The following is a 70,705-nucleotide window of genomic DNA, read 5'->3' as shown; positions in this document are numbered from 1 at the left end:
AGACTCTTATCTCCAATAAACCACCAGAAAACCAGAAGTGGCGCTGTAGCTCAAGTGGTAGAGTGCTCACCTTGAGCTGAAGAGCTGAGGGACAGTGCCCAAGCCCAGAGTTCAAGCCCCACGACTGACAAAAAAAAAAAAAAAAAACTAGTATTGCGGGGCTGGGAAGGTGGCTCAGTGGTAGAGCGCTTGCCTTGCATGCCTGAGGCCCTGGGTTCAATTCCCCAGCACCACATAAGCAAAAAGAAAAAAAAGCCGGAAGTGGCGCTGTGGCTCAAGTGGTAGAGCGCTAGCCTTGAGCTGAAGAGCTGAGGGACAGCGCCCAGGCCCAGAGTTCAGGCCCCACAACCAGACCCAAACAAACAAACAAACAAACAAACAAAAACTAGTATTGCATTTAGAACACATACTATCATGTAAGATATCGCTGCTACATTGAAAAGCCTAACTTGGATAACTACCTTTCCTCAAAATTGCATTTTTTTTCATTTTTCAGTAGCATCAACTAAGTTGTTACAGAGGGTTTCATTTTTTTTTTTGGTTGGTTGTAGGGCTTGAACTCTGGGCCTGGGCGCTGTCCCTCAGCTCTTCAGCTCAAGGCGAGCGCTCTACCACTTAAGCCACAGCGCCACTTCTGGTTTTCTGGTGGTTTACTGGAGATAAGAGTCTCACAGACTTTCCTGCGTGGGTTGGCTTTGAATCGCCATCCTCAGATCTCAGCCTCCTGAGTAGCTAGTGTTATAGGCATGAGTCACCGGTACCCAGCTGAAGGTTTCATTTTAACATGTCCGTTCTATGAAGGAGATGCTGGACACTTTGTTCAAGATGCTGCTTCCGGAACCCCACTTCCAATTGGGGTGGGGGATGTGCCTGCCTCAGTCTATTAAAGCTCCCTGCTTGTGGTTACTCAGAGCCGAGGGTCCAAGGGCTCTGTTCTTCCATGCTGCCTTCAACGCCTCGTGCCCTTTCTCCACCAGAGGAGCAGCCTGTCTGGCCTAGCAGTCTCAGCCAGAGCTCCTGTGACGGAGGTGTTTTCCTGTGGGGCTCTTCCCTTGCTAGCTTCCTGCTGGCTTCCTCTGAGGGCTGGCAGGAAGTCTTCCTTTCTTGCTCTACCACCCACTCACCCACTCGACTGTAAGGACACAAAAAGGCTCATCAGCTGCTATAACAATTCCCCCCACTGCTGGCACCCTTAGCTGGCTGTTTCTTCCCTCTTATAAAATCGATCTGTAATCTCAGTGACCAGTACCCCTTGAGCTGGCAGGCCATGGCTCAGACTCTGGCTTCAGAGTTGGGTTTGAGCTACCATCACCATCATCTCATCATCATCACCATCATCATCATCATCATCATCAGTTGTAGCAGCAGGAGAAGGAGGATTGTTTTTAGCTGCCATTTACTGAATGTCCCCTGTGTGTCAAGCCTCTGCAGCAGCAATGCATTTAATCCTCACAGTGACATTGTGAGCTCAGAACACTGCTCTCAAATCACACCTAGGGAAGAGGCTGCTACAGCCTCTTTTCAGACTAAGAATGCTGGGGTCACACCATCTGGGTTCAAATCCTGACTCTGCTAGATGCTAACTGTGTAAGCAAGTTACTCAATCCGGTCTCAGCCTTCCCATCTACACAATGAAGATAACAGAACTAACCGTGTCTTCCATATATAAATTTGTTTTGGGTCCTCAGAAACAAATCCTGACAAGGCCACTGGTGCAGGCAGCTTGTCTGGGGAAAACTGAGGCAGGGGGGAATGCCATGCAGGGAAGAGAAGAGAATAAGAAAGGGCACTTTGCTAACTAAATCGTCACTACAGGCCCTGGAGACAGAGCCTGCTGGAGTCAGTATAAATGCATGCCACAGCACTGTCCCCTTGGAAGCCAGCAATGGCCACCTCCACTCACTTTCCACCTGGCGCAGCCAGAGAGAGCTGTTCCTCAGAGGGACTGAACCCCCAGCACTCTGTCCTCTTGTACTGGCTCTACAGAGTAACCTCTGATGGCTGAGCAAGCCTTCATCCAGGACATGTCGGGGTGGGTGGTAGGAATCTGGGATCGAGTAGTGTCTCTGACAAAGCTAAGGAACACAGGTCGGCTAAATGAGTAAGGGAAAGAACACTGGCCAGCAAAACACACTCCCCCTCCTCATGTCAACACCGACTCCATGGATGGCACAGGACTCTGCAGGTGGAATTCAATTTACAGACCTGAAGGAGATGCTCAGGGTTATCCTGGCAGGCCCAGTCTAATTATGAGCTGTGAAAGGCAGAGCTTTCTCTGGACAGAGTCAGAAAGGTACAGCAGAAGCAGCTGGAGAGATTTCTCTTCGCTGGCTGGCTGGGGTCATGTGGAAAGCAAAGCCTGGGGCCAGCTGACAATGAGTAGGGCAATGGAAACTCAGCTGACAGCTATTGTATCTGGGTCTGTCCAAGCAGGGTCATTTGGAAGTAGATTCTTCCCACAGGCTGAAGATAAGTGAGTACCCAGGATGCCGGCACCTTCCTTTCAGCCTGGTGGGATGAAGCAGAGAACCCAGATGAGCCCACAAAACTTCTGACTCCAGAATCACAAGCCCTAGCCTCTGGGGAGTCACTATGACAGTCAGAGATGATAGAAAAATGAGATTCTACAATGCCACATCAGCCTGTGACTGAGCCAACTGAGCTCCACCCCAGCCAGAGTGACCTGACTGATGGGGTGGAGACTCAGAAAGGCAACACCATGGATGGAAGGACCCAGTGTTAGGGCCACATCTACTACCAGGGACAAAAACCAATGACTAGCCACAGTGAAGAATACAACCAGAGGCTGGGAAGGGATGTGAAGGGTAAACAAAAGGAGGAGGCTGCAATGCTTGGTAAGAAATGTACGCATTATCCTGCCCATGTAATTGTAACCCCTCTGTACAGTATGTTCACAAATAAAATTAAAAAAAAAAAAGAATACAACCAGACCAATGGGGGACCAAGACAATATGCCAGCGATTTAACTGCTTGTCAGAAAGCAGGTTCAATACTCTGAAAAAGGGAACAAGACTAAAATCCTTACAATATTATCAACAATGTAAGAATATTAAAAAAAACACTGGATACGAAGAATCAGAAAGGCATAAGCCATGATTAAAGGTTGTTAAATGACACAGACATACCAAACATCCCAAAATGATCCTAATGTTGAATTTGCAGGCAAGGACATTCACAGCAAGGTGTAGTAGTGCATACCTGTAATCCTAGCACTTAGGAGGCTAAGGCAGGAGGATCACATCAGCCCAGGAGCCTACGCTGTATCATGCTATGTGCATGAAGTTCAGTACCATCATGGTGATAACCCAGGGGCAGGGGGGTGGGGGGCCTGGTGGGTTGCATGTGCTGATCTGTAATGGGACCGTGTCTGTGAACAGCCACTGTACAGAAACCTGGGAAAGGTCAACCAGAACATCTAGGTATTCAGAGACAAACAGTTTAACCCTCTTATCCTGCAGCTCTGGGGGCCTTGGGTGGTGTTTGAGCAGGATTGGGAATCTGGCTCAGTTTTGTCTCAGTGTTCCTAGGACATCCTGTGGTTGTTTTGTTAGCCAAGGCAACTTAGCCCTCCTTTCACCTGCCATCTCCATTCTGAAACCTCTTGGAAAATCATCCCCCTGGCCACATTTCTGTTCCAGTCCTGGGCACTCCCCCCGCCACCCCCACCCCACCCCGCCCCTGCTATGCTTTCCTGAGTCAAGCACAATGTTTGCCAAGAAATCTCATTCCAAGTATCAGCTGCCCTCCCCCCCCCGCCCCCCGCCCCCCGCCCCGGGATGTGTAAGCTAACAGCAAGAACAGGCGAGGACAATGTCTTACCACGGAGAGAAGGCGATGGGGTAGAGGAAGGGGCTTTTTAAGACTTGACCAGTGGCAAGCCACTAGCAGCCTCAGCTTGGTTGCCTGGTCTCAAGGGGCCACTGGTCACCTGGCTCCTTAGTATTTCTGTTGTGTGTATCTAAGAACCTGAGAACTGAGCACTGGACACCACCCTGCCCTTGGAACCTTAGATGCTGCTCAGAAAGTGAGTTAGAAGTGCACTGGAATGTCATGCCTCCTTCTGAAAGCCCAGATGATGACGTGGAATAACACAGCCCTGGCCTCCACTTCACCTCTGCCGTCTTGCTAGCGGTGTGACCTCACGGCTCTAGATGACATGGTAGCTGCAGTGCCTGCCCCGCATACAGTAAGCATTTGAGAGCCTTCCCCCTCTTCTCTCCTGCGCCCCAGGGCAGCAGCCCACTCAGCTCCCCACTGTGAGCCATGGTCAGGCTTGTCCTGCCTGGGTCCCCAGGGCCATCTTCACTTCTCAGTCCTTCATCCCATTAGCTTCTGTCCCCAGTGCCAACAAGTACACCTCAAAGACTCCAAGCTTCCTCTCTTACATCTGTGTATTCCTTCCATAGGCCACAAGTCTCCTATTTTCTGTGGACAATGCCCTCTGCGCCTCCCCCCCCCCACCCCCTGGGCTGCACTTTTTTCTTGGAAAGCCAGCCTGGCTCTGGAAGAGCCTTTGCCAGTAAGCTCTGTCCTCTGTTCACTAGCCTTACTTGGAATCCAGCATCAGTGATGAGGACTTCAAAGGGGATAGTGGCAGACATAGGGATGGATCTCAGTTAGAGTGATGGGCAGCCAGCCCGCTGAGACTACCATCAGGCACATCAGACACATCCATCTTTTTCCCTTAAGGGCAGGCTTGGTGGCCAGGCTAGGCCACCAAATCTGGCTGATAGCTCTCCCAGCTGGCACTTCCTCTCCACACTGCACTGTGGCGCACTCTGCTAGACCGACTTCCTCTGGCCCTCTTAAGTGAGTCACATGAAGAATGGCGCTTATCAACAGGACAGGACATTTTTCCTCCTTTCAGAGCATGCTCACTCCTGAGGGGTAAACTGGCCCATTGTTTCAATAATGCTTGGCACTGGAGACTTCCTGGTGAGTTGTGTTGTTCACAGTCCTGGAAACAACTCGCACATGCACACACACGTGTATGCACTTTCACACATCAGGAGTCATGTACTTCTGTATTCTTGGTTTTTGAGTTCTAATGAAAATATGATACAATGACCCACCCAAGATATTGGGCTTCAATTTTACATGTTTTTATTGCCACCATCTTCACCCAAATCAAGAAGTCAAACATTTCCACACATTGTCCCAGAGAGTTCCCTGTACAATTTTACAGTGGACAAAGTCATCCCCCAAACAACTACCTCCCATCTTCTATCATCACAGCTGGTTCACATGTTTCCAATGTTGTGCCGTGGGTCATTTCGTCTATAGTCTTTGTGGCTAGTTTCTTTCACTCAACAGCACTTATTCTGAGGATCAGTCACATCATTGCCATTTTTTGTAGCCATTTTTTTTCTCCCTGTTGAACAGTACTCCATGACAGGGCCATACTTGGTTTATGCTGTTTCTAGTGCTTCGACTAGAGTCAATACAGGTCACAGTGACTTTCAGAGATAAATAAAAAGAAACTTAGGAACTGTATCACAACTTCCTTACTTTATACATGTTAGGCCCAGAAAAGCAAAGTGATTACCCAAGGTCACACAGCTTTGTCAGGGCAGACCTAAAGCCAAACTAAATCTTCCTCTACCTCTCTGGGAACTTGGAACTTTTCTTCTTCTTTTTTTGGCACTCTCTGTGTCTATCTTTTAAATAGATGGAAAAATTAGTCCTTTACTAAGATGAAGCTGTCTTGTGAGGACTGCCAAGTTCTCTCTATACATAATCCCCCAGGAACACATAACATGATTTCTTCCTAGGTATCAAAAACCTGTGTGCGATGAAGTGTGATGGCTCTGCCAGTTTCCCTCCAGGGAAGAAAAACAGATTGACAAGAAGCATCTGTCTGCAGCGCTGGCCTCGCACAGACAGAAGTCTAGCCACGCATGGCACCCAGGAATGTTGCTTTGATCTAATTTTCACTAAATGGAAAAATCCCATCTGGGTTTACATCCTGGCCCAAACATTCGCAGCTCTGTGACACTGGATAGGCAGCCACTCCTGCAAGCCTCGGTTTCCCCGGCATAGGCTGGACATGCTAAAATAGCATGTCTGACATAGAGCATGTGCTGGGGTACATGGTAAGACTCAGCATGCCCTCCATGGGTGCGAGTTTGGGTTTAAACAGGACCCCTTGGGAGGACAGGGGCAGTCTGGCAGAGCAGAGGTAGGGAAGGAGGAATCTGGGCTGGAGCACGTACACAACCATTTTCTTCCCAAGAGTTCTGGCATTTTCATTGGCACAGGCTGAATGAATACCTTTCTATCTTTGGTGCCTAGGCTTGTTTATCTGCTCAGTTCTCCCCAAGGTCCCATCTCAGCAGCAGAGGCAGGAAAAGGGCAAGGCCTGTGTGGCTTGGGTCTTGTGTGTGTGACATTGAGCCTGAAGAGGGCCAAGGAGCAAGGAAAAAAGAGGGACCCCAAAGAGGAAGCTGACATGAGGAGATGCTAGAGAACAGGGTCACACGACAGGAGACATGTGTACCAGAGGAAGGAGCAAGCTTTCTGGACAGGCCTGGCCTGTGGGGGTGGGGGAGGGAACTCTTGCTTCCAAAGATTTGCTGTGTGGCCTTGGGTAGTGACTTTGACTTTCTGAACTTGGTTTCCACCTCTGCAGTGAGGTGAGACATTCTTGTAGGGAGCATGGCAGGGATCCCATAAGCCAGCCACCAGAGAATGGTGTAGGCCCTTTTACTCTTGCTTGGCTAATGGCGGAGAACTTTCCAGGTCATATCACTGGTGGACCTGCTAAGTTACTGCAGCCCTCAAGTCCCAGACCCAATGCAAGCTAGTCGCCCCCACAGGGACTCCACAATCCACACACCCCATCCAGATAGGACGGGAGACAGCTTCTGCACAGCAGAAGAACCCACAGCTATTCTTTTCCAGAAACCAGGGCAGTGGCCATGCATCTTGCCCAATAGACAGAGGATGCTGGCAAGCATTCTGGACAATCCTCTCTCCCTCCAAGTTTCTACTGCTTGATGCAGACAACATGACAGATGCACCTGCACTGCAAGGAGACAGTGAGGATTAAATGGTGTCGTGTTTACAAAGCCCTGAGCACAGAGCACAGCTGAGAGCAGTGGCTAAAGAATCGGTTCAGGAATCCATCTGGGCTGGAATCCCATCTCCACCTATTTCCTGGATATGTTAACTTGAGAACTTGTCTGAGCTTTGGACCTCAGTTCCCTTCACAGTAAACCAAGGCTATGACTAGAACCCATAGCACAGAGTGCATGAGAAGCGCAGACAACACACAGGAAAAGCATGACTGCAGGCTGAGCAGAGCTACGTGGTGGACACAGCCAGGACTGGGGAGAGGTTAACCACAACTAAGAGTTCCCTGTATCCTCAATTCCCTCCCAATCACAGCCACAGGAATGGGCTTCAATCAGTTAGAGCAATGCAACCGAGGTCCACTCACACCACAGCAACCTCTCTTTCAACTTGAAAAGCGATTCTCTTTTTGGAAGTGGCAACATGGCACTTTGAAAGAGCATGGATTCAGACCAAAGTGGAATTCTGATTCACTTGAAGAACAGCCATGTAATCACAGGCCAGTCACTTCCTCTCCTTCCTCCTTTGAAGAATGGGGACAAGTATTCTGACATTGCCGGGTCCCCCGAATGTCTGATGGGACTCGGGGGACTTCAGTTCCAGTCCATTCTCTGGCCCAGGATCAGAGCCTGGAGTCTGTGGCTTCCTGGCTTGCCTTTGTGTTGAATGTCACCATGTTGCCATGGGAGCAAACGTTTGGCTCCAGAAGGGAATGCTGGCATCTATAGGTGGTTCAACACAGCTTTCATGCAGCACGCGGACAGCAAGTTCCAGGAAACAATCAGGATTCCCAGCTCCTTTGTCTGGCCCGCTACAGGGAAAGGCAGACATCTGGCCTAGGCTGTGATACAGATCCTGTGCTTGCATCTTAGTTTCGTCAATGTTGAAATGCATGCCCCTGAGCCAGTGACTTCATCCTTGATCCTCACTCTCTCCATCTGTGAAGTGGGATGACAGCTTCCCTTACTGAGACAATGTACACAGTGACTGAGTCTGCAGTTAAAGATGGGCCTGCCCATGGTTTCCCTTATTTGCAATATCTAGTATATGTCTGAGTCAAGCAGAAAAGGTCAGATAAGGTGATATTAGGGAAATGAACCCTAAGAGATGTATTCAAATGTTTTCTTTTCTTTCATGCGATTGTTTCTAATACATTTATAAGATTATTTCTTTGCGGAAGTGGCGCTGTAGCTCAAGTGGTAGAGCGCTCGCCTTGAGCTGAAGAACTGAGGGACAGCACTCAGGCCCACAGTTCAAGCCCCAGGACCGACAAAAAAAAAAAAAAAAAAAAAGAAATGTACTCATTATCTTGCCTATGTAATTGTAACCCCTCTGTACAGTATTTTCACAATAAAAAAAAAAGATGGGCTTGGCATGGGATATCATTTACTCAGTTACCAAGTACTTACTGAACACCTCCTATATGCTTTGAGCACAGGACAGACTCACCTCTGCCTGTGACTACAGTCTAGCTAAAACAAAGGCATAGATACACCAAAAGCTTAATTACAAGTGATAGATTCTGTACCAGTTTTTTAGTTGCCATGACAGAATACCTGAAATTGGCTAACTTACAAAGACAAGATTTCACTTGGTTCAGTTCTGGAGGTTCAAGGCCTGGTACCAGTTTCTGCTTGGCTCTGTGGAAGGCCTTAGGGCAGAAGGCCTCACAATGGTAGGAGCATGTATGAAAGAGTCAGGAAGCTCTTTTACAACAACTTATTCTTGGAGGAAACTAGCCATGCCTCACAAAGAGAATGCTATTAAGCCCTTCTGAGGGCATGCCCCCAGTGATGGCATAACCTTACACTAAGCCCGCCTCTTAAGGTTTCTTCCAATTCTCACACCACCAACTGAGAGCAAACCTCTAACACATCAGCGTTGGGTGGTACACCACCTGAAAACCATAGTAAATGCCATGAAAGCGAAGGGGCAGATTGTAGAACAGGGTAACCAGCTTCCTCTACCACCTGCCTCTCTTACTGGTCTATCTGGGGAGGGGAAAATTCATTTCTTCACCTCCCTTTGGTCTTCCTTTCTCTCAAATGTTCAGAAGTTTTGCCGGATTGGAAATTCCCACTAAAGCTATGGAAAAGAGCGAAGCATCTGCAATTTGGGGCACAGAAGGACAGTTTTCCGTGGTCCCAGAATCCTGAAGAGGACACATTTATGGCCTAACTATCTCCCCTGGAATTCAGGAGAATTCTTCAACCACGCTGTTTGCTAGATTATCTGCTGCCAGCCAGGCACCAGACTGGGGGCCTTTGAAAGGAAGCCGCCTCCAGGAAGGGGCAGCGCTGTTTCTCTCCTGTGCAGCAGAGCAGCCTGAGCTTCAGGAGAGCAGTTCCAGGCTCAAAGACACCTTGGGCCATTACTGGAATGAGACGAAAAGGATGAGATCAGGAAGCGCCAGGCTCATTTTGGTGGCAGCACCGGTGGCCAGCAATTAGGAGTGAGAAAGAAGCTGCTGTTCCCCGTCTTGCTGACAAGCTATTATGAAATCAAGTCATGGATGTAATTCTGCCTCTCTCCACAAAGATACTTATTAAGGAACTATTAAGAGCAAGTAGACCCCTAACAGTTAAATGCAAGGCAGACTGAATGTTCTAGAGCCACTTCTTTGGCTGTTCTAGACAAGAGCCTTATGTGATGGCAGGGCCCAGAATCTGTTAGGGATCCACAAAAGTGTTACCCCTATGTTTTGCTGGATTCTTGTACCTTGTTTGTGCCAGTGAGGCAGGATATATATTCTCAAGTTCACTAATTTCATCAACATGTGCTTTCCTAGCATCCACTGAAGAGCTGGCTAACAAGCTGTCCATTTCCCACATTTATTTTTAACAGTCATTACACTAATTGGCAGAGCCTCTTGAGTTGACCAGCACTGAAGATCAATGAAGCCTTGGCTGGGGGCTGCGGGTGGGGGCTTCCTGGAGAGGATCTACTGAGCACCTCTGGGCCTTAAGCTCTGAACAGGTGCCTGCTCCTGGAGCTGGAGCTGGAGCTGTGATCAATGCCACACGCCATAATGTCTTTCCTGAAATACTCCAAACTCCACTGCGGACATCGCAGTGGCACCTTCTGACAGTCAACAGCACCCCCAAGCCTCAGTAGCTCCATCTCTACTGTCACTGGTACCCTTTACCCTTAGCAGCACCATCTATTTGGGTCAGGACGTGAGGTGAGCCTGTCCTGGGCCTCCTGTGGCCATAGCGCCTGTCAACTGGTATCTGTCCTGTCCTGAGGCCTTGGACCCCATTTCCTGTTGGAAAATGTGCCTATTGTGCTGACAGAGACAGCCCTTATCTTGAAATACTCTTGGTTCAAGTAGTCATCCATTCATCCTTAGCTGTGTGTGTGTGTGTGTGTGTGTGTGGTGTGTGTGTGTGTGTGTGGTGTGTGTGTGTGTGTGTGTGTGTGTGTGTGTGTGTGTGTGTGTGTGTGTGTGTGTGTGTGTGTGTGTGTGTGTGTGTGTGTGTGTGTGTGTGTGTGTGTGTGTGTGTGTGTGTGTGTGTGTGTGTGTGTGTGTGTGTGGTGCCCATATGCCAAATATGTACTAATGTTTATCTTCTGCTCCCTGCTGGCCTATTAGCACAGCCCTGGTATTTAGTAATGCTGCTATTCCTACTCAGTAAATACAGTCCTCTCTGGACTCCTTCTTCTCACAAAAACATCTGTGGATTCTCAGTTCCCCTATATATGATTGAATGTAGCATTTGAATGGAACACATACATCCAGCCCATCATTTTACATCAAATACCTAATACGATGTCAGTGCCTAAATAAAGTCTGTAACCGTTAGAATACATGCAACTTTTTGAGAATAGTTTTGATTGGTCAAATCTGGATACAGAGGGCCAACCGCACTGTGTCCACGTTCATCCAAAGATTCAGATCCTAGTGTGGGAATGCGGTAATGGGGCAGAGGGGCCTTCCAGCGGCAGTCTTGCTATCGTGACAATGAATGAATGCCTCAGTGAGGACGGGAGATGGCACCTCCAGGCTGCTGGCTGCTGGCAGAGATGCCCGCTCCTACACTGCCCAGCTTCTTTGGTCCTCCATCCGACGCCCCTGTCATTCTAGCATCAAGCATTTTGGGAAAGAGGCTGATTTAAATGTGGAGCTCCCTCACCTGCCCAAACACAGTGAGAGCCACACCAATGAGCCACCTGCTAGGGTGCACAGTGCCTTCCCTTTCTGATGAGCTTGTGAGCAAGTGGCAGCATGCTGGAAAGCTATGGCTTTGTGAAGTTTTATGGACAGAGGGGACAAAAGAGATGGTGACATGAGAACTGACATACATAGAGTCCCGGTCCACAGACAGGCTGCCAAGTCCATCTATATCAGGCTTACTGGTAAGTCCTGAAGATCCAGCTCTGCTCTCAAGGAGCTGGAAGTCTAGAACAGGGGAAGGTGGCATACTGTTCTGTGACCAATTCCCACCTGCTGCCAGCTCTTATAAATAAAGTTTGATTGGAACTCCGTCATGCTTGTTCATTTGAGTGTTGTCTGAAGCTGAACCTCAATCTCTAGTTGTTGAGTTGCAATGAGCATTCTCCATGGCTCACCATACTTAAAGCACTTGTAATCTGGCCCGTGCAGAAAATGTTTACTGATCCCTGGCCTAGAGGCCAATCGGATACAATCAGGAGGAGAAGCAGAGGAAGAGTAAGGGATGTAAAACACACAAGGAAGAAAGGCAGGAGACAAGGAACCCCACCTCCAACGAGAAAAAGCTGCTTCGCAGGTGTGTCTGTCCCTATCAGACTCACTCTGAGACCAAATCACCATCATGAGGTCTTCAAGAGAGTGGAAATTGAGACCAATTATGATATTTGGAAGAGGTGGGATAATTAAGGTACAATGAGATCATAAAGACAGGACTGGAATCCATGGACCTACAGCTTCATAAGACGAGAGCGCCCCAGGCCCGATGCTGTGCCATGTGATGCGCACCCCGCCCCTTCTCCAGTCAGAAGGCCCTCACTAGACCCTGCCTGTTGAACCTGGACTTCCCAGCCACCAGGACTGTAAGAAGTAGGTTTCTGTTCTGTACAAATTATTCAGATTTGGTATTCAGGTGGAGTACCAAAAATGCAGTGAGCTGACTGCAGTTCCCACACACACTTGCATTTGTTATCCTTCCCATGACAACATTCCATCATCAACAGCTCATTAGGAAGAAACCTTGCTTTCAGATCTCCCTATGGGAAGGGCTGCTCCTCCTCACATCCCTCCCCAGTGTAGACTAGCTGATTTGTTCTCACAGAGAACAGACAAGGCTGCTGGAGATTTCTAGAAGCCAAGAAGGAAGACAGAGTGGAAAGGCTGGCCGTGATGGGCAGAAAGTGTTTGGAGTCTAGGGTGCAATGGGCAAGCTATTGTAAGCAAAAGCAAAGGTATTGTTTTGTCAAAGTTGAACAGGATTTGGGGTGCTCTCCTGAGACTTGGACCAAAGGAAGCAAACGACTTCAAAGCTGGGCATGGTAGTCTTCCATCTATAACCCTAGCCATAGGGAGACAAGGAAGATCACTTCTGAAGGCCAGCCTGGGCAAAGAATTCACAAGAGACCATTTCAACCAATAAAAAGCTGGGCTTTGTGGTACATGCCTATCAACCCAACTACACAGGAAGCTTAAATAGAAGCACGTATTATGTGTTTGCAGCTAGCTATGTATCAAAGGTGATGTTGCCATATACATCCTTTCCTTGTTTTGTTGTTTGTTTTTTGCCGGTCGTGGGGCCTGAACTCTAGGTCTGGGCGCTGTCCCTCAGCTCTTCAGCTCAAGGCTACCACTTGAGCCACAGCACCACTTCAGGCTTTTTCTGCTTATGTGGTGCTAAGGAATCGAACCCAGGGCCTCATGCATGCAAAGCAAGCACTCTACCACTGAGCCACCTTCCCAGCCCACATCCTTTCCTTGGATGTACATGCAAGTGCTGTGTGTGCATAGCCAAGTTCACCCACACTGTGTATGTGTCAGTGAGGGTGTGAGCTTCCTGGATGGGTGCCAAGCTTTGTGGGCTAATGCCTATGTCCTAAACCAGGAGTCTTCGGTCTCTGTACCTTCATCTGTCACTTCCCAAGACAGACGGCCATTAGAGAGGGCTCTGTCAACTAATCCCAGTTCTGCCACTGACGCTTGGAAGGTGACTCCAGCCCACTCTGATCTGTGAAATAGGGACACCATGTTCTAGTTCTCTCATGAGGTTTTACAGTCACTCCATTCATTCACCAGCTCACACATCCACTCGTCATTCCTCGCTGTGGAGGCTAGCTGGGGCACACTGCATGTGAAGGGCTTGAAACAAGCAATCTGCTATGGCTTTGTGAGCTATGAAAATGTGGGGGATAGTGATTTTTCCCCTTCCCACTCCCTACCTTCAAAGCCTGCCCCCTTTTCAGATGCTGAAACTAAAACCTGACAGTGGCTTTGTAGCTCTTAATGCATCACCATGGAGTGCATTGCCATGGCTACCACCGCCTCCTGCTCTTCTGCTCCCATGCAGGGGTTCCCACCACCCTACCACTGGGGTGTGGAGGGGGCACAGGCTCACAGGAAGTGTCACTCCTTCTGCCCTAGGCCAGGAAGGATGTGGCAGGCTGTTCCCGGTCCTTGCTTTGGCTCCTTGTTCCCCCACCGCCCTCCAGCAGCTGCTCAGGGAGCTCCTGGAGCTGTCTGTTCAGAAGCTTGCACATCCTAGAATCCTCTGGGCAGCTTCAACCAATACAGTCTCCCCTGTCTCATTCAGAAAAGCAAATTCAGACCAATGACTCATGCCTATAATCCCAGCTTGGTAGGAAGAGATCAGGGAAGATCATGGTTTGAAGATAGAGCAGGACAAAAAGTTCGCGAGACTCCATTTCAATCAATAAAAAGCTGGGCACAATGGCATCCTAGCAACATGAGATGCATAAGCAGGTAGATCAAGGTCTAGGCAGACCCAGGTACAAAAGCAAGATCCTATTCAAAACAACAATGGAAGTTAGAAAGGACTAAAGGTGTGACTCAAGTGGAAAGGCACCTTCCCTGGCAAATGTAAACCCCGGTAACACCAAAGAAAAAGGGAAGTCAGAGTCAGCAGATCCAAGGTAGGGCTAGCTAGCACCTGCACTAATGTTCTCCTGGGAGATTCTGATGGAGTGGTCTAGGACCCACCCCTGAAGAAACCCTGCACTGAGGCCAGGGGGCAGGGCAGGAGTGTCCCGCTGACAGATGCCACTGGTCCTCAGCAAGCCAGCGCCCTGTTCATCCACTGACTCACCCACTCACTTACCGTGTGCCCCGTAGCTGCTCAGTCATTCAATTAGCAATTTTCCCACTCACATTTAAGTAGTCATTCCCTCGTTAACTTGCTTCTCTGAGCAAACCTTCATTACTATCTCAAGCTCTGGGAGACAAGGATAATAGGGACACGGTTCCTGCGGCCCTGTGGAAGTTTTCAGAGAAGAGTTTTCTAACTGTAGCAAAATGAAGTGAATGAATGGATGAACACATTTTAAAAAAGGAACTGACTAGATTATAATAGGAAATATTAGTATACATAACTGTCAGACTGCAAAGTAGAGAAAGGGGCCTGAGAGCAGATACTCGTACCCTCCCTCTGTTGTTAAACTGCCTGGCTCCAGAACTCCCACTGATACTCAAACCTGCCAATGCTAGAGTCTCTTACATCGTAGCACAGCATGGAACTTGCATAGAGCCTGTGCATATCCTCTCAAGAGATTTGAATCATCTCTAGATTACTTCCATACCTAATGTGATAGGAAGCAGTTCTGCTGCTGCACTGTTTAGGGAGTAATGACAAGAAAAAGAGATCCGTTCTGTATGTATTCAAGCAAGAAGCTTTTTTTTTTTTTTTTTTTAAATTGGTCATGGGGCTTGAACTCTGGGTCTGGGCACTGTCTCTTAGCTCTTCAGCTCAAGGCAAGCGCTCTACCACTTGAGCCACAGCGCCACTTCTGGTTTTCTGGTGGTTTAGTGGAGATAAGACTCTCATGGACATTTCCTGCCTGGGCTAGCTTTGAACTGTGATCCTCAGATCTCAGCCTCCTGAGTAGCTAGGATGACAGGCGTGAACCACAGGCACTTGGCCCAAGAAGCATTTTTTTTTAACCAAGTATTTTCTGTGAACATGGATCCCACAAAGATTGGGGTTAACTCAATCTTTGAGGGTGCATGTTGAGACCAGCACAGCCCAGTCCCTCTGATGAAAAGGGATTTTTATCTGGAAGACACATTAGAATTGGGTTGTGAATAATGAGCAGATGTTTCCAGAGGGAAGAACATGTATTCATATACATATACATATACATATACATACACTATACTTGTACACGACAGATAGGGAAGAGCATATACAAAAGCTCAGAGGCAGGGAAAAGCTGAGACAAGCCAGGCAGTCATTAGAGCCGAGGAAAAGGGCCTGGAGATGGCAGGAGGCCAAACCCTCATATCAGTTCATTTTCTATGGCCAATATCACAGAATGAGTAAGGTATAAAGAAAAGCAGTGTAACCAGGCAAGGTGCCTCATGCCTACTACCCTCACAGAGAGTTGGCAGGACCTCATCTCAACTAATATCTGGATGAGGTGACGTGCACCTGTCATCCCACTGGATGGGAAGCTGAGATTGAGAGGGTTGTACTCCAAGGCCAGCCTGGCCAAAAAAAAAAAAAATCTCAACAGCAACAAAAAAGCTGGGTGTGGTGGCACACACCTGTCAACCCCAGCTACAGTGAAACTGAGGCTTGCCAAAAGTGACACCACCACTCTGAGTAAAAAAGGGCTAGAGGCATGGCTCAGGTAGTAGAGTACCTGCCTAGCAAGCAGGGAGCTCTTAATTCAAACTGAAGTACTGCAAAAAGAAAAGAAAAAGAAAAAGGTAAAAGGTTTATTTTGTCACAGGAGGGTCCCTAGAAATACTGTCAGGGGAATTAGTGTACCAGTCTATCCCAGCAACACAGCAGCCTCCGAGAAAACAGGTTAGTGGCCCTACCCCAGAAAAGGACGCATGACAGCATTGGCCAGGGGCCACAGCTGGAAGTGACCACCTGAGAAAACATTCTAAAGGAGGGCTTTCTGCTGTCCCCAGCCCAGGTCTTGCCTTGCTTGCCAAGTAGAGATGCAGTGTGTGGGACAGTGGGCAGCAGCGCCACCTGCTGAGCACATGGCTGACTCACATGGAGGGAAACATGCTCTGATAATCCTTAACCCACCCTGTGAGCCTCCAGTGTCTCCATAAAATGGAGGTGGTGACAGTACCTACCTCTCAGGGTTGTCATGGGGACCAAGCAAGTAATTCAGTACCATTTCCTCTGAGAAACCTTCTCAGGCTGCTCCCATCTGAAAGCTCCCCTAAGCCACCTTGTCTTTCCATCTGACATTTCAGCATTTTCTCCACAAATGCGAGCTCTGCACAGAGCAGGCTCAGTAGCCACATATGCGGACTATCATCAAGTGCTATTATCATTATTGTGCATATTCACTTACGCACTCATTTGCTCACTTCTTAATCAATGCTTCCTTTTTATAATGGTAAAATATACATCCTAAAACCTACCGTTCTAACCGATGTTAAGTATGTTCTATGCTGTTAATTTCATCACAATGTTGTGCTGCCATCACCACCACTCATCTGTAGTTGTTTTTCATCTTCCCTCACTAAAACTCTGTTCCACCAAACAGGAACTCCCTCCCACCACCTGGCAACCACATACTATTGGTCTCCATGAACCGGACTGCTCTAGAGACCTCAGTATTTATCGGTGGGCCCTTTTTACACACCCAGGGAGAAACTTGTAGTGGTGAGGGTGGAATGAGCACAGGCCTGGTTACAGACGAGGAACCCAAATGGAATGGGTCTGCACCATCCTTTTTCAGGTGATTGTACAGCCTGCCTCATTTACCTTTGCAGCTGCTGTACTCAGCACAGACACCAGGGGGCAGTTGCAACCGTGGAGAGATGTCCTTGGCTGCTGCCTGCAGAGGAGAGCAGAAAGACAAACGCTAGAGGAAAGGAGGGCCTCTCTGGTAAGTGTAAGGAAGAGACAGCAGGAAAGGGAGAAGAATGATCCTGGAAGCAGGACATAAAAGCCTAAATCCTTCGGAGTTTGAATCATGTGGAGACAAGGTCCAATGAAGAGAGGGAAAAGAAAGGGTGGGATGGTGCAGCACAGAGAGAGGCCATAGACACAAGGTGAGTGCAGCCTAGCTCAGCTGCTTTTCTCTGCATGGAACTAGATGGGTCACGTCACCCTTCTGAACATCTACGCTATCATCTGCACAATGGGTTCTCTGCAGGGTCTTGGGGAGGGAAAGTGACACGTATACTAAAGCTTCCAGCACACAGTGAGCGGTTCATGTTCATGGACACTCAGGGCAGAGGCTTTTTCTGGGCCGCTCCAGAACAAGAAATGAGGGAACTTTTACCTGCCTTGTACCCCTGTTCCGACTTTCTATGGGTCTCACCATGTGTCAGACCCTGAGCCAGAATTTGACCAATACCAGTGCAATTTCTGAGCTTCCTTGTCCTTGTGGTATTTTCCAGAGGTGGTGACTATACAATACTGAATGACTGTGCCAACCTGTTCCACTTTAAAAGTTCTATATTATGTGAATTTCACTTTGATTTTAAAAAAGAAGTCTGTTGTGGCCATTGTGACCATTACAGGTAAGGGATGGGGGTGGGAATGGTAGCCTGCCAAACCTTAAAATCCAAAGACTGAAGCCTTTCTCCCTCTAAAGACGGAGGAAGTACCAGCATCCATCCATCGGCATCTGTCCATCTCTGGGCATCTACCCATTTGTCTATTCATCTACTCATCTTCCTACTGTTCATCCATTTAACATACCTATGCTCCCGTTTCACCTACCCACTGATCATCCCCTCTGTGCTCTCATCCAGTCTGGGTAACCATCCTTCCGGCTATCCATCTACCAATCTACCAATCTCCCCATCCATCCATCCATCCACCCACCCACCCATCCATCAGCTACCCACCCATCCAATGACCCATCCATCCATCCATCCAATCCTTCCATCCATCTACCCACCCATCAAATGACCCATCCATCCATCCATCCATCCACCCACCCATCCACCCACCCACCCATCCATCCATCCACCCACCCATCCAATGACCCATCCATCCATCCATCCATCCATCCATCCATCCATCCATCCATCCATCCAATCCTTCCAATCATTCTCTGCCTGCTTTGCTTAATTACTCTCTCCTACATGTCTACCTATCTGCCTACCCACCCTCCCATCCATCCATCCAGCAGACCCCTTGCCACACTATCCATCTCAGGCCCACCATTGATAAGCAAACCCACACCAGTCCTCATTCCCTGGCAGTCCCCTATGTCCAGAGGCAGAGATGTGCTCTGCAATCATTGTTGTGCATTGTGAGCAGGGCAGAGCATTCAGAAGGTCATGGACTCTCGAATTAAGACTACAGGAAGTCAGAGGTTAGGCAGCTGTGGAGACTCTGCCCAGCAGAGAAGCTCTGGTGGTGGTGGGTGGAGAGAGGCAAGAAGGGTGCCTTGTGCAGAGGACTCCCATGTTCAAATGCCCAGAGGAGAGCACACAGCATGAAAAGCTGTGCAGTGATAAGCTAGGCGTGTGGTCAGGGCAGCCTTGTGGAACATGGCAGTAGTGGCCTCAGTGCAGAGCGTGGGCTTGCTTGGACCACAGGTCAGGTGAGGGAGGGTCAGATCTGCATGTCAGACAGTCTCCAGTACAGAGGCTAGACCAGAAGAGTAGGCAGCAGTGGGAGGGGTTTGTGCAGGGTGAGACTCCCATGAACTGAGATGGCCCAGCAGTGGGTGTTCTCATCCTTCCCTAGCTTCCCTCAGCCAGAAGCCCTGGCCCACCCTGCAGCACAAGCCTGCTGGGCCCCTGCTGGAAGCTGATACCCCAGAGGCCTTGTGCTTCACCGCCTCTCATGAGGTGGCATCCCAGGGCTTTGTGCCTTTGTGTCTAGTAGTCCTGTAGGTTCAGGGCTGCTTTGGGGCAGGAGTAGGGATTAGGGTCCAGGACCCCATGGAAATGCTTTTCCCCTTTCATGTCACCCACAGGCCCTCCCACAGCCTATTCTTACAATTCCTCCAGCCACAAAGGGGCCAGCACCATTAGACTCCATTCATCAATGAAGTAGGACAGAGAGGCAGAGGGGCTTGTCTGAAGATACCAGCCAACAAAGCGGCAGACCTGAGCTTGAACTTGAGGGTCTACCTGACCCCTGAGCCCCCTGCCCTTCCCAGTCAGACGACCATTCCCCTAATCATCACCAGCCACAAACTTCAATACACAGGATGCATTCACACTGGTAAGCACAACGATGCCACCCCGGGCCTGAGGCTGAGTCCTGGTTCCTCTCCTAAGAGAGCTGGGTGAACTTGGGCACATCCTCTCTGCCTCTGTTTTTTACATCTAGCAAAAGGAGTCATTCAAGTGCCTAGCATATGGGATACAGGGAAGAGCTGACAAGTAAACCTGTTTAAGTAGAAGTGTTTTTGTAGGAAGCCTGTATGGACACTATGCACACAAGTTTGCTGCTCAGATCCTCTCAACTGCCCCAGAAAGCAAGCACCTCACTGAGGAGAAATACCTGACCCAGGTTGCTCAGCAAGGCATTCCCTGAAGCAAGCACAGCGATCGTGTGCTTCTTACACATGAGGAGAGGATGCTGCCCTTGGAGATATGGCCAGGAAACACCACAGGCAGGATTCACCCATGACGGCCAGGCTCTGGAGTCCAGACCCTCGCACCTGCCGCCATTTCCAGCCGATGACACCATGTCACAGGACTTCCCTGCTTTGGCAGACACAAAGGCTAATAAGGCTTCCTCTCCCCTCAGAATATTTCTTTCATTTCATTCTACCTGTATAGAAACCCACAAAACCATACTCCTCAACCCCAAGAGTTGAGGCCCAATGCCATGCACAGTCCAGCAGAGAGCCTGGTTCCAACTGTGGTGTGTATACTCATGCGCCCTCCCATGGGCCAGTACTAGCAATAATCCTGTCTCAGGTTCGGCAGCCTTCATGGGGCTCCTGGTCCTGAGTACCAGCTACCCTTGTTCATCAGCAGCAGCTGTAGGCCTGCAGGTGCCTAATGAGAAACCCCGGGGGTGTGGCTCCCCATGCTCTGCACTTTGCCTTGCTCAGGCCTCCCCATCTCAAGGATGCCTCCCTGGCCACCATCCTGTCTCATCAACACAGGGCTTAGAGCTGCCTGGATTCTCACTTTAATTAAAAGAAAATGTCCTCCTGGAGCTATTGGGCTGGGTTTCCGTTCTCTCCTCAGAACATTTGTTCAGCCTCTGAGCTGGAGCCTGGTGCTTGGTTAATTGAAAGTTACAGATGAGCAAGGACATGGCCCTCTTGGGAGAGGACAAGGACAGACACAAGCTGGTGCTGGCTTCAAGCTTTTTGGTAGTGGGGGGGGGTGCCTCAGGCTGGTGGGAAAAGGTGGGGGGCGGTCTCTAGGCACCACCACCGTCCGTGGGACCCACCCAGCGGCAATGGACTGGCACAAAACAAACACCAAAAATCAAAATATCTCATTGCACTTATTTTCTACACACACACACACACACACACACACACACACACATACACACACACACACACACACACACACACACACACACACACACACACACACACACACACACACACACACGACAAAACGTGGCAAATTGAAGAGCCCTAAGTGTGACTGTTCTCTTGCCAGCCAGAACTAATCTTCACTAACACCTGGGGATGTTCAGCTCTCCAGAACTTTCTGGATACTTTGCACAAACCAGTGCTTTTTATTACTGTCTCTTCCTTGATTATAAAAGTGATAGATAGTCATTGGAAAAGAGCTTTCAGAAAGTCTGCAGACAGTCTGAACTATCTACCTGTAATGTACTCAGCAGGCTGTGGGAGAGAGACAGACTCAAGGATGCCTCCCTGGTGCCCAGGAACAGCTGGCAGGTGGGCAGCTGCTGGGATCAGCCTCACACTTACATTTCTTGAGCATCAGCTCTACCCAGGCAGCCCTTGGAGATCCCAGCCTGGTTGCAAGAGGTGTTGGTCAACAGTGAGCGCTAGCAGCCTGATCTTCAGCAAAGGTAGGTACAGAGAGGAAGGGAAGACACTCAGCCTTGGCAGTGCTGTTCTAGGGACAGGATGATGGTGCCAGAGCCCTGTGACCACCCAGCTCTTTGCCAAGCAAGTCTGACTGTGCCTTTCTGTGCCTCAGGTTCCCCTACTCCTGTTCTGTACCAGCGGGATGCCCTAGCCTTCTTGTCTGGCTTGGTCAGGGTGACAGCACCAACTTCACAACAGCAACCTGCAGTCTCACGCAGTGCCATGATGGACAGTATATATCTATTCAGTATACACACACACACACACACACACACACACACACACACACACACACACACACACACATTCAGAACTTATTTGAAGTACAACAGAAATAAAGAAAAGTGCAAAAAATTTTAAAACAACAGTACTGCCCATGTAGTTCTCTGTAGCCAGTGCCAGACTGACAAACCAAACATTACCAACACCCCAGGAGCCCTTGATCACTACTCCAACACGAGCAACCAATGCACGGAGGCCAACGTAGTCTAGCTTGACCCGATTGTGGACTATAGTCATGTAACTGTACACTATGCACTGTTACTGTCTTTTGCCCAACACTGTATTGGTGAGATGTTCTCTTTTACTGTGTATATCTGTAATTTATTAATTCTCATTGTTGTACAGTATAGTCCTTTGTCTATCACTATACATTCATTCTTCTGTTGATGAACATTCAGTTTGGGGCTATTCTAAATAATGCTTCTATGAACAATGGGGGCTACATTCTGGGGTGAACATTAAAGGCACCTCTCTGTTAATATACCTGGTCCTAGAGTATGCGTGTGTTCAGCTCACGCACCTATTACAAGCAGGTTGATAATGTAAGTTTTCACGCATGTAGGAAAGCTCAAACAGCAGTGTAGCAGTCACTGGCACACCCACTGTCAAGACCTCGGCTTTAGCATTTTCCTGCCCTTGCTTATCAGTCTCCATCAAGCCATCTGTGCATCTTTCCAGCCAAGATTCCATCTCTCTTTTTCTTCATTCAACATCTATTTATGAGATCAAAACCCACTGCGCTCCAAGCCTCCATGTCTGTTCTCAGACTTCAGTAATTACAATTACTTCCATGTCCACCTCACCAACAATCACTGCCAGGAAAGCTGGATCACATGACTGGGATAGACCAGTCACCCTTAGGCTGGGGCAGACAGACTGCCTAAAACAGTATCAGGGTTTGGCAGCAAAGAAGGAAGGGGAAGTGGCTGCTGGCTCACCAGCCAACTGACTTTCACATGTCCCTAGATTGAGCTGAAGGCAGAGAAATGGGCTATGGGGCCTGAGCACCCAATAAGGCAAGGCAACATCTCCTGGAGAGATACAGTGGGAGCCAACAGCTGGGCTCCTTCACTTCATTTGCTCTTCATTATGTCCTCAGGCCCAGGAAGTTCAGAGGAGGGTGCAAATATGCTTCTTCCATGGGTGTGGGGGAGCAGGATGCCTGAGTAGCTCCTGTCTTCCTCCACAAACCAAGAAATGGGAGCTAAGCCCCCACAGACTCTCCAATTCCTAAACTTTGATCCAGGGTCCCAGGGATCCACTGGAAAGAGGAGGACTGAGCAAAGGGTCCTGCTCCTGAGCCCATGGTATCTAAGCTACGTGTGTCCTGCATATCATAACCCTCAATAAACAAAACAGCCTGCCAAAGACCGACCCAAGGTTTTAGGCAAATTATATTCCTCCCAGGCCTCAATTACCACACCTAGGACAATAGGAGAAAACCAGTGATAGACAATCCTGCCCCATCCTTAGGGTATCTCCCACCACAGACCAGCAGGCAGCACCCCACCCTCTCTGTAGAGTACCAGAGACAGTGCCAGCCCATGCAAGCAGCAGCACCTGGGGGCTTGCTAGCCAAGCAAATGCGCAGGTCCATCCTGCTGTCCTGCCTTAGTTGCTGTAACACAGCTTGAAAAACATGGATGGCCCAAGGGGAAGCATGCATGCTGGCCTGAGTCCATGCTTTGAGAACACTTAGCCTGACCGGGAGCTTTCAAAAGCTCAAGTCTCAGCTTCATGCGTGAAGACGCTAAGTGACTGTGAGATGGGCACTTCTGAGCTGGGAATCACTGCTTTTAAAGTTTAGGGAAAGGTGGTGAGTTCACCAGGAATTCACTTGTATTCCTATTGGTTGTGTTTGATGATTTCTTTTTTTTTTTTTTCGTCTTTTCTTTTTTGGTACTGGGGATCGAACCCAGGACATTGCACTTGCTAGGCAAGTGCTTTGCCACTGAGCTACATCCCAGCCCATGTTTGCTTATTTCTGTAGAGACGACTGTTTGATCCGCCACAGTATTCTCACCCATCCACCCCTTTCACTCCACACAGTGACAGCAGTCCCCCTTCTCTGTTGGACACATTTCCCAGGACCCCTCAGTAGATGCCCCAAACTTCCATCTGCTATGTTTTTCTCTATACATGCATATCTATGATAGTTTCATTTACACATTAGGCACAGTAAGAGAGGAACAGCAGTAACTAATAACAGAATTGCAGCAGCACACTGGGATAACACTGCTAGGGATGTGGTCTCTTAGAACATCCTGTTACACTGTACTACTCACCCTTCTTCCTGTGGTATGAAATGGTGCTGTGCCTAGCTGATGGGATGGTGTGAGGTGAATGACAAGGCAAGGAGGCTACTGCGCTACGGGAGCTCGAACACTGTGACCGTCCACCTGGTAATGGAGCCGGCCACTCGGTGACTAACAGGTGAGTGGTGTACACAGGGACGAGCCATGTCCTGTGTGGGATGGAGGGGGCGGGCATGAGCTTCCATCACAGTATCTAGAATGTCACACAACTTAAAACCTATGCCATGCTTATTACTGAAATTCTCTATGCAATATTTTTAGGCCACCAATACTTGAAACTGTAAAGAGTGAAACTATAGACGAAGAGAGTACACTTGTTTCTAGTTTTCACATGACCGGCATTGGGGAAACCATGGTGACCCAACGTCCCTCTCCTTACAGGTGGGGAATCAGGTGAGGAACACCGAGACGGCACACAGGACTGTGCCCATCTGCGTAAGTCCAGAGGTTCCCACCACAGAGGGGAGGGGCGCTAGTGCAAGGAAGGGCTCTAGGAGGGACAGGATAGCCTAGAAGGTTCTAGAGGTATGAACAGAAGTTTCCTAAGCAGATGAGCCAGAGATCAATCAGCCCAATGAGAGACACCTAGGGCCAGGTGTATGTGGTTGAATGTAGCAGACCCAATCAGACAGGGCCTTTGGGGGCCTTGCCAGGACTTTGAACTTGATCCTCTGGCAGTAGAGGGAGTTGGAGGGCGGGGTGGTAGTTCTGACTTCTTGACTTAGGCTTTAGAGAACTTGCTGACTGCATGTGCTCTGGAGTAGGAGCTGGAGAGCAATGAGGCCACAGTAGTGGCCAGATAAACTGTGCTGTGGCTCTAGCACCTGGGATGTTGAGCTACACTTTTTGGGGAAAGAAGTCCAGTCAGGGTCCCACACCACAGACCATGGTTCTAGGGTAGGAGCCAGGACCTGGATGAAGCTCAAGGGATGTTATTCGGACTTTCCCGTTGGCCCTTAAGCCTAGCTGAGGGCCAGCTACAGCCTCTTGTGACTATCTAGTCTGAGGGGTCAGACTTTAAATGAAGTCTTTAAATGAAGTCTAGTAAGGTCATTGTTTTATTGGAAAGCTTTGGCTTAAAAGATAGGTGCAAAAGCCAGGTTTTAAAATTACTGTTTTAATTTCAGAATCTGGCAACGTGCCCTCAAGAAAATGTTACTCTTGGGGGATGGGGGTGAGAAAAACAAGCAAAGACTTGTCTTCAGATATCTAGCATCCCAAGTTCTTTTCCCACAGTGGCCTCCCGCCCCCAGGAGGATCAGAACCAGCCCCTTCCTCTCACTCTGCTGCTGCCCACCTCCAGGCAGCTGAACATTTTTGCTATGAGACCATCCCACCCTCAAGGTTGAAATCCCCAGGGTCGCCCTCCTACCCCTGATATGGTTTTGGTCCCCTAGGGCACTAGAACACTCTTGAGGCTTCATTCATTCAATCAGTCACTCATCGAAGATTGCTTTGAAAGAAAGTCATATCACATTGCTTTCCTCATTTACCTGCTTTGTCGTCTTCTCTCACTGCACTTTATATTTTTTTTCTGAGTCACTTGAGATTAAGCCGTAGCCATGTTATCCCCCATTCCTGCATCCTTCAATGTGTCTCTTAAGTGCAAGGAAATTGTTATATAACCACAGTGCACTGATCAAAATCAGGAAATTAACCCTGATTCAAGATTATCTCATCTACATACTTTATTCAGATTTCACCTATTGTTCTACCAAGGTCCTTTACAACAAAAGAAAAAGAAAAACAAAACTGTTTTGCTCAGGATTCAATTCAGGAGTGCACATTGCAGCCACTGGCCCTTGTGTCTTTGTGAACAATACTTCCATCTCTCTCTTCATAACCTTGACACTTTTGCAAGCACAGGTCATTTGTTTTGCAGGCTGTCCTTCAATCTGGGACCCTAGATGATACAGTGTTTCTGGACTGCACAAGTGGCTGACTTTCTCTGACAGAAGAGCTTGTGGGGTTTGTCACAATGCAATTTCTGGATATGAGTCAGATGCATGCAGATTTTCATAGCGTGTGAATGAGGGCCAGGAGTTCAACATTGCCTCCAGGACTCTCTGATCCCTCTGTGCACTGCTGGCTCAAAGCTCCCTTCTGAAGGCTCAGGGACAGTTCTGTGTTCTGCCTGAGGACAGGTGCTGGGTGGCTAGGTCTGAAGTCAGCTGGTACAGCTCTACGGTGGTGCTCCTGAAGGCCTACTAGCTCAGTACAGGCCCCTACCTCCAGAGGGGCTAGCAGAACTGGTGGGGCTGAGGCAGAGGCCCTGAAAAATTGTATCCGTCTCTGAAACCCTACATCTGCCATGCATACTGTGTCCTGTGCTGGTTACCTCATGGAAACCTACTGCAGTGCAGTGGGAAGACTTGGGCTCAATCATCAGTCCCATGACTTGAAGCTGCGTATCCTTAAGGGATGGCTTTCCCTCTCTGAGCCTGAGGATGCTCAATTTACAGAAGAGTAAGCTGCACCTTTTTGCAGGTTTGTGGCAAGGAGTAAACTGTGTTCCATGAGAAAGTGCTGGACACCCAGTGGGCATCCAGAGTGGATGTCCTTTCCTAGACTCAACAGTCCTAGGATCAGAGTTGCTGCCGTGAGGGGGCATGGGCCCTGACTGCCGCACCCTGAGGGACATCAGAGAGTCTGAGTGCAGGCCACTAGCACTCCTAATCAATCACCGCGCAGCTGTGAGGGTCTGGATGCTTCTGTGTTGGAGAAGATGTTCACTGGTACGCCAGGCTGGTCGAGCTGGGACTGCCCCAGCACAGTGCGTGCTCCAAGGGTGATCCTGCCCAAGATCTTGTGCACTGTTCCCTCTGCCTCAAGTCCCCACAGACGCGAAGTGACAGCAACCCCAAGCAGAATATTAAGACACTCTTGACAACACCCAGGTGACAAACATCCAGTGAAAACCTCACTGGAACCCTTGATTTCTCCTGAGATAATGTCAGATATTATTAGAGTTGTCCATCATGATTGGTCTCCGTGCTCATGTCCCATTAGCGTTTTTTAAAGCACAGGAACACTTCTTCAAAAGCAAAATATGCACAGCCCTTAATTGAAATGTATCATGAGACCTGTCACTCAACTGTCCTCCTCCACAGTGACAAGTCCAAGGGACTTGGTGGGACTTGTTTTTTAAAAATATAGCTTATTATGCATTTCTCATAAAAATAAACATCCATGTCTGGGACACAGACAAAGTGCTGGGTAAATGTCAGGCAGACTGCACCGGAAGCTGGTGTATACATAGAAGAGGTCCAGAAGGGGCTTGCGGGGAGGCAGCTGCAGCAACATTGTGAGGGTCATTTGTACCCCATGGAGCTGTCCTGAGGGACCTGAGGAAATGTTTGGAAGGTAGTTGGTGCAGGGCTCAAACTTAGTAGGGCCTCTCTGAGTGGTCATTACCATAAGCATTGTCAATACAATACCACTACCACTGCTCCAGCACCACACCCCTCCAGGCAGTCCTGGCAATGGCTTCTAGAACCTGAAGGTGTCCAGGGAAGCTTTGCTGAGGGTCAGGAGTGAGTGGCTGGTGAGAACAGAGAGGAGTGGAGACCTCATAGGAAGTTGTTGTCAGTATGGCCCAATCTGAGCCCCCCGCAATGTACCACCTCCCACGCTGAATGCTCAGTTCTTGCTAGCCCACCCATCCTCAGCCCTGCTGGGAAGATGCAACTGGAGGTGGGGCTCCCACATTTCCCCACCATTCTGGACACCATGAGGTGAGCAGGCCTCTTCCACCATAAGCTCCTGCCATGATGATACTGTGTTACAAGGGTCAGCCAACCATGGACTGAGCTAAAATAAACATTCTTCCTCAAATCTGATTACCTCTGGGATCTCCCCACTGTAATGGAAAGTGAACACAACCGTTATTTAAAATGTATCCAAAAGCAAGAGGACTGTATATATCACTGAGTAAACACAGAAGGCTAGGAGGCAAAGGAAAACGTCTATCCTCAGTAAAATGCAAACAAACATGGCTCACCTTTCAAGTATTTTTAGCTATTAAACTAAGGTGGGGGGAAAGCCAGGTCTTTTTTTTTTCAAATATTTGTTTAATTGTAAAGATACTGTACAAAGGGGTTACAGACACATGAGTAAGGTAATGGGCTAGTCTTTTATTAAGACTTGGTTTTTAAGACTTCTAGGGAAAGTGAAAATGGACTCAGCTTTCCTGAGATGATGTTCTAGTGAGTAGCTTTAAGGCTACATAGACCTCTGAACTCCGCAACTCTACTGCTGTGAGTTTATCTGAAGAGGATGCAGACAAAATGTATATAAATTTTAAACTTTACCATTGTGAGCCATGACAGTGATCTTTTTCTGTCAGCCATACCAAGGTCCTTCAAAGCAATCTGTATGGCTCTGATTTGAAAGAGGAGAAATTACTATGTCTGCAGTAAGATATTTTGTGGGCTGATGGAGCTATAGGCCCCACCTGAGGCCCTGGGTCTGTGAAGATCCCTGGAGGGATCAGCAGACCCTGTGGAGCCTCTTTTCTACATTAGAGAGCCTGAAGGAAGTCACAGAATTACCCACCATCAGGGGAAGCTGAGGACCCAAAATGCCACATTTCTTTGCTTTAGCCTAGAATAACTTCAGGGTGACATGCTGTGTCACCCTGCTTACCTCATGCTAATCAGGAGCTCTACTTAGCAGCCATATCTGATTAATAAGGGGGGTGGAAACAGATATAGACAAACTCTTTCAAACCATAGGCCTCTGGGTGAAGAATAAACCCTGACTGAAGAGGAAGAATTCTACAACTGTTGCTGCAACAACACCCAGTGCTCAGTTGGAGCCAGGCACGGTGCTGTCCTTATTTTAATTAACTGGCTTTTACAGTAATTTCATGAGGAAACTGGGGCACAAAGAGATTGAAGTAATGTGCTCTGAGTGGCATGGAGTGTGGGCAGCAGAACCGAACTCCCATGGAGGGTTGGCACACACCACAGCTGTCATACTGTCATTTCCTGTCCACCCACCCATGACCCATCTGTCCACCAACACCGTCATTTGTCCATCTACCCACAAAGCCCCATTTACTTATCCCATCCATCCACCCAGCCATTCATCCCCCAATCGATTTATCTGTCCACCTTCATTTGTCCATACACTAACAAATCTCCCATCCATTCATTCTTCCACCCAGCCATCCACCCCCAACCACCTACTCACCCATTAATCTACCTACCTATCGATCCACCGTCATCTTCTTACCCATTCATTCATCTACCTACCATCTACCCACCTATATTGAGCTCCTACTGTGTATCGGGCATTTAAGACCCAGAAGTGAAGTTAAAAAAAGCTCTCATCCTTCTTTACAATGTGTGTGTGGGGGAGACAAATAAGGACATAAATGTTAAGAATGAGAAAAATAAAGAAGGATTAGAGGACAGTTAGCAATGGAGGAGGTGTTCTTGAAGCTAGCATGTTTAGGGAAGGCCTCAGTGCAGAAATTACATTTCAACAGAGACCTCAATAAGGGAAGGAACCAGCCATGAGGACAGAAGAAACAGCAAGTACAAAGTACTGCAGCCCGAATGTGGAAGAGCAGATGTCTTTCCGCCAGCTGTGTTCCAAGCACTTTTACTTTGCTTACTCTACCCCTTCAACCTTACATCCCACTCTTTCCCATCTTTCAGCTTTGAGCTGACTTGGGACTATAGTTTGGCCAAAGTTGGGCAAAGACATCCTTTGGTCCCCTCCTAGGCGGCCCCTTCTCCAGAGTTATTCGGACATTCCTGGCTAAATCAAGGCATCTGTGGTGACCTTACAGCCCCCATGAAGAGGGAGCAGTGAATGCAATGGCCTGTGACAGGAATAAGGTTGGATGGCTCAAAGGACAGTGAGAGGGCTTCTGTGTGAAAGAGCCATGAACAAAGGGGTGAGTGGTGTCCATGAACATGAGAAAGTCAAGAGAGTGGTCATGAGAATCACAGGCCAGAGGAAGGAAATGGAACTGCGTTCTAGATGTGGCATAAAACAACAAGGAGTGAGACTGATATTTGAAGATCTCATTCTGGTGCTGGAGGAGGAGCCATACACGGCTCCTGTCACTGTGGTCCACACAAGGAATGAGGTTAGCTGTGAGACTATGACCTCCGGTGCTATGGAATAAGCCCTGCCCTGTAACATCTCCATACTTCTGACACTCAATTCCTTTCCAGCTGTTCTTGTGCCCTACCACTAGAACAGAGCAAGGGTCACAGCCATGGGGTGATCCATATAAGGAAGGGTTTCAAGGGGCTGGGAAGGTGGCTCAGTGGTAGAGTGCTTGCCTTGCATTCATGAGGCCCTGGGTTCAATTCCTCAGCACCACATAAGCAGAAAAAGCCGGAAGTGGGGCTGACACTCAGGTGGCAGGTGCTAGTCTTCAGCTGAAGAGCTGAGGTACAGCGCCCAGGCCCAGAGTTCAGGCCCCATGACTGACCAAAAAAAAAAAAAAAAAAAAAAAAAGAAGGAAGCGTTTCAAAAGGTTTTAATTTTGGTGAAAGAATGGCTGGTTCAGATGGCCTTTTACTGTGTTTGCTTGCCCAGCATCCATTCCCTTCCTTCTCTAGGACCACATTTCTCTTAGGATTCTCAGTCCATGGGCTTGTATGTAACTGAACCATCCTCTTGCTGAAGAGATGGCCAAACGGCCATGCCTGGCCACTCTGTACTTTGGACTGTCTTGGTCATACTTATCTGTTAGGAGACAGCAGACCACACCTAACTCTCATCATTTAAGAATATGGGCAGTCTGAGAGTAAAACCAGGGCTGAGGAAAACATAACAAGAGCTGAAAGAGGCTGATTCCTAATGACAACCTTTGAGCACCTGGATCCACCTACACCTGAAATCAGGACCTCTGGAAAATTTTGAGTCAACAAACTTCATGTTTTCAAGAGTTTACTGTCTAAATAACGGGTAAGACTTCATGGCTGTTGGGCTTTCCTTTGTATCTATATTTATTAATGCTAAGTGAAAGGAAAGCACCATTAGCAATGCCTGAGCACTCCTTAGAAATGCAGAAAATCAAAGTTCAGCCAGGACCTAGTGAAACACAATCTGCATTTAGACAAACATCCCCAGGGGATACCAGTGCACACCGCAGTGGGCCAAACACCTGACAAAACAACTCATGCTCCTAAAAGAACCAGATGTCTTTTAAGATTCTTCACAATCCTGAATTCTCTAGCTTGCCCGTTAACAACGTTCCTTTGAAAAGCTAGAAAGAAGTTGGAAGTACCATGGCCCAGAACAGGGAGGAAAAGTGTGGAATCTAAAAGAAATTGTCTGGATTCTGTTAAAAGGGGGGAGAAACCCATTCCAGATTTCCTTTTACATTGGCACTGTAAGTGCTCAAGGCTCTGGGAAGAGGGTCTAGGAAAAGCTATGGCCAGCCCGCTACAGAGAATAGAGAGGGAAGAAGTAGCCAACGTAGGAAGTGGCAAAGAACTAGGGCCTCTCATCCAGGTGCCATCTTTCACTCTGTTTGCTCTTCAGAGTCCAGAGTGCTGACCATTACACCATGGGGCCACTGATTCCCAGTTTGCTCTTCAGAGGGAAAAACACATTCCTTCTTCATTAAAAAAAAAATGCTCCTGCGCTGGGAAGTTGGCTCAGTGGTAGAGCGCTTGCCTTGCATGCCTGAGGCCCTGGGTTCGATTCCTCAGCACCACATAAGCAAAAAGAAAAAAGCCGCAAGTGGTGCTGTGGCTCAAGTGGTAGAGCGCTAGCCTTGAGCTGAAGAGCTGAGGGACAGTGCCCAGACCCAGAGTTCAGGCCCCACGACCGGACCCCCCCCCCCAAAAAATGTTCCTAACAACTTTCCTGACAGTTGTTTCTAAAAAGAGCAGAGTGACTGAGGAAGAGGTCTTGCTGCTTTTCACCCACAGAGAGGTACTGGGAACATGTCACACAGTCCTGTGAATTTAGGGGGTCCGCTTATGTCACCTCTACTTGGCACATGACAGATGCTCAAAAATATCTGCAAAGTCACAGGACATCATTCTGCAATATGTGATCCTGGAGTGAATCCTGGATTGGACTAAAATCAGGATAAAAGACACCATTGGGATCACTAGAGACTGAATTTGACAGTTACATTATAATGGTAGGAAATCCTCCGAATTTGGTAAAGCGTAGTATAGTGGTTACTAAAGGAATTCCCTGCTGTTGGACGACTCATGCCTGTTTGAAGAGTAGCAAAGGTCCAAATGTCAACAAGTTCTTCCCTAACGGTTTAAAGAGAGGAGGATGAGGAGGATGACAGCGGTGACCTTACCACAAGTGAGTGGAAGTAGAAGCAAAGTTATGATTGGGATAAAGCTAAATTTCTAGCCCAATGCTGGTGGCTCATGCCTGTAATCCTACTCAGGAGACTGAGATCTGAGGATCCTGGTTTAAAGTCAGCCCAGGCAGGTAAGTCTGTAAGACTCTTACCTCTAATTAACTACCAGAAAACCAGAAATGGAGCTGTTGTACAGCGTGCCAGGAGCTGGTGGCTTATGCCTGTAATCCTAGCTACTCAGGGGGCTAAGATCTGAAGGTCACAGTTCAAAGCCAGCCCGGGGAGGGAAAAGTCCGTGAGACTCTAATCTCCAATAAACCACCAGAAAACCGGAAGTGGTGCTGTGGCTCAAGTGGTAGAGCACTAGCCTTGAGCTGAAGAGCTGAGGGACAGCGCCCAGGCCCTGAGTTTAAACCTTACAAAATGACAAAATCACAAGAAAGCACATTTCCCAGGATTACCTTCTCTGCATGGCCTCTGCTTGAGGGAGATCCGGGGGCCCAGCAGCCACAGGTCCGGCAGCCAGAGTTGGGGAGCAGCCCATCCTCACGCTTGCAAGCCTTCACCCTGCACGCGGCGGTCCAGGCGCGCACGCAGAGGCCTTCGGGAGGGAGGCGCATGCGCGGTGGCCTTCGGGAGGGAGGCGACGCTGGGACGCTGCGTCAGAGGAAAGGGACGTCAGAGGCGCCGCCTCCTTGGTGCCGCTGTTGGGCAGGATGGGCTGGGGCGGGAGGGTTTCTACCCCCCACATATTAGATTTAAAATTAGATTTAAAAAGAAGGAAAGGTCTGTTTGGCTCACGGTTTCACCGCGCTGTGAGGAAGAGCCAGGTGGACACGGCTGCTCGTATCATGGCAGCCAGGAAGTGAAGAGAAAGGAAGGGGCGGAGCCCCGGGCGGGGCCCTCTCCAAGTCCACGCCCCCTAACTTCCTCCCACTAGCCCCACCTTTTACAGGTTCCATCAGAACTCTTTCCACAGGTGAGTAGCCTGTGGAACGCGCAACCTGCAGCTCTTCCCCGAACTCTTACCCAGGGCAGGCAAGATCACTTCAGGACCGAGGGCAAAAGAAAATGTCAGGGGTCTCTGCTCAAAAAAGCAGGAAAAATGCAGCTCCAGGTACTTTCTTCCGATATTCTTTCTCTCACCTGGTAACAATGTTTCTTAATTTACTAATGGTCTAAGCAAAGGAATCTTTAAATCATAGCCTAAGTTTCCTGTTCATCTTTATTTATTTTTATTTCTTGGCCAGTCCTGGGGCTTGAACCCAGGGCCTGGGCTTCTTTTGCTCAAGGCTAGCACTCTATCACTTGAGCCACAGTACCACTTCCAGCATTTTCTGTTTATGTGGTGCTGAGGAATCAAACCCAGGGCTTTATGCATGCTAAGCCATTTTCCCAGCCAAGATAGGTAACTTTTTTTTTTTCCTGGTGGGCTATGGGGCTTGAACTCTGAGCCTGGGCACTGTCCCTCAGCTCTCCAGTGCAAGGCTAGTGCTGTACCACTTGAACCACAGTGCAACTTCTGGTTTTCTGGTGGTTAAATTGGAGAGAAGAGTCTCATGGACTTTCCTGCCTGGGCTGGCTTTGAACCACAATCCTCAGATCTCAGCCTCCTGAGTAGCTAAGATGAATATCACCACACTGATGACCAAGCTTCCATTCCATGATTCTTTAAAAGACACAATGAAACCATATCCAAAGCATAACACTTTGTAAGAAAGGGTATGGTAGGGTTTCTTGGCGGTTGCTGTGTCTTTGTGCACCTTCCTTCAAGGTTCAAAGCTAGTTCGTTTCCTCCAGTGGGAAGTGTGATCTCTGAGGGCTCTCAGAGGCCCTGCTTACTCAGTTGTGAATAAAACACTCTTACCTTGCCCTGGCTTTGAGTCTCACTAACCTCTCATAAATTGTAGGTACATTAGAGCTCTGTGTGCATGGGGCATCTAGGAAAGGAATACGGGGGACATTTGCTCAACCTTCCAAGATTCTTTTCACACCTTTACTTTCTGACCTATCTCATGTTTGTCTAAAGTCTTGTTCCAGTAAGGAACCTCATTCTATCATATTCACAGGGTTTTCTTGTCTGAAACAGAACTTTGATAAGAGTTAAAATAAATGTGGCAACATGTCAACAACTAGTAGACCTGGTGAAGTGTAAAGAGACATCCAATTGACTACTCTTACAAACTCCTCTAGGCAGGTCTTATTTTCTAAAAGAAATTTTTTTGGTCGGTCGTGGGGGTTAAACTCTGGGCCTGGGTGCTGTCCCTGAGCTCTTCAGCTCAAGGTTAGCACTCTACCACTTGAGCCACAGCACCACTTCCAGTTAATTGGTTATTTGGAGATAAGAATCTCACAGACTTTTCTGCCTGGGCTGGCTTTGAACCATGATCCTCATATCTTAGCCTCTTGAATAGCTAGGATTAAAGGCATGAGCCACTAGTGCCCAGCTTCTAAATATTTTTTTAAATAAAAAGATTTTAAGAAACACATCAATAAGTGAAATGAGTGTGAATATTCACCAAGTACGCTTCTATTAACCCCCAGTTTAGACCTTTATTTAGTTGACCACATATGCAAGTGAAAGTATTTTCCTAATGTTACTCATCCTGAAACTTCAGGGAAGTCTATGTTGTTAGATTTTCAGTCCAAATCTGTCTGCTGAGGTAAAATTACTTTGTGTCTGTGTTGCTGTTCTGATGTGAGAGGCTACTGAACCCATTTCATGCATAAGAAGTGAACACTGGGTGCTGGTGGCTCACATCTGTAATCCTAGCTACTCAAGGGGCTGAGATCTGAGGATCCATATTCAAAGAGGGGCAAAGAAAGTCCATGAGACTCTTATCTCTGATTACACACACACACACACACACACACACATGCGTGTGTGCGCGTGCACATACACACACACACACAATCACATCACATGCAAAGGCAGAAGTGAAAGTGTGTCTCAAGGGATAGAGTGCCAACCTGAAGCCAAAAAGCTAAGGGACAGTGCCCAGGCCCTGATTTCAAGCCCCAATACTGGCACAAAGGAGAAAAAAAAAACTCTGAAGGTCTGTTTGCATGTCATAGAACCTTTATTATGTTTCCTCTAAATTCTTAGGAACTTACATAACCCGTGCTCTAGTTATAACACCATTTATAGACATTTAAAATGCATCTTCATTTATAAATATTTTACATTTGGTCCATAGAACAGATAATTTTACTAAATAATATTGTAATTTTTTTAAAACAGGCTCTGTATATAGTTTGAATATGCATATATTACATATACTTTTTATATAGAGATAAATTTACTTGGTGTTCTGAGAATAACTCCTTATTGCAAAAAAAAAAGCATATAATGATAATACAATATTTTTCCCCCCGGGGTAAATACTAAAAAAAAAGTTACACATATTCACAGTTCTTACAGTAATTGTACGACACTTAATATTGTGCTCTAGAAGGTAAGTTTGGGTGGAAATCAATTAGGGGATTTCTTGCCAAACATTTCAGAGTTGCTTACAGACATAAATATGCTGCATTTATGTTAGAAAGACTTGGCTTTGAGACTTGAACACAGTGCAAGTGAGAAATCTCCTTGCCCTTATTCTAAATGATTCACACAGAGGTGGGGAGAGGGTGGGACTGTGAGGTACAGTGTAAGGTCCTGCCACTGTAAACCCTAGAATCTACCAAAACCTATGCACTTGGACCACAGTTTTGCCACCGGGCACTGGGGATACCTTAGCAAGGAGACTATTTTACAGACGGCCACAGGAAAGAGGGTGTGGGTTACCTACACAATACCACATGGGACCCTAGATGCCACACATGAGGATGGAGGTGCCTGTGTGTGCATTTATATGTGTATATGTGTTTTTATTCTCTACAATAATGTGCTTAATATTCTCAGGGTAATACCCTATTGCAAGAACGGCTATGCTGGTCACTTTTCAGATGAGAACGACAAGAGATTAAAAAAACCCACAGTCACAGTTATTCACCATAGTTATTAAGGATTAGTCATAGAACAAGAGTTTGTGAGCTACAGAGCTAAGGAGCTACTGGGCAGGATGCAGGCTTTGCTACAGGAACCCTCCTCCCAGACAATGAGAAAGGCTGAGCTTGGAGCCCAATCCAGAAAGCAACAAGGAATACCACCTGGTGGAGCAGATGAAACCTGGGTAGCACAGCAAGGTGCGGGGTGGAGAGGGGCAGGGGCTGGGTCTCTGGTTGAACACTGGCTCCTCAATGGGGGGTGGATTTGAGTGGCAGCCAGGGGTCCTGGAGACTGGTGGGGAGACAGCAGCAGGAAAGGGTGGCAGTGAGTTAATATTGAAGAGGAAAACCCAGGAGCAGGCGGACTCCTCCTGGCCCTGGACAGACCCTTTAACTGGCTTTCCTGTGGGGGGTCCTGTGCTCTGTAAAACTGGGTAGCTCCAGGAAAGGAGACCTGCTTGGGTCAGGTCCCCGGGAATGGTCACCAAAAGAGTTGTGCTTGTAGCTCTTTCCTAGCCAGCAGAGCCCTTGTAGACCTGAGGCTGGGCCAGGTCCCATGGGAAAGCCAGGGGAGGTGAGCGGCGGGTAGCACTTAGCTACTCCGCCATCTCTGGGGTCCAGAGACAGGAATCTTCTGCCCAGACAACTGAGGTCTCTAGGGTGGTTTCATCAAGCTGCCTTGGGAAGGAGAAAATCAAAAACTGGAGAGGCAGAGCCCCGCTGGCTCCCCACTGCTTCCAGGGGCCCTGGCTGCAGGCTCCGTGTGGGAAATGACTTCGTCCTGCCTCCAGAGCCACCCCACCGGCCTCCTGGCCACCAGCAAAGGCTCAGCTAACAGTCAGATTTGGCAGGAAGAGAACAGTCAGGAAGGAAGAAAAGCCAGGAGTGTGTGACCTGACTGGGCCACCGTCACTGGCAGGATAAAAAGGAACAGCGGTGGCAGTCAGGAACACCCACCGATGGCTCAGGGCCTATGAGAAGGTCACCAGCCCGCTGGAGGCCACTGGGTGTGTGGCCATGGTTGGGCCTACCCAAGGGTCGGGTTGCCCGCCCCCACCTGCCCTCTCTGCCCGGTGATGGGTCCGGGCCCGCCACTCGAGGTAGTGGAGACAGGGCATCTTCAGTGGCCAAGTGGTGGTTGGAGCAGCCAGGCGGGGTGGCAGCGTTGGGTCGGTGGACGGCCCCGCACCCCTAGATATAAGCCTCCTTGCTGGCTGAGCTGCCTGCCTGGGGCTGCTCGGGACCGTTCTCGGGGCGCACAATGTCTTCGCTGGGCTGGATCATGACCTGGAGGCGCTGGGGACAGCGGGAGGGACACGCAAGGTCCTTAGAGAGCCATGCTCTTCAGGCCCACCGTCACACCCATCCCATCATGGTCTTGTCCTGTAGGCCCTCCCCAACCCCTCCCCCCAGGCCCCAGCTCCATCTGCTCTCAGTCAACACCCAGCAGGGAGCCTGATGAGCGCTCTGCAGTCTCCTCCCTCCCTCCCTGCTCCTGAGAACACTCTTTTTGCCTCTACACTACATCTGGTTCACCTTCAGTCCTCTCCTCAGTGACCCCCCTCCTTGGCCTTCCCCGTGGACACCTCTCATACTCGTGGCACTGGCTGTGGCCTTGTCTGTGCCTCCAACGAGACCTGGGGCTCGGCCAGAGTGAGGGAAGGGAAGTAGCGCTTACCTGCTTCAGGGAGCCTTTCAGGGTGAGGAACATGTAGGCCATGTAGCCAGGGATGAGGACCATGGAGGACAAGGCCATGAGCCAGCCCACGCCCTGGCCCCACTTGGGGAAAACGTAGCTTCCCATGGTGAGAGGGGTCATCTGCACGGCGCTGAAGAGGAACACGCCCTGGTAGCAGGAGGAAGAGGAATAGGCAGAAGAGGAAGAGAGGGAGGAGAAAAGGAAGGAAGAAGATGAGAGGGAAGAAGAGGGGAGTAGAGGAGGAAGAAGGAGGAGAAGGAAGAGAAGGAACAAGAAGAGGAGGAAGAATAAGAGAAGAAGGGAGCAAAGGAAGAGCAGAAAGAAGAGAATGAAGAGGAAGAAGAAGAGTTCAGCCACCTAGACTGGTCAGGCAAAGCCCCTCCCAGACCTTGAGGTGAGCAGGCCTCTGTCCCTGAACACAGCCCCCGCTTGCAGACACCACCTGCCTGTGACAGAGACCTGTCTGGAAGAGCTGCCCGAATCCCACCACTAACCAGGTGAGTGAGACTTCAGTAACAGGCGCTCAGCAGACCATAGGGATAAGTGTCATTAGGGAGCGGGGCTGTGGGGAAGGGAGGGTCTCTGCCCTGCAGCTTCTCCCCAGGCCTGTATCACTCGTGCCTGGAGTAGCCTCATCCTAGCAGGCTGGTCAGGCCTTGTCCTTACCGCCACGATGATGGGGGTGAAGAAGGACCAGCACAGTTTCCACCAGATGCAGGGTCTGGAGCCAACCATCTCCTGGATATTGTCATAGAATCGGTTGACACCTGTGACATTGGGGCCGGAGTGGGAGGAAGGCTGAGCTGTGGGGACTGTGCATTCAGAGCCCAGCTCTGCCACAGTCCCAGAAACCCCATACTCCCATGTGAAATGTGGGACCAATGCTTTGGGCCTGAAGTATTTGTCAATGGTCGATTCCCACCTCAAGCAGGAAAGCCAGTCCCCTCAATGTGAAGAGTAAAGTACCCACTAAAGGGTACTTATAAACTGTGTCCCCTCTCAGCATTCTTCCCACATGTCTTCCGTCCCAACCATTCCCCCTGGTGGCCTTGCTGGGTGGGGACACAGCTCATCCAATGCTCTGTCACCATGAGACATTGCTGAGATCACAGAAAACTGTGAGTCTCACAAAGGATCGGTTAGAGCTCTGCAGAGCCCAGCTGGAGTCTGTGCAGATCACAGGCCAGGCAGTGGGAGGAAGGGCCAGTGACAAGGAGCAGACGCAGCAGAACAGAGGAGATACAGGACGCCACATCCCTTTCCGAGCATTCCATCTTGCTGTGATCGCCAAGCGTGTGGGGAAGGAGGCCTGGGAGACAGCAGTGCACAGCTGGGTGCCCCCAAAGAAACAAAGGAAATCCATTTCCTTCATTACTAGGCCTAAGAGACTGCGTCTTTTTATTGATAGCTGGTATTAAAACACATAAATTTAAATCTTTGTTTATCTGCTGGATCTCCCTTTTTCCCAGATAAAAAGCTCAAACAAACTTAAGAAAACAAAACAAAACACCTCCAAACTGGCCAAAAGTTCTGGCTCCTATTCTTAATGGATGTAATTAAGTATTCTTGTATATTCTAAATATGGGGCCTCTGTGCTAGGCTTATGGAATTGTGAAGATAACAGAGAAGATTGTATTTGTTGAGTAATGATGGGAAGGAAGGAAGGAAGGAAGGAAGGAAGGAAGGAAGGAGGGAAGAAGGGAAGGAGGGAGGGAGGGATACAAGGAGAGAAGGGAGGAAGAGAAAGAGGGAGGAATGGGGGGAGGAATGAAGGAAAGGAGGGAAGAAGGGAGGGAAGAAAATGAGGAGACACTTACCATAAAACCAGGAAATGGAAACACACTCAAAGAACACAAGGAACAGCAGGCTCATGCCACTGGCAGAGTAGTAGTCGAAAAGTTTGAAGACATAGATGCCCCCCTGAAAGAGCAAAAGAAGATGAATGCCAATCCATTTCATTCAGCTTGGGAGCTTGGAGAAGCTACCCTGCAGCAAGAAAACTTGGGAGTAGATTGGAGGAAGCACTGGGCAAAACCAGATGTACATACTCACTGTCCGAGAGTTGGGAAGAAACTGTCCAGGTTATAGAACAAGGAATTGATTACTAGAATTGGATGTACCTCTCCTATGCTTAAACCTTCCCCAGCTTACACAAGACAATAATAAAGCACAACAACAACAAAAATAATAAAAGCGCAACAACTATCTCTAGTAGATACCAATTCAAATCAAGTCTAATCCCAGGTCCTCCGTAGTCTGGTTATACATCCCCACCCATTTCCTCACCCCTTCTGTCTCCACCCCACTGCGTTGGCCTCCTTTCTGTCCCCAGAGCCTTCACACCTTTCTTTCCTGAGATCCTCCAATTCCTCTGCACTAAAGTTCCGGATCAATGGTCACATCCTTAGACCTCTCCTGACGACGTGTCCAAGGTAGCGTTCCTCCCAGCTCTGCTGATCCCAGGGCCCTTTTTCTCATGGAATTACTCAGAAAACATCTGATCTGTATGTCAGTTTTGTCCACCAAAATGTAAGCCCCAAAGACAGAAGACATGGCAGTGTCCACCATGTTAAATGTTGACCCTGAAGCTCACACCTGTCTATAGCAAGTGTTGATGAATGCGTGCAGGAATGAAGGAGTCCTAACTCTGGATCACAGCTGCATTTGAATTTGGGTGTGGTATTCTAGACAAGTCAGACTTATGGTCTAAGCTCATGGATTTAGGGTCGTTTATATTTATTGTATAGTTCATCAGACTAGGAAGGCCTTGAATGCACTAAGCATATCTCATTAGTTTCAACACACACACACACACACACACACACACACACACACACACACACACACACACACACACACACACACACACACACACACACACACACACACACACACACCAGGGATTATGATGAAAGGAGGCAATGTCAGTGTCAAAATCCTGATTCTAGTTTGCCTCTCTGACTATTCATCTCTGCAAGCTTTCCCAGGCCAGGCAAAGATGTTGCATGCTCTAGCTTTGTCCTCTTCTGTCTAGCTTGGTATCTGTGTCCTCCCCCAGCCTGGCAAGGGACAACTATTTGCTTGGCATGGATGGCACTCAGGGCAGGGTTGGAAAGTGAGTAGAACAGGGCTGAGAGGAGGCCCCGGGTGTGGCCTTGGGGCCACTCTAAGGCATGCTGGCAGCCACAGGGTCTACCTGAGTGATGTTGGAGAGGCCAATTAGGTAGGAGATGATGCAGACGGCAGCGATGAAGAGCTCCCTGCGGTTGCGAAGCAGTCTGGGGTACTCATCCACCAGGGCTGTGATAAATCCTTCCACAGTGCAGAACTTGGCAGAGGTGAGAACGGAGGTCAGCCACCTGCAGCCGCCCCCGCCCTGCCCCATCGCAAGCCTCGCTCTGTACAGGAAGACAAGAGGCCTGCCCCAGAACCAAGCTGATTCTGCCTCTGTCTCACTGTGTAGCTTCAGGATAGGTTCCCCTCATTGGGTGTCAACTTCCCCTTCAGGAAAATAGGGGCATTGACGGAGATGCTTTGTGACGTTTCACACAGTGAAACCATCTGAGGTCTGGAGTTCTTAGTCATCTCCATGGGGCCTACGAGTAATCCCCTCTCCCTGCTCCTAGACCAGGGAGGTTGGAGTTCCCAGCCCAAGGTGCAGGAGTCGGGGACTCACCTGGCTGTCGATACCCAACATGAGCAGCATGGAGAAGAACAGGATGGCCCACAGAGGAGAGATGGGCAGCTGGGTCACCGCCTCTGGGTACGCTAGGAAGGCCAGCCCAGGGCCTGGGGCAGGGCAGGGGTAGAGCAGAAGAAAAGAGGGAACGGCATTGAGCACCCACAGCACATCCACCTTCCCAGATTCAGTCCATCTTGTCTTTCTGGCAACCTGTCAGCTTTGAAGAAATGTGGGGGACCAGGAGCCCCAGAACTGGGGCCACTGTGCAGAAAAGGGGCCACTGTGGCCTTGGCCAGTGGTTGGGACCGCACAGGTGTGAGTTACACAGGAGGCGGGAAGAGGGAGGGCTTGCTGAGGGTCCTGGCCTGGGCCTAGGATGTTCCCTGACATGGAACACAGCAGGTCAGGAAGCATGCTGGGAGCATGTTCTACCTGAGGGCTAGGTCCTGGGGGAACCAGGAAAAAGGCTATACAGCTCCCTCTGAAATCTAGACAGGGTCAACATGGCTGGAGAGCCCCAGAGCCGTGGGGTGGGGGTGGCCTTGGTGGGGAAGGTGTACTGTCTGCGAGAACCTTCCTTTCCCCATGCCCAGCCCTCCACGGAGGAGGTGCACAAGGGGAGTCCTTCACGTGCCTGGCTGAGCAGGTAGAGAGTGAGGCACTGTACAGGGACTGCTTCTAGAGGGCACAATCCACTAGGTGTGAACATTTTAGGAACCAGAACGAAAGATGGTCTTGGGGGACCTTTGTAGCATGTAGGTGACCACAGCCCGGCCAGGCTCAGGTGGATGGTCTCCAGGACAGACCCCCAAGGCCAGCACCGCCGGCCCTTCCTCTCCTCAGGAGCCCATCCCACACCAACACCGTGAGGCGTGCCGGTGTGCAGCGCTGACCTGAAGCCGCCACATCTGCAATGGATCTCTTGGTGACATGGGCCATGAAGCCCACGATGGAGAAGATGACGAAGCCTGCAAACATGCTCGTGCAGGAATTGATGCAGCAGACGATGATGGAGTCCCTGGAAGAGGGAAGTGGGGCGGGGTCAGGGGATCCGGGGTCCGAGAGGGCGGGGCTAGGAGTATCGTCACTACGGGGCAGGTGGCCCCACAGGGGCAGGTCCTGGGCAAGGTCTCAGGGCAAGGCAGCCTGGGAGGGCAGAGCCAGGAGGAGCCCGCTCAGGGAGAGGTAGGGACCAGGGGACTGCCTGAGAAGGCTGAGCTGAGAGGACACGGGGCCCTCATAGGTCAAAGCCGGAGGTGGGGCCTTGGGGCGTGGCCAGATAAAGGGCAGGGCCACTGGGAGGAAGGTCTCACTAGGATGCTGGTGGGTGTGGCCTCTGAAGGGCACGGCCATATGAAGAGCGGGCCCATGGGAGGGTCTCAGTAGGGTGCCTGGGGCGTGGCCACGGGTGGGCGTGGCCACATGAAGGGCGGGCCCATGGAAGGATCTCAGTAGGGCACCTGTGGGCGTGGCCATGGGTGGGCGTGGCCTGGACCCCAGACTCGGGGCCCCGCCCTCGTACCTGTAGACGTTGTTGTGGAAGGAGTTGTAGCTCCCCAGCGCGATCAGGGACCCGAGGCCCAGCCCGTAGGAGAAGAAGATCTGGGTGGCCGCGTCCAGCCACACCTGAGCGGGATGAGACACTTGGGTAAGTACGCTGATCAGGGCAGCCTCAGTCCCCCAGCGCCCTGGGCGCGGGCGGAGCCGCACGGCTGGGGCCGCGGTGCGCGCGCAGCCCTCACCTCCGAGTCCGACAGCTTGCGGAAGTTGGGCGTGATGTAGAAGAGGATGCCCTCCTTGGCCCCGGGCAGCGTCACTCCGCGGAAGAACAGCACGATGAGCATGACGTAGGGGTACGTGGCGGAGAAGTAGACCACCTGGGGGGACAGGGGTGGGGGGTGGCTCTGAGCTCCCGGGTGGCCCTCCCGGTCCCCGGGCGGATGCTTGGCCCCTTTTCTGAAGCTCCTCCAGAACCAACCGGCTCAAAACCTGGCTTTTCCCTTCCGCTCTCATCGCCTCCTTGTTTTTAAAGGCCTACATTATCCAGAAGGGGAAACGGTCCATCCCTTCCACAGCCCTGGAGGACACACAGGAGCCAGGGCTCCTGGTGTTCTCCTGAAACCTAGATAAAAGGGTAGTGCAGGCTGGGAAGGGGGCTCAGTGCTGGAGCGCTTGCCTAGCATGCGTGAAGCCCTGGGTTCGATTCCTCAGTACACATACACAGAAAAAGCCAGAAGTGGTGCTGTGACTCAAGTGGTAGAGAGCTAGCCTTGAGCAAAAGAAGCTCAGGGACGGCGCCCAGGCCCTCAGCCCCAGGACTGGCAAAAAAGAAAAAAAAAAGGGAGGGGGGTAATGCGCTCAATATTTGCCTGGCAGCTACAGGCCCACAAAGGTGTCAACAACTCAGGGTTTCTCCTCTACAACTTACGGGCATGTGTGGCTACTCTTCTTGTAAAAGGAGGCCCACCACCCTAGGTTACATTTCCACATTTACATTTTACCAAGCTCAAACAACGATGTGCCCGTACTGAGCCTTGAACTCAGGGCCTGGGCACTGTCCTTTAGCTATTTTTGCTCAAGGCTGGCACTCTTCCACTTGAGCCACAACTCCACTTCTGGCTTTTTGGTGGTTATTGGAGATAAGAATCTCATGGACTTTGCTATCTGGCTTTTCCAAACTTTGATCCTCAGAGCCCCGCCTCCTGAGTAGCGAAGAATACAGGCATGAACCACCAGTGCCGCAGGAGCTATGTAGTTTTGTTTCTATCTTTTTTTGTTTCACGATCTTGGGAACACTGTGATTCTTAATTATAGAACCAGAACTGCTATCCGTTTAGCTTGCCTCCAATTTTAAGTGACTCTAAATACCACACTGAACACCTCTGTATATAATTCTTCATCTACAAAATCATTCTATTACCCTTGGGGGAAAGTTCTAGCAATGGAATTCCTGAGTGAGAAGAAATAAACTTCCTCTTGTCACCTAACTGCCTCTGGCAGTGGAACTCCTGCCAGCACGGCAGGGTAGCTTCCTCACAGGGATGTTGGGCACACACAAACCTGTGTTGGGTCTGATGACAATCACGTGACTGACACTATGCAAAGCAGCCTCTCTGCTCATTTATGGATGAGTGATTTTCAAGCTCAGTGACCCTTGCTATCGTAGTCTGATGTGACCCCATTTGCTAGACAGCCTGAGTTGTTCTCTGAATTAGTGTTTCTCCCTGGCTGCTCTCTAAGATCCTGTAGGGTTGGAAAGCCAGACACCAGCCCCCAGGAAATCCACTGCACTGGGAATTATAAAAAGGGGATTCAAAATCAACCGTATGCCAGGCGTTGATGGTCTATAATCCTAGCTACTCAGGAGCTGAGATCTGAGGATCATAGGTGAAGCCAACTTGGGCAGGAAAGTCTATGAGACGTAACCCCAATTAACCACCCGAAGCCAGAAGTGAAGTTGTGATTCAAGTGATAGAGTGTTAGCCTTTATTACCTACAGGCTATGTGACTCTGGGTTAATGTCTTATGTTCTCTGAGCCTCACTTTCTCTTGTTTGGCAGACAGATGTAATTCCCCTTGCTGCCCAGAAAGGCTGGTTATGTGAAGACATCAGCTTGCTTAAAAGTGTGGCTTCTGTGTGCTCATCTGGTAACCAGGTAGATAGTAAGTGTTTAATAAATGCCGGCCTGCTGAAGGCACCCTCCAAAAGATGTGGTGAGGAGGTGGGGCCTACTTTCTGTCCCCAAAATGTCAGTCTCCTGTGTAGAGGAACTCTAGGTACCATCCTGAAATGCTGATGCTGGGTGCTAGGTGCCTACCAAGTACCCCTAGGTACCTAGTACCTAGATGCCAGTACCCCTCCATGCTCCCTGTTCCTAGAGACGTGTGTTCTGACACTGAGCTTGGGGCTGAGCCACAGGGCACAGTTCCCTCCAGACACAAAGCAGCCTCAGTGGCACTGCCCATGGCCCTGCGCACAATTGGTTTAAAGTTCTGTTTTGTTCTTCTGGAAGCCCATCGAAGCCCGGACTCCCTGCCTCCAGCCCTGCTCAGCTCCAGCCCCACCTCCCCGACTTGCTGTAACCCCTTCGTGCACACTGGCAGTGTGGCTTCGGCCCCAAACCCCTGGAAAGGGCTTGGAAATGAGAAGTGGCGTGCTTCCCTCCACCTGGCGTGGCTTGACACTCAGCTCCCCAGCGCCCCCAGCTGGACACCCTGGTGTGGCATGGCTCTCCACTGGCCATAATAAACACAAAGGAGACAAGGACAGCACCGTCAGGTCCTGTGGTGCTCTGCACAGTCACCAGCTCATGGGACTCTCTCCGCAAGCTGAAATGCACCCTCGTTGGCCCCATTTTACAGAAGAAGCTGAGCTTCAGAGAGGCAAAATCACTTGCCCAAAGTCACACAGCCAACAAAAAGCCAGCCAACTGGGACCTGGACTTAGGACTGTTGAAATACAAAGCCTGAGTCCTCAGTCATTTGTCTCTCCATGCCTGAGTCAAGATAGGTGTCTGCCCCTCTGGCCTGAAACTAAGCACAGAGAGGTTCAGAGCAGACACTCAGGAAAAGCTCATGCTATGGTCCTGGGGCAGCAACTGAACTGTTAAACCATGCTTGCAAGCCTGGCACTTTGCTGTGTGCCTGCCATGTTCCTTCCCTTCTGCCCTCAGTGGGGAGTCTTGCTCCCATCTTGCTGGCAAGGAAACTTAGGCAGAGAACTGCAGGACCTGCTTAGCTCACAGTGGAGCAGGGCTGGTGGGAGGCAGGGAGACCCCCCCGGGGGCCCCGCCCCACTGCACACACCCCCTACCTTTCCAGTCCAGCCAACTCCTTTCCAGATGCAGAAATACACCAAGATCCAGGCGATGGCCAGGGTGATGGCCAGCGGCCAGCGGATCTGGCCAGGCTTATCCAGTCCGTCAGTCATCTGGTGCATGTTTCGCCTGGGGAGGAGGGGGGAGGGAGTCACAGGGAGCCATCAGGAGCTGGAGTGACCAAGGGGGCCCAGGTGTGGGCCAGACCCTCCTCCTTCCTGGGACTGTGCTGTGCATGGCCTCCTGTGGCTCCCATGGACCCTCTGGACCTCCCTCCCTTTAGCACGGTCGCCTGGTGTGGCCCCTGTACCTCGGCACACTGGGTCTCTAATCACACAGCACCTCGTCAGTCAACGTTCAAGGAATGTTGAGGGACGGAGAAAGGCTGGATGAGAGGCATGGCGCGCCAAGAACTGCACGTGGGAGGGGCCGAGGGACCGAGGGCAGAACCCAGGGCCGTGGCTTCTGTGTTCACTTGCGGGGACCCCATGGTCTCTTGTCCTCACATCAGGCCCACACCCCCTTGGCTCAGATCTTCCAGGCTGCTCCCGGTCTTCCCAGCTGCCCAGACAGATGCTTCCTCCATGCCGAAGAGATGTGGGCAGCGTGAGCTCACCTTGTCCAATCAGGGCCCTGACCCTCAGCATCGAGGGGCCTCCAGGAGGATGGAGTCAGGGCGGCCACTGCTGTGTGTGTGTGTGTGTGTGTGTGTGTGTGTGTGTGTGTGTGTGTGTGTGTGTGTGTGTGTGTGTGTGTGTGTGTGTGTGTGTGTGTGTGTGTGTGTGTGTGTGTGTGTGTGTGTGTGTGTGTGTGTGTGTGTGTGTGTGTGTGTGTGTGTGTGTGTGTGTGTGTGTTTCCTCTAAGAGGCTCCGGATCCCTTGGCATTCACGGGAATTGCTTCTAGGACGCCTGCTGAGGAACATGGTGGTTCTCGTCTGCCATTGGGACGCAGTATGGGGTGTGCAGAGGGCCTGTGCGCTTGGTCCGGCAAGCTTCAGGTCATTCTGGGTGACCGAGGATGCCTGACCCAGCACTGAGTGGATCCGTGTCCGAGGTGGTGGTGAGGATTTAATGACCAGGGAGCCTCTGTGCGGCTCGGGGCAGGCGGGGCTGGGTTTCAGGATGAATCTGAGTGACTCTGGCTTTAGTGTTTCCTTCCATGGCCCTCTGGATGCACTCTCTGCCCTTCCCCATCTGGGACGGGGCACTCTGTGACATTGCTGAACTTTGTCCTCTGGCTTCTCACCCAGTCTGACCAACGGAGGCATCAGCAGGAGGAGGGCAGAAGAGAAGGTTACCGGGGATCTCTTCTTCCTGCTGGCCACGGCTGTGTCTGTGCCCAGGCTTCGCCACTGGAGGCCACACCTGGTGCCGACTGGGCCTTGGTGGTCCAGCCCTCAAGGGTGGGAAAGACCCTCATCCTCTGTGGTTCCCATCCCCTGCCCACATCTCTTTGAACAGTGCTCTCACCGAGCTCCTACATAACCAGCTGGCACCCTCCCCTGCACCCACCACCAGTACTCACTCCCAGAACTCCACCACGGCACTGGTCATGTTGGTGGTGTTGGCGATGCTGTAGTTGGAGAAGCAGTGGTCTGTGTTCCAGGGATTGTCGCACTGTTTCCACGGCAGTGTCTGCAAGGAACCATCAGTCAGACATGACAGCCCTTCTCGTGCAGTCTCCCTTAGAGCCCCCAGGCCTCCTCACAGCTGTTAGCCCTTCTTCCCCAGAGCGCTGGGAACAGACAGCCCTGTGACTCCCACTGTATGGATCAGTGTATGGATCAGAGAGGGTCAACAACTCACTTGCGATTGCACAAGAAGAAGGCCAGACTGAGATCTGAACCTCAGCCCACTCACCCTGGGCCCTCATCAAGCCTCCTGTCCACCGGGGCTGCACCTCAGCTCTGGGAGACCAGGCCAGTGATGACGGCGGGCTCCACGCCAGGCACCGCTCTAAGTACTTTCTACACACCCGTCCTTACGCCACACAAGGCCCGGTGGAGGAGGTTCCCTTCTCCTTCGCTTCCCTTTTGTTGTAATTAAATATACACCACAGGGATTTGCCACCTTGATCACCCTTAAGTGCACAGTTCAGTGGCATGATGTGTATCTATAAGGATATGAAGTCTACCAAGTGACCATCGCCACTTTACTTCCCAACCTGTCGTCTTCCTGAGCTGAAACTCTGTCCCCATTAACCCCCAACTCCTTATTCCCAATCCCCAGCCTGGTATTCAAGCTCCCATCCTGTCTATGGATCTGACCATTCTGACAGTCTCAGATGAGCTAGATCGGGCAGCATCCACTCTTCCGTGACTGCTTTCTTCCACGTCACATGGTCTGCAAGGTTCAGCCATGCAGAAGCAGGGGCAGAGCTTCCTTCCCTCTTTTAGGCTGAGTAGTATTCCACAGTAACTCTATACCATATTGTGCGTACTCACTCAGACTGAGGACGCATGGCCATCAACAGGGCACTCTCTGAAACCCTGCTTCCGATTTTTTTTTTGGGAGGGGAGGGCAGGGAGCATTCATTCACCCAGAAGTGGAACTGGTGGGTCAGACGGTGATTCTATTTTCTTTTCTTTTGAAGAATGGAGGTAAGTTGCACGTGTATCTACAGTTTGTCAATGGGAAGAGCAGCACTCACAGAGAGGCCTTGTTACTGAAGTTGCAGAGAGATATCAGAGTCAGGATTTGAACCCAGCCCATATACCACGGCTCAGGATGCCCTTAGCTACAGTGTGGGGAGGATCAGACACTGACCCCCACAAAGTGCTCGGCCAGGGAAGGTGCTCAAAGCACAGTGCTGCCCTTGCTGTGGGGAGACGGCTGGGATTCCCGTGACACTCACGGTGGTGAAGGAGTTGTACAGGTAGTAGATGGCCCAGGAGATGATGACGATGTAATAGATGTTCAGCCAGAAGGACAGCACCGCGGCGGCGAGGCCCACCCCTGTGCAAGACACATGACTCCAGCTCCACATGGCCACGGCAGGGGTGGGGGGTGGGGGGGAGGGGGGGGAAAGGGGGAGGGGAACTGCCCCCGGGTGCTCCTCAGCACCCACAGCCTCCCTGGGACTGCGAGCTGGGGGTGGGCCGGGGACCAGTGCAGGACAGGGGCAGGTGCCATGGGGTCCCCGCCCTCTGTAAGTATAGTCCTGGCCGGGACGGGTCAGGCTGTGATAACTGGGTCCCCCCAGCAGCTTTTAGCCATCCTCTTCAGCCCCCTGACCCCTCCCCCAGCCCCCAGGCTGCTTCTCCCGGGCCCTGCCCTGCACTCACCCTTGAACATGGGGGCCAGCTTCCACACACCCAGGCCCCCGATGGATGTGTACTGACCCAGGGAGCACTCGAGCAGGAACAGCGGGACGCCCGCGAAGATGAGCGTCAGGAAGTAGGGGATCAGGAAGGCCCCTGCGAGGAGGAACACGGCTTTGGAGATACTCCTGCTGAGGGGTCCCAGTGGTTCTGGGGTTCTACCCAGGGTTTCCCTATGCCCTGCCCCCAGAGCAGTAGCACCCAGAGGGAAAATGAGCCCCAGGGGGTCTCTCACCTCACATCTACCCTCTGCTTTGTGCAGGAGAAATGGGTGTTGGCATCATTGTCAGGGTATAACTGTCTTCAGAAAGTGTGTGTGTGTGTGTGTGTATGTCCCTGAATTCAAGGCCGGGGTGCTGACCCTTAGCTTTTTTATATACCACTTGAGCCACACCTCCACTTCCAGCTTTGTGGGAGCTAAAATGAAGTCGCAAGGACTTTCTCGCTCAGGCTGGCTTCAAACCTTGATCCTCAGATCTCAGCCTCCTGAGTAGCTAGGATTACAGGCGTGAGCCACCTGTGCCTGACAGGCAAGGCATCTTTTGATAAAAGACAGAAATCAAAGAATGAGACCTGATCTCCGAAACACTCCCCGTTCTCTCCTGAAGCTGCAGCAGCGGATACCTCAGGGGGACCCTCCCTTTGGGGGGCTCCCCCCCCGCCCAGAGGCCATCAACCATCACCCACCTCCACCGTTCTTCCCGCAGAGGTAGGGGAACCTCCAGACGTTGCCCAGGCCAATGGCGTAGCCCACGCAGGACATGAGGAAGTCGAAGCGGCCTTTCCACGTGTCCCGGTCGGGGAGGTCCCCCGTCTTCTTCTGCACCTTCACCACCAGGGTCTTAGGTTTGTCGCTGGCCACGGGGGCCTCGCTGACCTCTGTGGCGATCTGCCCGTCGGCCACCTTGCTGCCGTCGGCTGCCATGTCTCGGAGCTTGGATGCGGGGGGCCTCGCAGATGGGCGTGAGATGTCTGCTCCTGTCCACGTGGACAACAGGTTTGCGGCTCAAGGTCCCGCTGGGAAGACAGAAGGGGTCACAGGCTAAAGAGGGACAGTCATGAAGTGACTTCCAGACCACCGGTGCCTCCCAGTGGTCTTCTCCAATCCCTCTTCTCCCCGCCTCTCCGGAGAGAGGGCAAAGGCAACATGGCCTGCCGCCTCCTGCCAGCCTAGCTCCCGCTCTGGCCTGTGTCCTGCACCTTCGTCCATGTCTGGTGACTGGAGGGCCCTGCAGCCACCAACCTTCCAACAGAAACAGTGCAGAGTTCGGGGTAAGGCCACAGTCAGGAGACCCGTGCCACCCTAGGCCATCACCACCCCCACCCCCGCCTCCATCAGGACAAACCAGCCAGGTGCTCAAGCTGGGGTCCAGGAGAGGGGTCATGGCTGCAGCTCCCGTCACAATCAGCTTTACCACTTTTGAGCCATGGGATCCTTGCTGAACTTTTTAACTTCCTTCTTAGCTACTCTGTGGTTTGTGGTTTGTTTCATTTGTGCTGGTCCTGGGGCTTGAACCCAAGGCCTGGGTGCTGACCTTTCCTTAGCTTTCTTGGTTCAAATCTGGGACTCTACCACTTGAGTCTTGCCTCCACTACTGGTTTGGTTAACTGGGGATAAGAATATCATGTATTTTCTTGCCCAGGCTAGCTTTGAACTATGATCTTCAGATCTCAGTCTCCTGAGTAGCTAGAATTAAAGGCGTGAGCCACCAGTGCCCAGCTTCCCTATCTTTTAAAAGGATAACAGTATATCCTTGTTGGATGGAAAATCCCAAGTCTGTATTTTTACCGGTCCACAGCCCTGTCCCTGGTTGAGGCAGGGCTACTGGCTTTCATGGCCACTTTTGGCCCTTGGTTGCCCCAAGATATTCCACTACACTCTCTCTATGTCTGTGTGGCCTCTAGTTCTAGAGGCAGCATACCTCCTACAGGGCATGAAACTGACTTCACACACATCCAGAGTTCGCATCTCCTATCTGCCTTTAATCAGCTGAGTACTAGTACTCAGTACTACTACTCAATGCTCTTAGTAAGTACTGTTCCTCCCTGGCTGGCAGAGTTGTGGCTGTAGGAACTCCCTAAGTACTTGCTGGCCTTACCTGGTGATTCTCAGTGGCAGGTCAGCTCCTAAAGGCTCCCTGGCAGCGGCTGGCTGAGAGCCTGCAAGGCAGAGATGGGAGAGGAGGAGGGAGGTGAATGAATTACCCAGCGCAGGGCCAGCAGGGCACAGGAAGCTGCCAGGGGTCTGGGCTGTGTATGTGACTGCAGAGCATCCTGGGCAAGGTGACCCAAGCGAGTCCATGCAGCATGGCGCTGGCCCTCGGGTGCTGGAACATGCAGGAGCCACTGCCACGGGGACAGCCACAAGGTGGGCCTGGGTGGGCATGAGGAGCAAGGTCCACATGTCTAGCAGAAGGAAAAGTAAGGCCAACAGGGGGCGCTGCAGCTTCTCAGGGCTCCACAGGGTGCCAGCGAAAACGCTGATATTTCTGTGTGTGTGTGTGTGTGTGTGTGTGTGTGTGTGTGTGTGTGTGTGTGTGTGTGTGTGTGTGTGTGTGTACATGCACACACCGCGATCACACGCAGTGATCCTGGGGCTTGAGCTCAGGGCCTGCGCACTGCCCCTTGGCTGTTTCACTCAAGGCTGGTGCTTTACCACTTGAGCCACAGCTCTACTTCTGAATTGTTGGTATTAAGCAGAGATAAGTCTTAGACTTTTTTGCCTGGGCTGGCTTTGAACTGTGTTCCTCAGACAGATCTGTCTCCTGAGTAGCTAGGATTATAGCCAAAGCCAACAGTGCCCAGCTTTTTTTTTTTTTTTGTCAGTCACGGGGCTTGAACTCTGGGCCTGGGCGCTGTCCCTCAGCTCTTCTGCTCAAGGTGAGCACTCTACCACTTGAGCCACAGTGCCACTACTGGTTTTTTGGTGATTCATTGGAGATAAGAGTCTCACAGACTTTCCTGCCCAGGCTGGCTTTGAACCCTGATCCTCAGGTCTCAGCCTCCCAAATAGCTAGCAATACAGGCGTCAGCCACCAGTGCCCAGCTTTTTTTTTTAATTAACAATACAATTAAAGTTTAATTAGCTGGTATTTTTCTTCATCCTCCATCCAAACTTAAAGAAATGTTCTACAAGTTCAGATAAGAACATAGGAAAGGACACTGTAGCAGGTAGTGAAATAGTTTTGTTTTCCTGAATGATTCTACTTTTGTCTCTACCCTCAAATTTGTTCATTAAGAACAACACTTACATAAACCACAACAAAATACCTCACAATGGGAGGACAAAATCAAAGGTGTTCAGAGGAATTTGCTTGTCGGTGACTTTTTGATTGTCTTTGTTCTTTTGATGTCTCAAGTGTTCTTTAGGTGTGTCTTAATAAAAATGACATGAAATAAACCCCTGGAACCCTCAGAACCAATTGGAACAAGTGAAGGGAACGTGGCTCTGTGGCTTATGATTGTAGCTGAGCTAAAGCGACGTGTGCGTGGCCCAGGCCCTGCCGGGCACGGTCACCGCTGCTTGGCTCTGCCCCCGGAGCCCGGTGCACTGCATGACCTCCAGCCCCTCACATGCAGCCCAGTCACCAAGGGCTCACCAGTTACCGCCACCCCTGCTTCTGGTCCTCAAGGTGGCCAGCTCAGGTGAGCTCCTCCCCCGCCACAGGCTCCTCCTGGATGCCCTTCTCCATCCTGGCCTGCCATGGCCACACCAGACAGAGCTCTGGACTGGGGCGGAGGCTGCCTCCCAGCCTCCAGAATGACAGGAAGCAGGAGGTGGGCAGCAGACTTCCCAGACATGAGAGAGGCACTTGCAGATCCCTCCTGGGGGAGGGGAGAGGGTCTGTCCTTAGCTTGATAACTGGGATGCCCTTAGCTTTCCCTGTGATCTACAGTATAAGCTCCAGCTGCCATATCTGTTCAAGTCATCCAATCACCTTGGGCCAAGACTGGTCACCTGACCCAGCTAGCCAATCAGCTCCTTCCCTGGGATTTTGGCATGAGCCTACGGAATGGAGCTGCACCCTCTGCTGCCCAGAGGGAAGCCAGCAGCTGACTAGATGGCCACAGAATCTGGTGAGCATGCTAGCTTGAGGCTCTAGGCCCACGTAGCCCAGAGGCCTTTCCAGAACATCCACTCTGCCTGCGGTGGAGGAAAGCTTTGTTCCAAGTTGTTACTTCCCCTTCCCGGAGATGCATCCTGAGCCTATGGCTGCTAGGGGCAGCAGTGGTGAAGGGCTGTGGGTCTGAAGCCATAAGGCCACCTGCTTCTTCTACCTGCTCCCGAGCGCCAGGTTGACCGCACCCCCATCGCCCACTGTGGAACAAGCGGAGGAGCACCTCACTGCACAAGCCCACACACTCCTCCAAGCCCCCTTCCAGAGCCTTCCAATTCTTCACCCAGTGACTACTCTAGAGACCAAGCCCCTGGCTACCCTTCTTCCAGGGGCCCGTTAGACTCTATGGATGCAATCTTACTAACCCAGCTATGCCCTCCTCCTTCACCCAACTCCTGCTGGGAGCTGACAGCACAACAGAACACCTCCCTCAAAGCACTTTGTATTCAGTCCAACCCTTCTCACTAGAGTTTGAGGTGGGCTTTGAAGATTGAATAGGAGTTCATCAGGCTCAGAAGTATGAAGGCAGGAAGTCCCGTTTATGAAGGGCCTTAAATGCTGGGGTTAAAACCCCAGATGTATAATGAGTGTGACAAGACGAAGGCTTAGTTGGGGGATCTTGGGGAGGGGGATGGAGTTGGGGTGCCGAGGAAGGCGATAAAACGTCCCCATGGTGGCCTACCTCCCTCGTGAACACTCTGCAACAAAGTTCTGAAACCAAAAATGGGGCCAAAGCAAGTAGCAAGGAAACCTCCGCCAATCCCCTAACAAGGCGATGCTTTGTAAGAAAAAGAAAATGTGGAGTTCCGAAGCCCTAGATCAGAAGTGGCTAAATGGGTCAAAGTTGGCCCTTGGGCTTCTTTTATTTGGCTGAAGAAATAAAAAAAAATCAGTTTGAATTAGGAACCAGAGATGTGACACCTTGGATTTCAAGCAGAGAGGACAGCAAGAGCAAAGGCCCGGAGGCAGGAATGAGCTTGGAGTGTTTGAAAGACAGCAAGGAGGCCAGGGCAGCTGGAGCCCCATGTGAGAGGGAAGAAAGAGATCCAGGCGGAGGTGGTGGACAGGGAGGGGCCCATCACACAGGTCAGCGGTTCAGATTTGATTCTTTGTTGTTGGTGGTGGTCGTGGGGCTTGAACTCTGGGCCTGGGCGCTGTTCCTGGGCTCTTCAGCTCAAGGCAAGCACCCTACCCCTTGAGGCACAGCGCCACTTGTGGTTTTCTGGTGGTTTATTGGAGATAAGAGTCTCACAGACTTTCCTGTCTGGGCTGGCTTTGAACTGTGACCCTCAGATCTCAGCCTCCTGAGTAGCTAGGATGACAGGCGTGAGCCACTGGTGCCTGGCTTCAGATTTTATTCTAAATGAGATAGTTGTCTCATTTACACTTACAGGTCTCATGCTGGCTGCAAGAAGAGCAAGCAGAGAAGCTCGCTGACAGTCTAAGAGTACAAGCAAGAGACCTGCTTGGTGGTTGGCAGGGGCAGAGGTGGTGGAAAGGGAGGGTATGGAAGCCGCCTGGGACAATCTTCTTCTGTCTCTGGCGTCAGAGGGGTTGCATGGGGTGGGGCCCGAGCAGAGGCTGGAAGGCCAGGCTTGAGTGTCAAGGCAGTCATTGTCCCAGGGCCAGGCCAGGGAGCGCGTAGGCAGATGCATTGTGGGGAGGGGGGGGTGAGGGCGGCGGTCTGCCTGGGAAGAACAGTGCCCTGCCAGCTTTGTTTTGCTCTGGTCAGTAGTTACAGACAGACTGCAATCGCTCGCTTGCTCTCTTTCTTTTTGCAAGGCCAGTGGCTCAAGAAAGAAATTAATATTGGGTTTGGCTTCATGCCCAGAGGTCAGGGAATGAGTTTTATTCTCTGGTTCAGGAAAGCGCTCGGCACACAGGACGGGCCCTACGGACAGCTGCTGCAGACCTGGGAGTACGGGGGACATTTATGGAGCACTCCGTGTGTGCTAGGCTTCCCTGGGTCTGTGTGAGAAGGGCTGGGGCCGAAGCCCTGGGGAAGCCGGAAGCCAGGCTCCCGCCCGGGCCTGTGGTCTAGGCGCCTGGGGCAGCCTCCGCGGCCTGGTGGCATTTGCAGGCTCTATCCCTGAGCAAGCCCGTGTCCTCACCTGTGAGCACGGCCCTCCAGCCTCTAGCAACCGGACACTCGAGGAGGGGCTGGTGGGCCTGGAGAGAGACTGGCACAGAGACCTGCCAATCACCAGCAGCTTGGGCTGCCACGCGGGGATGGACGGCAGCTGCCAGCTTTGTGACCAGAATTGGAACACGTGTGCAAGATCAGGCCAAATAACAACCGAAGGCCAGGTGCTGGGGGAGGGGGCCGAGGGGTGTGGTGTGGGGGAGGCAGTAGGGGTCTGGGGGGGTTCCATATACCAGCTTTCCTGGCAGACATGGGACTCCTGGGGCCCCTGGGGCCAAGCATCTGAACAAAGCCCTAGGGTAGGGGGTGCTTCACTGCTCTATCCAGCAATGTAGTGCACCCCAACACCCTGGTCCTTCCCCCGTGGTTGCATAGACAGGAAGTGTCCCCCAACATTTCATTAACAATGGAAAAAAGAAAGGAAGAGCTCAGAGGGCGGAGAGAAAAGAAGGGGGAACACCGGCTGCTGTGTGGGGCCAGCTCTGAATGCCAGCCAGCTGTGAAGTTACTAATGGGTAGACTGAGGCATGGAGAGGTTAGGTGACTTACTATAGGCCTCCAGGCAAGAAGCTGAGCTGCCAGACCTGCATCCAGGCTGGTCTCTGGTCTAAGGGCTCTAATCACTTTCTCCAGTCATGCACTTGAGTGGCTTGTCCCTGGTGGCTCCTCCCCTGGGACAAACACAAGGACACAGGCAGAGTCCTGGCCCCAGCGGCCCTGAGGCCTGTCTTCTGAATGCTGACCTTCCCTTGTGGGTGTGATGAGCTGGTTCTGTGGTTCTGTGCACATCAGCCGTCCACGGGGCTGGGGCCTCTAATAATCCCCCAGGAGGCAGCACGCTCCTCCGAGGGGCCTGGAGGAGGAGGGAGGGGCAGGGTGACAGCCTGGGGTCCCCCCGTGGGACTCACCCACACCTCACTTGCTGTGTGGCTTTAAACCAGTGTCTTGCTTTCTCAGCGCCTTGGTTTCCTTCTGTTAATGAGAAGAGAGTGGAACTCTGCTCTCTAGGGTATCTTCTGACCTCCACCCTGGCTCTGATCGCTTCATCTCCCTCACACCACTGGTGGTTTATTCGCTCACATCTGTTCTGGCCCCTAATTACCTGCAGTGCCCCCAACTGTGCACTTTGTTTTGTGACAGCAATTTCCAAACCAGTCCACCCCAATCGATAGTTCACCCTCGGGGAGCCAGACGGGACCTGGCTGGAGTGAGTCTTCCGCCTCTGAGCTCTGACATCTCAGAGACAGCCATAAAGACCGCCATCCAGGCTCCCCACACATCTTGCTGGGCTGAAGAGGGCCAGGGCACCAAGGGGCACAGTCCCCCCCCCTCCAAGGTCAGAGCCAGAGGGGGGACCTGCAGCTCCCCCCCCCCAGCCCCAGCCCCAGCCCCAGCCTCGGTACAGCAGGGCAGAGCATGCATGCCGAATGCATTTGGGGTGCCAGGGGCCCGCGTGGCTGGCTGGGCTCTGGGTAGCCAGGTGCTACAGGAAAAGGGGAGCGTTTGTCCTGTAAGAACAAAGACGGGGATCACACAGCCATTCTCTAAGTGCTCCCCACGTTCCATGATCATGTTTAACCTCACCACACACCCCCAAAAAAACTGCCCAGAGGAGACACTGAGGCTCCAACAAGGGAAGATTCAGAGAGCAGGCGGATCCCAAAGCCTTAGTCTTAACACTGGTCCTCCACCTGGGCCTGGAGGACGCCAGGTCGGAGGGCAGTCTGAGCAGGACATGGCAAAACCTGCCCCCGGCAGCCGTGCGGGGAGGGAGGCTGAGGCAGCGGAGGTCGCCTGGTGGCTCCATGACCTCGGCTCACACCCTCAGGAGTCCCCAGCTGTCCGTCTCAGCTCAGTGGCAGGGTCACGCTGCGTGAGCAGGCCCCGGTCTCGGCCGCGCAGCGTGGCCCCCCAGGCGAGACCTGCAGGGTCCCCGCGCTCTGCCCCCCATGGACATAGTGTCCAAGGAGCCACGTGCTGGCAGGTGCGCTGCTGAGGATGTCACAACAGGCTGTCAGGAAACAAAACCAGCGGCCCGTGCCCGGCGCCCACGGAACCTGGGTGTAAATGCTCCCACCCTGCGGACTGTGGCTGAGAAGAGCGGAGGAGCACACCCCGGCCTGCCAGGACTCCACACGCCCAGGCGCCTGCTCCGCACACAGCAGGACTCCCTCCCTCCAGCGCTGGAGTCTCCCTGCAAGCCTTTGCGACCACAGCCCATAAGGACATCCTGGGGGGGGACGAGGGAGGGAGGGGGCTCCTTCCCCGAGGGCGCCGAGCCTCCGTCTCCTCGAGCCTCCGTCTCCTCGGGGCTACTGAGGCCTGTTCTCCACAGGGCACCTGCGTCAGGGCAGACCGGAGGGACTCTGAGGCCTCAGCCAGAGATCAGGGCCTGGATGGATGAGGAGGGGAGAGTGGGGAGGAATAGTGGGGAGGAATGGTGGGGGAGGGCAGAGAGGAGAGAGGAACAGGGGGAGGGGGACAGGAGGAACATGAGCAGAGGGAGAGTGTAAGAAAGGAAAGGAAGAGCGGGAGGAGGGAAAAGCAGATGTGCTCTTCAAGTCTACTCTGTACAGCTTCCTAAGGAAAGAGGGAGGGAAAGAGAGAAAGAGAGAGAGGGAGGGAGGGAGGGAGGGAGGGAGGACGGGGCCCACATTCTGGCACGGAGCTGCCGGAGGTTGTGGAGGAAGATCACGTGCCATGGAGAGTTGCCACGGGACTGGGCTGCAGGAGCCCCCTTGGGCTCTGGGTGGGCTGGGGCGCTGCTCACACTTCCACACAGGCAGCCCCCTTCCGACCAGCAGAGGCATCTGTGGAAACAACAGGACCCCAAGAATGGTCCTAGGCTCGGAGCCCACGCCGCCTGCTCTTTCTCTGCCCGTCTCTGGTGGCTTGGGCTCTCTGCCGGGCGTGCACTCTGGGGGACGCCCCAGCAAGGGCTCTGCACTCAGATGGCCAGAATGGAACGTCATGCAGCAGCCAGGGCAAGCTGAGCGAAATGCTGACCGTCAGCACGGCTCATGCAGAAGGGGAGCCCAACAGAGGGCCAGCAGCCGCTGCAGCCAATCCCTCACACCTGAGGCTCCATGGCCCCTTCCCAACAACTCTGCTGGGTTCGTCCCCCACGCCATGCCCGTGCTAGAGACTGCACGCTCGAGTTGCACTAGGCCACTCATCATAAAAGCCATCACAGGTGGCCTCTGAGCCAAATGCGTCTGAGTTGGCCTCTGCATCTCCATCCTAATGCACACAGCGCCATCTCTGTGCTGTCCAAGAGAGGAGGTGGGGTCTGCACCACACATTCAGGATGGTATGTTTATATCTGGAAAACAAGACGCCTATTGTTCTGCCCATAAAAGCCCGGTTGGGTTAAGGAAGCAGAAGGAACTGCATTAGAGTGTTTTGCAGGAATGGGGGGGGGGGGAGGGCGTATGTTTTCAGAGTCTAAGAAGGGTCAGATTCCAGGGAGTAAAATATTTCCCCTCCAGATAAAGCCGATCTGATTTTTTGCATGAGTCCACTGGATGCTCGCTTTCGGCAGCCCCTCTGCTCCCGATCCCTTTCTCAGCCTCTAGAATGAATTTGGTCGTGAGTGCCCCCTTCTTTTGGTAACATGGAAGTCCCCACAGAGCAAGAACCAGCTGCCAAGTTGGAAGATCAGATGTGCATTGAATCCATTTCTTTCTGTCCTACGAACAAGAAGGCTTAGACTCGTGAATAACTTCTGCTGAGGCTGTCAAGAGTGAAAACGGCAGGATGAGAGCAAAGGAGCCTGGGAGCTCGGGGTCAGGAAACCTGGTTTTGAGTCTCAGCTCCGGTGCAATGCTGTGGAGTGTCGGTTAGTCACTTAATCTCTCTGTACACCACCAAGGCGGTGATTTCTACTTTTAGGATGGCTAGGAAGATTAAATGGGAGAATAAAGGAAATGGTTACCCAAGTACCCAGTAAATGCATGATGCCTGGCAGGCATCATCATAAACCACCAGGTTAAAGCTGGCGTGGTTTATTTGTTTAGATAATGGGGAAAGAGTCGTGGTGGGGTGCTAGTGCCCCCCTCACCTCTAGGCAACACATCCGGCAGCAGGGCGGGGGGGGGGGAGGATCCACTGGGAGGTGAAGACCCCACCAAGCTCCCAGAGTGAATTGTTCATTAAAACCATTCCCACGCCAAGCCTGCAATTAGCACATTTGCTAAAGTCCTGGCTGAATGTCAGCTGTCCACTAGATGTGTCCGCTGACCCTCCCGGGCCTGCACAGGATGGAGCAGCCAGGGCTCCATTTGCCACCATCCAGCCCCCCCCCCGGGGTTCCCCCCACCCCTACCAAGGGGACCCACAAACAGGCTGACTTGTCTTAGGGCTGGATTTTCTCGCACAGGTTTCCGGAAATGAACACAACGGTTGCTGGCATCTCAATCAGGCCCTAAGCTCCCCTCCCCCTGCCCAGCCTTGAACAGCCCCATGCCCCCGTCCAGTCCAGCACCCTCCGCGCTTCCGAACAGAACGGGTGTCTGCCAGCTCCAATCTCCAGCAGCATGTGAACGATGCATGGGGCCTCCTCCAGTGTGAACCCCGTTTTAAACCCCGCAGTCTCTGAGCCCCATGGACCCAGAGGGAAATGCCATTTCTCCAGCTGTGCAGCAGACACGGTAAAGACCCCAGGGAAGGTACGTGAAGGCATGTGTTTCCCACAAGGTTTTGCAGCACAGGGTCGTTTACATAGCTGTGAAAGGAACGCGCAGGTCCTTAGGGACAGTACCGTGCAGTGAATTACACCAAGAACCCTCTCCTAGTGTGAAATAGTTCGATCTGGCAGCTGTTTGTTTGTCCTGCTGATATCTGCCAGGCGGGAATGAAGAGCTCTGCTACAGAGCTGGGCCTTGCCTTAGCCACTCAGTTTCTTCCAATGCCACAAATGATGGCTGACACCAGGGCAGGGAGAACTGGGCCAGCTCCTTTGCCCCGCAGGGTCAGGTGGGCTGCCACTGCCCCCATCTTGAAAATAGATGCACAGTTGGACGGGACCTGCACAGGCTGAACACTCCAGCCGTGGCCGGCAAGGCTGGTACTCCGGTTCCAAAGCTGAGGCTCTCTTTGGGCTGTTCTTGTCACTGTTGGCCTTGACACAGACTCTGGGAAGAGCCAGCCCTAGCAGGCCTTCGCTAGAGCCCAGGAGGCTGGCTCCAGCTCTGCCTTGCTTGTGTGACATGGGCCCGGTCACTTCCCTCTCTTCGCCTGACTCCACACCTCTGAAGCTCCCCTTCCCGGCCAGGCTGCGGGCCACACCGGCCACGTTTCCCCCACAGCCGTCCCACCCCCCTCCCTGGGGAAGCTCAAGCCCTCCACACAGTCCCGTTCACTCCCTCGCTGGCTTGCTCGCTCCAACAGCTCCTGAATCAGCATTCAACACACATCACTCTCCTTGTGCACCGCCATTATCTCCCGAGGACACAGGCTCCGTTGTCACGGCAACCGGAGTCCTTCCACCAACTCTATTTAATAATTTCTCAACAGTGAAGCTAGGCTGGCTTAGTTCAGGGAGAAGAACGCTGGGGTAGTGGGAAGAAATTCGGGGTCCTAGTGCCTGCAGGGGCCTAGGATGCCTGGCCAGGACTCAGTTTACCTCTCTGTAACAAAAGGATGACTCGATGACGGGGTTGTGACTTTCACTTAGGAAATCCAGAGAAGCTGGACTAGGGAGCCTCGGCGGCGGCGGTGGCAGGTGGGAGGCGGGAGGGGGTCTTGGGTGTCTTTGGTGGCAGGGCTGTCTCCATGTGACTGCACCCCACATACAGACGCTAGCACCTCCTTCCCCAGGCATGCAGGCCAGGCTTGGTTGGGAGACACAGTTTCGCCTGAAGCCAATAAAACCTTTCTTCTCCGTTCTGCCGACAGGCAAGCTGAACCTTGGAGAGGGCAAAGGAGCTTTCCTGGCCTGGAGACAACCCAGCTCTTTCTGAGAACCAGTGACCCCCGATCCAGGAAGGCCGAGGTACCTGGAGAAGGGAAGGCCTTGTCCCTGCCAGTCCACAGCCCATTCCACCTGGGCTCATCTGGCTCCAGCCCATCTCTCACTGAGGGAACCACACAGGCCCTGCCCCTCTGCCACACAGGGAGCAGGACCCCAGAAGATACCATGCCTGCTCTGAGGAGCTGATGGCTCTTCAGGCGGAAGCCATGTCTGGCTGATCTTCAGCCCCACAGCAGAACACAGTAGAGCCAAAGTTTTCTTTAGTGCGGTTGTTCGCACCTCTTCCACCCCCATCCCCCCCCCCCCCCCCCCCCCCGTCCCTGAAGGTGACTTACCTAGACCCCTAGAGGCCGCTAAGAAAACCTCCGGGAGCTGTCCGGGGCCTGAGGACCCTCAGGAGGGAAAGGACCCTGGGCTTTGTGACTGCTGACTGGCACCACGGCTGTGGGGGAGCCAATCTACCCTGGCCCAGGGGCTGATGGCATGGGCTTTAAGCTGGGCCACTGGCAGCCCAGTGCTGCTATTTAACTCCTCTTGGTTGGCGGCTGCATTTAATACCCCAGCATAATTAACACTGCCACATCTGCTCTGTCATTAGCAGCATTCAGTGCCATTTGGAGAAAAGACTCTTACCTTCCCCAGCCATTAGTCTCAGGAGGCTATTATGGGGGAAATGGAGGAGAAAAAGAGGAAGCGAGGCGAGCAGCTCCCCTCCCTGCAATCCTTCCCGGAGCTGCCCCGTCTTGTGCACACCCCCCCCCCCAGCCCAGTCAGCGTCCTTAGGGACAAAGAAAGCAGACCAGAGGAGAAAGCACCCGTCTGTGTCCTGCAGGCCTGCAGCCACCTCCACTTCCTTCTCGAGTCTGTGGGGAACCCGGAGTGCCAGCCCTGGCTCTGTCAGGTGTCAGAGGTGCAATCTCAGGCAGTCCTGGAGCCCCTGGAGCCCCTGGAGCCTCCATTTCCTCACTGAGGGTCCCAGGACAGCACCAGGAAAGCTCTGCTCCGCACTGGGTCACAGAGCTTAAACTGCGTCTGTCTGTGTTTGATCATTCTGTGTCTCCAGGCTGAGGAAACCTGATAAAAAATGCCCATGTCAGCCAGGCACCGTGGCTCACACCTGTCACCCTAGCTACTCAGGAGGCTGAGATCTGAGGATCATGGTTCAAAGCCAGTCCAGCCAGAAAAGTCCCATGTGAGACTCTTTATCTCCAACTAACCACTCAAAAACTGGAAGTGGTGCTGTGGCTCAAGTGGCAGAGCACTAGACTTGAGCACTAAGAGGCTCAGGAACAGTACCCAAGTCCTGAGTTCAAGCCCCAAAACTGACCAAAAAAAAAAAAAAAGCCTGTGTCATGCAGTGGCTCACACATGTAATCTGGGCTACTCTGGAGGCTGAGATCAAAAGAATATTGTTCAAAACCAGCCCCGGCAGGAAAGTCCATGAGACTCTCATCTCCAGTCAATCACCAAAAAGCTGAAAGGAGAGCTGTGGCTCAAGTGGTGGAGCACTAGCCTTGAGCACAAAAGCTCAGAGACAGTGCCCAGGCCCTGAGTTCAAGACCCGGAACCAGCAGACACCCACACAAAATGCCTGTGTCACACCTGCATGCCCTTAGGCTCAGGCTGCGAAGCACGCTTTTTCCCCTTCCCTGGGTCTCAACATCTGGAAAAGCTGCATGAGGGCCTAGCTGAGCCCCACCGTTAGCTGGGTCACAGCGGGGTTTCAGCCTCAGCCAATGCCTGGGGAACTGGCAGCTTGGGGCTCATTCACTAATGCTTTGTCTTGTTTCTGCTCAACCTCAGCCTTGCTCAACCTCAAATGCAGAGAGCAAATCCCCATCTCCCTCCACCCGGTGCTTCTCGGGAGTGGTAAGAAGCAGGCAGGGGTTGGCATCCAAACTGAGGGGCAAGTGCATCCTTCTGTGTGCGGGACCAGGCCCACCAGCAGTCAGGGCTCTGGGACCCCGGTGGCGCTCCATGGCAGTGGTCAGGCCAGCTGGCCATTTCTCTCCTCACCTCACAGGAAGGGAAGGTGACAAACCCCCGTGCCCCAGAGGGAAGCACCCCAAATCGTGACAGGTCCCAATCCAACACGGCAACAGTCCAAAGGCAGACGTGAGTGACAGCCTGGCCAGGAGTTCCAACTCAGGTCCCATCATCCCACCCTCTCTGTACAAAACTGAGACCCACAGGGCCCCTCTTCTTGTGGGTCCCATGCCTGAACAATTCATCCTGCCCTCCCGGCCCCCAAGGCCTTCCCAGCTTCTGAGCAACTTCACGGGGTGTGTTGTGGGGTGGGGGGGTGAGTCTGTTGTTCATTATCACCAAATTCATCCACATAATCATGCTGAAAGCCAGTGAGCCACAGCCTCACCTCCTCCCTCACAGCGGCTACTGCTAGGGACCAAAGGATCACACCTGGGAAACCCTTACTCTGGGCGACCTCAAGGACATTTGTCTCTCATCAGCCAGAGCCAATGAGGCTGGAACAGGACGCAGGGTCCTCTATGCTCCAGCTCAAGGCGGTGGCCTCCCATGACACCTGCGATCTCCAGCCCTATCTGCTGTGCTCAGGGCTCTTCTGGGCCCCTTCTGAGAAGGGCTTAGCACAGGGGCATTCTATCAACTGAGAAACCAGATGTTCAGCACTCTGAGCTTCAATTTCCTCATCCACAAGACGGGGTAGTAACAGTAATAATAACAAGGCCTCTGGAGTGAAGGGTGGTTGGGAGCTGCAAATGAGAAAATGCTGTGAAAGCCACAAGCTTACAAAAGCTTTAGGTGTGTGCAGAGTCACACGTCCAAGGACTTTGTTCAGGTTAAGCTCTTTCAAATATGGATTAAGGAGAAAACTAGCTTTATCAAAATGTCTCTCTAGTGGGTGCCGGTGGTTCACACCTGTAATCGTAGCCTCTCAGGTGGCTGAGAGCTGAGGATTACAGTTCAAAGCCAGCCCAGGCACTAAAGTCCATGAGACTCTTGTCACCAATTAACCACTGAAATACCAGAAGTGGAGCTGTGACTCAAGTGACAAAGCAGCAGACTTGAGAGGAAAAGCTAAAGGATGGTGCCCAGGCCCTGATCTCAAGCCCTAGAGAAAGCATGGAAAGGGTGGGGGCGGGGCGGGCAGGCAGAGACAGAGACTCTCCTTGTTTGATGGAGGATTTTTCTCTCAAGCATCCTATTTTCTTCCCCTGAAAGATTTCACATGGGAGCAGAAGACATAGCATCAGCAAGAACATTCTGGGTGTGCGTGCAAACTGTAAAGTGCTTCCCTGAAGAGCCGTGGGTCAGCACTAAGTTGCAGCAGACCGTAACATGAACACCAAATGTCCCTGTTCACTGTGTGGCTGCTGCCTCCCTCTCTCTGCACACAGCCTCCTTATTAAATAAGAAGACCATGAAAGCAACCTGCTGTCCATGTCTTCCAGGGCATCTTTGACCTTGAGCCGCCCTCTGCCAACGCTCTCCAGAGCTGGCATGAGATGCTGGATGGCCGACAGGTGGGCAGAGCTGCAGGTCTCTGTGTGGGACAGCCATAACTCCTGATTCCCTCATTTCATCTGTACTACAAGACTCCTCCTGGGCCCAGGAGCCAGGGGCCCCTTCACACCTGAGAAGCCTCCCCCCCATATCCTAACGAGGTCTGTTCCACCTAGCTGCGCATCCCCCACTTCCAGAGAGCCATAGCCAATCGCGCGTCAAGACCTGGCCTCCTTGTAATTTCCAATTTGTGAGAAATGTAAAAATAGCAGGCCATTCGCTGCAGGCAGCTTGCATCGAATCAGAGGCCACTTCCTGTGTCATGTCAGATCGCGGTAAGTGGAGCTGATGGCTTCCTCAGGCTGCTCTCAGTGGCTTCCCAGGCATGAGATGGTGAGGACAAAGGGAGAGACACCTGAGCATTGGGGAAAGGTGGCTGCATGCAGGACGTCAACCCCAGCTTTAAATGAACATGATGGCATCTAGATCCACAAACACATTGCAACAGGCTAGACTTGGTTCAAACTCTGAAACGCCGCAGCCGAGGTGCCCTGGGAATAAGTCCACCTGTCTGTAGCTCAGCTCGGGGATGAGGCTCAACTGAAGGAATAAACAGGATGCATGGGACAGTCATGGGCCCTGCCAAGTGAGCTGTACTACAGGCTCGTTAGCAACAGGGATTTAAGCACAGGATTTATGGTAGAGCTCCAGTTCCAGGGCCATTTACTAGCCCAGAGATCCAGCCACCGCTGGCTGTCTTAACAACTCTCTCCTTTCTTCGTCTGCTCAAGGTTGATGACACTACGTTCCTCACAGGGTCTTATGAAAATCAGGTGCAATAACATAAGCATATAGCACATTCCCCGGCTTACAGTCACCTTGCAATAAACCAGAGTTATTATCGTAATTAGTAATAACACCATCGAATGGTATTTACTGGATAGTTGTTTCCCCCCGGTTGATGTCTGAATCCCAGAACTGTGCTGGAATATCACAGCTTGCATTCACACCTACCGCCTGTGCCAGGAAACGCTTATCTCTGCTGAGAGCTGGCTTTCCTCTGCCTCCATCCCCCCTTCCCTCTGACTCAGGAGGCTCAGGTGGGCCTGGAATAGAAGAAGTCCATGGATGACCTACAAGTTCGCTGAGACGTAGCTCCTGGGAAGTCCTACTCTGGGGTTCACACTGGATCACTCAGCTTTACCCCCCCCCCCCAAGTGCCATCTTCTTTTCCCTCCATCTTCCGCTGACCTGCACAGAATGGGACAAAGCAGGCAAAAGGAGCACCTGGACTGGGGCACAGACACACGAGAAGTCGGTCAGTTGTTTGTTGGGGGGGGAGGAGGCAAGTACTTCAACTTGCAATGGATGACAGTTCAAGGTCACCTCTACCCCAGTGGGGGCTGTGTCTAGCCTCCACTTCCCAGCTTCCTGAGATGCTCCGGGACATGGCATGCTGAGCTGAAGGGGGGACTCTGACGGGAACAGAGACAGGCCTGTCGCCACTCATGTGTCCTTTTCCATTTGGGAGTGAAGTGAAGAAGGGGTTCTCGCTGGGCGTGACACTGGGGCTGAGACTGAAGGAGAGGGGCACTGCTTTGATGCAGCCTGGGGTCAGAGAGGCCAGTGTGGGCATCCCACCTGCTCTCGGACAGAAGGGATGGGTTTCAGGATGCAGGGGTAGCAGACCAGGCTGAATCTACTGGTGCTGACCTCACCTGGGTCCATACAGAACAGACAAGCAAGTGGGAGGGAAGCACATCTCTGGATTCCAAGCGCTTTGGGACATCTTTGTCTTAGCTGCTGAGCTCGTAGCCAAGCCAGCAACAGCCTCTGTAGGTGATGGCAGGAACAACCTGGTATTTGTTTTCCATAACGCTGCTCTGACCCCGTGGGGTCTCACTGTCCGCTGAGAAGTCCTGTCTCCTCACTACTCCCACTCTGTGCACATGAAAACTGAGGCCCAGAGAGCCACAAAAGGGCAAGGTTGGCTTGGGAATCAGAAGAGCAAGGTGTGAATCCCTGCCTTGCTTCCTCCTAGCTGTGTGACCTTGAGCAAGCTGTGTGACCTTGGGCAGGTCACTTTCTTTCCCTGTCTTTTCTCACCTCCTGCAGGAGGCTATTGCAGGAATTAGAAGCTTGACACATTGAAAGATTCTACTATTCTGCTCCTTTCCTTTCAGCAGGGATGAGGGCTTAGTCACGGTCCCCAGGCCAAGAATGGCAGTGCCTCAACTCATAGCAAACATACCTCCACGGCTCAGTCCTTCAATCCTGACCCAACTCAAGAACTTGGCTGGGTGAAGCAGGTAAATGATCCAGGTAAGTCCTGCTGGTGTGGCCCTCACCTTTCACCCAGGCAGGCTTTTTCCAGGCTCCGTACGGAGTACTTGCTGAGTATCAGGCCATGCATACACAAACTCACAGCCTTTGAGGTGCCTGGCTTTCCAAATGGACGGCGGGACAGGGAGGCTATTTTGTATCTCTGTCTGGATGGACTTGGTTTTGCCTCACCCTTGCTCTCAAAGTTGCCTATTCTTTGGTCCCTAGAGCCTCCTGGCAGTCCCATCCACATCCTTGGAGACCTGGTTCTCACCAAGCATGGATCCCTGGAATAAAAGGTTCCACACCAGCACAGACAGTCCGAATTTTTCTCTCTCAGCCACTGCCTCTCCCCCATGCAGGTCTTAGGAAACCCCAACTGTCCAGCTGCTCTGGACACAGGCCAGGCTGTGTGTCTCACTGCCTGGACTCACTGTTTGTCCTCTAAGGACTGGCCACTGGAGCCAGCGCTTGGCTGGAGACAGAGCGCTTTCTTTGTTTGCTGCCTGCCTGGCGATTTATTTCTGAGGCTTTTGGGAGGCTCAGCCATTTTGCCAGGCTGCTCTGGGGAAAAGTCCCACCAGGGACTCACACACCTCTCAGGCCTCTTCTCCTGCCTGCAGAGGGTCTGAGGAGCTGGTTCAACCTTTCCCAGAGAAAAGGCAGAGAAGGGGGGGAGGAGAGAGAAGGGAGAGAGAGAGGAGAGAGAGAGAGGAAAGCGATGATAATCATGCAGGACGCTTGGAGTTTCCAAGGCCCTCCTGTGTTTTGCAGTTTGGAAGCTGGGGTACACCTTGCAGGCTCCCAATGGATGCATTTCCCGCAAAGTTACTGGTCACCCAGCAGCGACATTCCCGTTTTCCCTTCCAAACACCCACCTTGTGTGATGCGGGGGGGGGGGGGGGGGGAAGAAAAGAAAGCCAAGCCTAACCCCAACTTCCACTCCGCTGGACACGATCTCAGATTTGAGGGGTTCCGCCAAAGCTCAGGAGCCCCATTATCTCAGCCCACCATCTGCAGTAACCAAGCCGTGTCACCGGCTTTCTCCCTGGGGTTCACGTCTGTGGCGGGAGGGATTTGGGCTCAGAGCCCTCAGGGAGGCCGGGCACGCGTTCCTTCTCTGGGGATCAAGCCAGGCCCGCAGCGGACAGGACCCTGCGGCGCCACCCGCGGGGGGCCTGCGGCGCCCAGAAACCCGAGGGTCTCCGCGCAGGGCAAACCGAGGCGGGCGGTGGCGGCCCTGGCTCTCCTCCCCCGGAGACGCGCGCCCGCACCGCAGCTCCGGGCGGGCCTCGCGCGGGGAGGGCGCGCGCCCGGCGCGCAGGGTCCCGGCAGCCAGCGTTGTTTGTGGGCCCGAGGCAGGGGCGGGAGGGGGGGCGTCCTGAGCTGCCGGAGCCCTCGGGGAAGAAGGGGCGCGCGGCTCCGCGGGCTCAGCGCCGCCCCGCCCCGCCAACCAGGGCCCCCGCCGGGCCCGCCGGGAACCGGAGCTCGGGCGCCCCGACGGCTCCCGCGGGCCCCGGCGCCGGCGCAGCCCCGGGCCCGCTCCGGGAAGCGCGCGGTTCCCGCCCCTTCCCTCCAGCCCTCCCGAGCCGGCGCGGGCGTCCCGCGGGTGCCGGGCGGGCGCACGTCGGGGCGCCCCGGGCGCGCGCGCGCACACACACCTCGCCGGGCCCCGCGGCGGGGGCTCGGGGTTCGCGCTCTCGTCCCGCCCGGGGCCGTCCCGGGGCTCCGCGCTCCCCCGACGCCGGCCGCCGGTTCCTACCTCGGCCGGGGCTGCGCGGCCCGCGACGGCGCTGCGCGGGGCAGCTGGGCCGCTCCGGTGCGCTCGGGCCGCGCCGCAACGCCGCTGCTCCGCTCCGGGGCTCGCGCGCGGCTCGCCCGCAACCCGGCTGCTCGCTCGGGCTTCGAGCGCGGGCGGAGGGCGGTGGGACGGGGCGGGGCCTCGGGGGACACGCCCACCGGGGCGGGGCCTCGCGCCGCTCCCTCCCCCGCCCGCGGCGCCCCTTCCCCGGCCCGCCCCCCCTTCCTCTGCCCTACTTCCCCCCTCCTGGTCCCCTTCCCGTCCTCCCTCCTCCCTCCCTCTTTCCTTCCCTCCCTCCCTCCTCTCCCCCCCTTCTTCCTCCCCTTTCCCTCCTCCTTTCTCCTTCCTTGCCTGGACCCTGCAGCCTGTCCGCCTGTCCTTCTGCTGCCTGTCCTGTCTTGTGTCTCTGTCCTTTCCAACATGGTTCCCCGCCAGGCTTCTCCCTCCAGCTTGGCGGGCCTGCCCTGCTTCCCAGGCTCTGTCACACTTTCTCGGTCCCCCTGGGTACGGTGGGTGGGGGGTGGCTGCTTTCTTCCGGCGCCGCACTCTGTGGGGATGGTCACAGGAGGTGCCAGGCCCCCGGTGCCAGGCTGGGGTGGCGTGGAAAGGACTGTCACGAGGCTGGTTCACCTAGAACCACCCAGATGGTCCAGGACACCCCCCCCTCCAGCTCCCTGGGTGGGTGACTGGCCCAGAAAGCCCTCCCTCCCACCAGTCCCAGCCCCGAGCCCCAGACCCCTTCTCCACCAAGCCCAGGCCCAGTGTCCAGTGCCAGCCTCCTGCCCTAGCACAGCCTTCCCTTTGGGGCTCCTCGAACACCCCAGGATGGAAAAGATTCCTTCTCTCCAGCCCGACCTACCCCCTCCCCAGAGCTGACAGCTGCTGGTCTGCTTCCTGTCCCCACCACACCTGACCTCCACCCTCATCCATCCTGGGGTCCTTAGCTCAGAGCTCCCAAGGTCACCTTGGCTTCTCTTTGCACACACTCACCAGTAAGCATGGGTTGGTTTGGTTGGTTTTGGCCAGTCCTGGGTTTGAACTCAGGGCCGGGACGCTGTCCCTGAGCCTCTCTGTGCTCAAGGCTAGCACTCTACCACTTGAGCACCACTCCTGGCCTTTTCTGTTTATGTGATATTGAGGAATCAAACCTAGGGCTTCATGAATGCTAGGCAAGCACCCTACCACTAAGCCACATTCCCAGCCCTAAGCATGGATTTTTTTTTTTT

General features: G+C 52.2%; 1 protein-coding gene across 2 annotated transcripts; it reads right to left on the bottom strand.

The window, feature by feature from the left end:
- Positions 1-35,194: 35,194 nt before the first annotated feature.
- LOC138822704 (sodium- and chloride-dependent GABA transporter 1) lies at positions 35,195-69,562 on the bottom strand. 2 transcript variants are annotated; one of them, XM_070015566.1, is made up of 16 exons: positions 69,441-69,562; positions 51,741-51,801; positions 50,329-50,658; positions 49,606-49,737; positions 49,176-49,276; positions 47,847-47,956; positions 46,318-46,450; positions 43,247-43,381; positions 43,027-43,130; positions 42,398-42,522; positions 41,499-41,611; positions 41,019-41,150; positions 39,640-39,742; positions 38,489-38,589; positions 37,802-37,969; positions 35,195-37,419 (listed from the first exon to the last, which is right to left on the bottom strand). In XM_070015566.1, the coding sequence occupies exons 3-16, from the start codon at positions 50,564-50,566 to the stop codon at positions 37,315-37,317; spliced, it is 1,800 nt and encodes a 599-aa protein (XP_069871667.1). In that variant the 5' UTR covers positions 50,567-50,658; positions 51,741-51,801; positions 69,441-69,562; the 3' UTR covers positions 35,195-37,314. The 2 variants fall into 2 exon arrangements, with proteins under 2 accessions (XP_069871667.1, XP_069871668.1); XM_070015567.1 differs by lacking the exon at positions 69,441-69,562 and adding an exon at positions 66,371-66,425.
- Positions 69,563-70,705: the final 1,143 nt, after the last annotated feature.

This window comes from Dipodomys merriami, unplaced genomic scaffold (genome assembly GCF_024711535.1).
Source record: "Dipodomys merriami isolate MVZ:Mamm:240054 unplaced genomic scaffold, mDipMer1.0.p SCAF_114, whole genome shotgun sequence".
NCBI classification, from domain to species: Eukaryota; Metazoa; Chordata; class Mammalia; order Rodentia; family Heteromyidae; genus Dipodomys; species Dipodomys merriami.
This window is presented reverse-complemented; position numbering and strand designations above follow the sequence as displayed.

Bases quoted from the DNA above. Each gene is read 5' to 3' on its own strand.
- LOC138822704 (XM_070015566.1), bottom strand. From the start codon at position 50,566: ATGGCAGCCGACGGCAGCAAGGTGGCCGACGGGCAGATCGCCACAGAG. The intron at 42,523-43,026 runs GTACGAGGGCGG...TCCCTCTTCCAG, and splicing joins TTCCACAACAACGTCTACAG to GGACTCCATCATCGTCTGCT. The intron at 41,612-42,397 runs GTCAGCGCTGCA...GCCCTGCCCCAG, and splicing joins TGCAGATGTGGCGGCTTCAG to GCCCTGGGCTGGCCTTCCTA.